The sequence below is a fragment of the Phlebotomus papatasi genome, unplaced genomic scaffold, assembly GCF_024763615.1.
Source record: "Phlebotomus papatasi isolate M1 unplaced genomic scaffold, Ppap_2.1 HiC_scaffold_11, whole genome shotgun sequence".
Taxonomy (NCBI): Eukaryota; Metazoa; Arthropoda; class Insecta; order Diptera; family Psychodidae; genus Phlebotomus; species Phlebotomus papatasi.
Window position 1 is genome coordinate 419299 of NW_026604358.1, and position 72089 is coordinate 491387.

Below are 72089 nucleotides of genomic sequence, written 5' to 3' on the forward strand. Positions count from 1 at the left end.
TAGATCCTTCATTTTGTAAATGACAGACCCCTTGATCACTTAGCAAAGTCTTTCTGGGTTATTGCAATCAAAGAATTTATCAAATGCCTGTGTGAAACTCCAAACCATTAAATAAAAAAGTCAATAAATATTTGATCCTTCATTTTGTAAATGACAGACCCCTTGATCACTTAGAAAAGTCTTTCTGGGTTATTGCAATCAAAGAATTTATCAAATACCTGTGTGAAAATCCAAACCATTAAATAAAAAAAGTCAATAAATATTAGATCCTTCATTTTGTAAATGACAGACCCCTTGATCACTTAGAAAAGTCTTTCTGGGTTATTGCAAACAAAGAATTTATCAAATGCCTGTGTGAAACTCCAAACCATTAAATAAAAAAAGTCAATAAATATTTGATCCTTCATTTTGTAAATGACAGACCCCTTGATCACTTAAAAAAGTCTTTCTGGGTTATTGCAATCAAAGAATTTATCAAATGCCTGTGTGAAAATCCAAACCATTAAATAAAAAAAGTCAATAAATATTTGATCCTTCATTTTGTAAATGACAGACCCCTTGATCACTTAGAAAAGTCTTTCTGGGTTATTGCAATCAAAGAATTTATCAAATGCCTGTGTGAAACTCCAAACCATTAAATAAAAAAAGTCAATAAATATTTGATCCTTCATTTTGTAAATGACAGACCCCTTGATCACTTAGAAAAGTCTTTCTGGGTTATTGCAATCAAAGAATTTATCAAATACCTGTGTGAAAATCCAAACCATTAAATAAAAAAAGTCAATAAATATTAGATCCTTCATTTTGTAAATGACAGACCCCTTGATCACTTAGAAAAGTCTTTCTGGGTTATTGCAATCAAAGAATTTATCAAATGCCTGTGTGAAACTCCAAACCATTAAATAAAAAAAGTCAATAAATATTTGATCCTTCATTTTGTAAATGACAGACCCCTTGATCACTTAGAAAAGTCTTTCTGGGTTATTGCAATCAAAGAATTTATCAAATACCTGTGTGAAAATCCAAACCATTAAATAAAAAAAGTCAATAAATATTTGATCCTTTATTTTGTAAATGACAGACCCCTTGATCACTTAAAAGTCTTTCTGGGTTATTGCAATCAACGAATTTATCAAATACCTGTGTGAAAATCCAAACCATTAAATAAAAAAAGTCAATAAATATTAGATCCTTCATTTTGTAAATGACAGACCCCTTGATCGCTTAGAAAAGTCTTTCTGGGTTATTGCAATCAAAGAATTTATCAAATGCCTTTGTGAAACTCCAAACCATTAAATAAAAAAAGTCAATAAATATTTGATCCTTCATTTTGTAAATGACAGACCCCTTGATCACTTAGAAAAGTCTTTCTGGGTTATTGCAATCAAAGAATTTATCAAATACCTGTGTGAAACTACAAACCATTAAATAAAAAAAGTCAATAAATATTAGATCCTTTATTTTGTAAATGACAGACCCCTTGATCACTTAGAAAAGTCTTTCTGGGTTATTGCAATCAAAGAATTTATCAAATGCCTGTGTGAAAATCCAAACCATTAAATAAAAAAAGTCAATAAATATTAGATCCTTTATTTTGTAAATGACAGACCCCTTGATCACTTAAAAGTCTTTCTGGGTTATTGCAATCAAAGAATTTATAAATGCCTGTGTGAAACTCCAAATGCCTGTGTGAAACTCCAAATAAATAAAAAAAAAAATCAATAAAAATTAGATCCTTTATTTTGTAAATGACAGACCCCTTGATCACTTAGCAAAGTCTTTCTGGGTTATTGCAATCAAAGAATTTATCAAATGCCTGTGTGAAACTCCAAACCGTTAAATAAAAAAAAAATCAATAAATATTTGATCCTTTATTTTGTAAATGACAGACCCCTTGATCACTTAGAAAAGTCTTTCTGGGTTATTGCAATCAAAGAATTTATCAAATACCTTTGGGAAAATCCAAACCATTAAATAAAAAAAGTCAATAAATATTAGATCCTTCATTTTGTAAATGACAGACCCCTTGATCACTTAGAAAAGTCTTTCTGGGTTATTGCAATCAAAGAATTTATCAAATGCCTGTGTGAAAATCCAAACCATTAAATAAAAAAAGTCAATAAATATTAGATCCTTCATTTTGTAAATGACAGACCCCTTGATCACTTAGAAAAGTCTTTCTGGGTTATTGCAATCAAAGAATTTATCAAATGCCTGTGTGAAACTCCAAACCATTAAATAAAAAAAGTCAATAAATATTTGATCCTTCATTTTGTAAATGACAGACCCCTTGATCACTTAAAAAAGTCTTTCTGGGTTATTGCAATCAAAGAATTTATCCAATGCCTGTGTGAAAATCCAAACCATTAAATAAAAAAAGTCAATAAATATTAGATCCTTTATTTTGTAAATGACAGACCCCTTGATCACTTAGAAAAGTCTTTCTGGGTTATTGCAATCAAAGAATTTATCAAATGCCTGTGTGAAACTCCAAACCATTAAATAAAAAAAGTCAATAAATATTAGATCCTTTATTTTGTAAATGACAGACCCCTTGATCACTTAAAAGTCTCTCTGGGTTATTGCAATCAAAGAATTTATCAAATACCTGTGTGAAACTCCAAACCATTAAATAAAAAAAGTCAATAAATATTAGATCCTTTATTTTGTAAATGACAGACCCCTTGATCACTTAGAAAAGTCTTTCTGGGTTATTGCAATCAAAGAATTTATCAAATGCCTGTGTGAAAATCCAAACCATTAAATAAAAAAAGTCAATAAATATTAGATCCTTCATTTTGTAAATGACAGACCCCTTGATCACTTAAAAGTCTTTCTGGGTTATTGCAATTAAAGAATTTATCAAATGCCTGTGTGAAACTCCAAACTGTTAAATAAAAAAAAAATCAATAAAAATTAGATCCTTTATTTTGTAAATGACAGACCCCTTGATCACTTAGAAAAGTCTTTCTGGGTTATTGCAATCAAAGAATTTATCAAATGCCTGTGTGAAACTCCAAACCGTTAAATAAAAAAAAATCAATAAATATTTGATCCTTTATTTTGTAAATGACAGACCCCTTGATCACTTAGAAAAGTCTTTCTGGGTTATTGCAATCAAAGAATTTATCAAATACCTGTGGGAAAATCCAAACCATTAAATAAAAAAAGTCAATAAATATTAGATCCTTCATTTTGTAAATGACAGACCCCTTGATCACTTAGAAAAGTCTTTCTGGGTTATTGCAATCAAAGAATTTATCAAATGCCTGTGTGAAACTCCAAACCATTAAATAAAAAAAGTCAATAAATATTTGATCCTTCATTTTGTAAATGACAGACCCCTTGATCACTTAAAAAAGTCTTTCTGGGTTATTGCAATCAAAGAATTTATCCAATGCCTGTGTGAAAATCCAAACCATTAAATAAAAAAAGTCAATAAATATTAGATCCTTTATTTTGTAAATGACAGACCCCTTGATCACTTAAAAGTCTTTCTGGGTTATTGCAATCAAAGAATTTATCAAATGCCTGTGTGAAACTCCAAACTGTTAAATAAAAAAAAATCAATAAAAATTAGATCCTTTATTTTGTAAATGACAGACCCCTTGATCACTTAGCAAAGTCTTTCTGGGTTATTGCAATCAAAGAATTTATCAAATGCGTGTGTGAAACTCCAAACCATTAAATAAAAAAAAATCAATAAAAATTAGATCCTTTATTTTGTAAATGACAGACCCCTTGATCACTTAGAAAAGTCTTTCTGGGTTATTGCAATCAAAGAATTAAATATCAATAAAAATGCCTTTATTTTGTAAATGACAGTGATCACTTGAAAAATTGCAATCAAAGAATTTATCAAACCTGTTGAACCGTTAAAAAAAAAATCAATAAAAATTAAATCCTTTATTTTGTAAATGACAGACCCCTTGATCACTTAGTAAAGTCTTTCTGGGTTATTGCAATCAAAGAATTTATCAAATGCCTGTGTGAAAATCCAAACCATTAAATAAAAAAAGTCAATAAATATTAGATCCTTTATTTTGTAAATGACAGACCCCCTTGATCACTTAGAAAAGTCTTTCTGGGTTATTGCAATCAAAGAATTTATCAAATGCCTGTGTGAAACTCCAAACCGTTAAAAAAAAATCAATAAAAATTAGATCCTTTATTTTGTAAATGACAGACCCCTTGATCACTTAGAAAAGTCTTTCTGGGTTATTGCAATCAAAGAATTTATCAAATGCCTGTGTGAAACTCCAAACCGTTAAATAAATAAAAAAAAAGTCAATAAATATTAGATCCTTTATTTTGTAAATGACAGACCCCTTGATCACTTAGAAAAGTCTTTCTGGGTTATTGCAATCAAAGAATTTATCAAATGCCTGTGTGAAACTCCAAACCGTTGAATAAAAAAAAAATCAATAAAAATTAGATCCTTTATTTTGTAAATGACAGACCCCTTGATCACTTAGAAAAGTCTTTCTGGGTTATTGCAGTCAAGGAATTTATCAAATGCCTGTGTGAAACTCCAAACCGTTAAATAAATAAAAAAAGTCAATAAATATTAGATCCTTTATTTTGTAAATGACAGACCCCTTGATCACTTAGAAAAGTCTTTCTGGGTTATTGCAATCAAAGAATTTATCAAATGCCTGTGTGAAACTCCAAACCATTAAATAAAAAAAGTCAATAAATATTTTATCCTTTATTTTGTAAATGACAGACCCCTTGATCACTTAGAAAAGTCTTTCTGGGTTATTGCAGTCAAGGAATTTATCAAATGCCTGTGTGAAACTCCAAACCGTTAAATAAATAAAAAAAGTCAATAAATATTAGATCCTTTATTTTGTAAATGACAGACCCCTTGATCACTTAAAAGTCTTTCTGGGTTATTGCAATCAAAGAATTTATCAAATGCCTGTGTGAAACTCCAAACTGTTAAATAAAAAAAAATCAATAAAAATTAGATCCTTTATTTTGTAAATGACAGACCCCTTGATCACTTAGCAAAGTCTTTCTGGGTTATTGCAATCAAAGAATTTATCAAATGCGTGTGTGAAACTCCAAACCATTAAATAAAAAAAAATCAATAAAAATTAGATCCTTTATTTTGTAAATGACAGACCCCTTGATCACTTAGAAAAGTCTTTCTGGGTTATTGCAATCAAAGAATTTATCAAATGCCTGTGTGAAACTCCAAACCGTTAAATAAATAAAAAAAAAGTCAATAAATATTAGATCCTTTATTTTGTAAATGACAGACCCCTTGATCACTTAGAAAAGTCTTTCTGGGTTATTGCAATCAAAGAATTTATCAAATGCCTGTGTGAAAATCCAAACCATTAAATAAAAAAAGTCAATAAATATTTGATCCTTCATTTTGTAAATGACAGACCCCTTGATCACTTAGAAAAGTCTTTCTGGGTTATTGCAATCAAAGAATTTATCAAATGCCTGTGTGAAAATCCAAACCATTAAATAAAAAAAGTCAATAAATATTAGATCCTTTATTTTGTAAATGACAGACCCCTTGATCACTTAGAAAAGTCTTTCTGGGTTATTGCAATCAAAGAATTTATCAAATGCCTGTGTGAAACTCCAAACCGTTAAAAAAAAATCAATAAAAATTAGATCCTTTATTTTGTAAATGACAGACCCCTTGATCACTTAGAAAAGTCTTTCTGGGTTATTGCAATCAAAGAATTTATCAAATGCCTGTGTGAAACTCCAAACCGTTAAATAAATAAAAAAAAAGTCAATAAATATTAGATCCTTTATTTTGTAAATGACAGACCCCTTGATCACTTAGAAAAGTCTTTCTGGGTTATTGCAATCAAAGAATTTATCAAATGCCTGTGTGAAACTCCAAACCGTTGAATAAAAAAAAATCAATAAAAATTAGATCCTTTATTTTGTAAATGACAGACCCCTTGATCACTTAGTAAAGTCTTTCTGGGTTATTGCAATCAAAGAATTTATCAAATGCCTGTGTGAAACTCCAAACCGTTAAATAAAAAAAAATCAATAAATATTTGATCCTTTATTTTGTAAATGACAGACCCCTTGATCACTTAGAAAAGTCTTTCTGGGTTATTGCAATCAAAGAATTTATCAAATGCCTGTGTGAAACTCCAAACCATTAAAAAAAAAAAAGTCAATAAATATTTGATCCTTCATTTTGTAAATGACAGACCCCTTGATCACTTAAAAAAGTTTTTCTGGGTTATTGCAATCAAAGAATTTATCAAATGCCTGTGTGAAAATCCAAACCATTAAATAAAAAAAGTCAATAAATATTTGATCCTTCATTTTGTAAATGACAGACCCCTTGATCACTTAGAAAAGTCTTTCTGGGTTATTGCAATCAAAGAATTTATCAAATACCTGTGTGAAAATCCAAACCATTAAATAAAAAAGTCAATAAATATTAGATCCTTTATTTTGTAAATGACAGACCCCTTGATCACTTAGAAAAGTCTTTCTGGGTTATTGCAATCAAAGAATTTATCAAATGCCTGTGTGAAACTCCAAACCGTTAAATAAAAAAAAAATCAATAAAAATTAGATCCTTTATTTTGTAAATGACAGACCCCTTGATCACTTAGCAAAGTCTTTCTGGGTTATTGCAATCAAAGAATTTATCAAATGCCTGTGTGAAACTCCAAACCGTTAAATAAAAAAAAAATCAATAAAAATTAGATCCTTAATTTTGTAAATGACAGACCCCTTGATCACTTAGAAAAGTCTTTCTGGGTTATTGCAATCAAAGAATTTATCAAATACCTGTGTGAAAATCCAAACCATTAAATAAAAAAAGTCAATAAATATTTGATCCTTTATTTTGTAAATGACAGACCCCTTGATCACTTAAAAGTCTTTCTGGGTTATTGCAATCAAAGAATTTATCAAATACCTGTGGGAAAATCCAAACCATTAAATAAAAAAAGTCAATAAATATTAGATCCTTCATTTTGTAAATGACAGACCCCTTGATCACTTAGAAAAGTCTTTCTGGGTTATTGCAATCAAAGAATTTATCAAATGCCTGTGTGAAACTCCAAACCATTAAATAAAAAAAGTCAATAAATATTTGATCCTTCATTTTGTAAATGACAGACCCCTTGATCACTTAGAAAAGTCTTTCTGGGTTATTGCAATCAAAGAATTTATCAAATACCTGTGTGAAAATCCAAACCATTAAATAAAAAAAGTCAATAAATATTAGATCCTTCATTTTGTAAATGACAGACCCCTTGATCACTTAGAAAAGTCTTTCTGGGTTATTGCAATCAAAGAATTTATCAAATGCCTGTGTGAAAATCCAAACCATTAAATAAAAAAAGTCAATAAATATTAGATCCTTCATTTTGTAAATGACAGACCCCTTGATCACTTAGCAAAGTCTTTCTGGGTTATTGCAATCAAAGAATTTATCAAATGCCTGTGTGAAACTCCAAACCATTAAATAAAAAAGTCAATAAATATTTGATCCTTCATTTTGTAAATGACAGACCCCTTGATCAATCAAAGAATTTATCAAATGCCTGTGTGAAACAATAAATATTTGATCCTTCATTTTGTAAATGACAGACCCCTTGATCACTTAGAAAAGTCTTTCTGGGTTATTGCAATCAAAGAATTTATCAAATACCTGTGTGAAAATCCAAACCATTAAATAAAAAAAGTCAATAAATATTAGATCCTTCATTTTGTAAATGACAGACCCCTTGATCACTTAGAAAAGTCTTTCTGGGTTATTGCAAACAAAGAATTTATCAAATGCCTGTGTGAAACTCCAAACCATTAAATAAAAAAAGTCAATAAATATTTGATCCTTCATTTTGTAAATGACAGACCCCTTGATCACTTAAAAAAGTCTTTCTGGGTTATTGCAATCAAAGAATTTATCAAATGCCTGTGTGAAAATCCAAACCATTAAATAAAAAAAGTCAATAAATATTTGATCCTTCATTTTGTAAATGACAGACCCCTTGATCACTTAGAAAAGTCTTTCTGGGTTATTGCAATCAAAGAATTTATCAAATGCCTGTGTGAAACTCCAAACCATTAAATAAAAAAAGTCAATAAATATTTGATCCTTCATTTTGTAAATGACAGACCCCTTGATCACTTAGAAAAGTCTTTCTGGGTTATTGCAATCAAAGAATTTATCAAATACCTGTGTGAAAATCCAAACCATTAAATAAAAAAAGTCAATAAATATTAGATCCTTCATTTTGTAAATGACAGACCCCTTGATCACTTAGAAAAGTCTTTCTGGGTTATTGCAATCAAAGAATTTATCAAATGCCTGTGTGAAACTCCAAACCATTAAATAAAAAAAGTCAATAAATATTTGATCCTTCATTTTGTAAATGACAGACCCCTTGATCACTTAGAAAAGTCTTTCTGGGTTATTGCAATCAAAGAATTTATCAAATGCCTGTGTGAAACTCCAAACCATTAAATAAAAAAAGTCAATAAATATTTGATCCTTCATTTTGTAAATGACAGACCCCTTGATCACTTAGAAAAGTCTTTCTGGGTTATTGCAATCAAAGAATTTATCAAATACCTGTGTTAAAATCCAAACCATTAAATAAAAAAAGTCAATAAATTTTAGATCCTTCATTTTGTAAATGACAGACCCCTTGATCACTTAGAAAAGTCTTTCTTGGTTATTGCAATCAAAGAATTTATCAAATGCCTGTCTGAAACTCCAAACCATTAAATAAAAAAAGTCAATAAATATTTGATCCTTCATTTTGTAAATGACAGACCCCTTGATCACTTAGAAAAGTCTTTCTGGGTTATTGCAATCAAAGAATTTATCAAATGCCTGTGTGAAACTCCAAACCGTTAAATAAAAAAAAAATCAATAAAAATTAGATCCTTTATTTTGTAAATGACAGACCCCTTGATCACTTAGAAAAGTCTTTCTGGGTTATTGCAATCAAAGAATTTATCAAATACCTGTGTGAAAATCCAAACCATTAAATAAAAAAGTCAATAAATATTTGATCCTTTATTTTGTAAATGACAGACCCCTTGATCACTTAGAAAAGTCTTTCTGGGTTATTGCAATCAAAGAATTTATCAAATACCTGTGGGAAAATCCAAACCATTAAATAAAAAAAGTCAATAAATATTAGATCCTTCATTTTGTAAATGACAGACCCCTTGATCACTTAGAAAAGTCTTTCTGGGTTATTGCAATCAAAGAATTTATCAAATGCCTGTGTGAAAATCCAAACCATTAAATAAAAAAAGTCAATAAATATTTGATCCTTCATTTTGTAAATGACAGACCCCTTGATCACTTAGAAAAGTCTTTCTGGGTTATTGCAATCAAAGAATTTATCAAATACCTGTGTGAAAATCCAAACCATTAAATAAAAAAAGTCAACAAATATTAGATCCTTCATTTTGTAAATGACAGACCCCTTGATCACTTAGAAAAGTCTTTCTGGGTTATTGCAATCAAAGAATTTATCAAATGCCTGTGTGAAAATCCAAACCATTAAATAAAAAAAGTCAATAAATATTTGATCCTTCATTTTGTAAATGACAGACCCCTTGATCACTTAGAAAAGTCTTTCTGGGTTATTGCAATCAAAGAATTTATCAAATACCTGTGTGAAAATCCAAACCATTAAATAAAAAAAGTCAATACATATTAGATCCTTCATTTTGTAAATGACAGACCCCTTGATCACTTAGAAAAGTCTTTCTGGGTTATTGCAATCAAAGAATTTATCAAATGCCTGTGTGAAACTCCAAACCATTAAATAAAAAAAGTCAATAAATATTTGATCCTTCATTTTGTAAATGACAGACCCCTTGATCACTTAGAAAAGTCTTTCTGGGTTATTGCAATCAAAGAATTTATCAAATACCTGTGTGAAAATCCAAACCATTAAATAAAAAAAGTCAACAAATATTAGATCCTTCATTTTGTAAATGACAGACCCCTTGATCACTTAGAAAAGTCTTTCTGGGTTATTGCAATCAAAGAATTTATCAAATGCCTGTGTGAAAATCCAAACCATTAAATAAAAAAAGTCAATAAATATTTGATCCTTCATTTTGTAAATGACAGACCCCTTGATCACTTAGAAAAGTCTTTCTGGGTTATTGCAATCAAAGAATTTATCAAATGCCTGTGTGAAAATCCAAACCATTAAATAAAAAAAGTCAATAAATATTAGATCCTTTATTTTGTAAATGACAGACCCCTTGATCACTTAGAAAAGTCTTTCTGGGTTATTGCAATCAAAGAATTTATCAAATGCCTGTGTGAAACTCCAAACCGTTAAAAAAAAATCAATAAAAATTAGATCCTTTATTTTGTAAATGACAGACCCCTTGATCACTTAGAAAAGTCTTTCTGGGTTATTGCAATCAAAGAATTTATCAAATACCTGTGTGAAAATCCAAACCATTAAATAAAAAAAAGTCAATAAATATTAGATCCTTCATTTTGTAAATGACAGACCCCTTGATCACTTAGAAAAGTCTTTCTGGGTTATTGCAATCAAAGAATTTATCAAATGCCTGTGTGAAAATCCAAACCATTAAATAAAAAAAGTCAATATTTATTTGATCCTTTATTTTGTAAATGACAGACCCCTTGATCACTTAAAAGTCTTTCTGGGTTATTGCAATCAAAGAATTTATCAAATACCTGTGTGAAAATCCAAACCATTAAATAAAAAAAGTCAATAAATATTAGATCCTTCATTTTCAAAATGACAGACCCCTTGATCACTTAGAAAAGTCTTTCTGGGTTATTGGAATCAAAGAATTTATCAAATACCTGTGTGAAAATCCAAACCATTAAATAAAAAAAGTCAATATTTATTTGATCCTTTATTTTGTAAATGACAGACCCCTTGATCACTTAAAAGTCTTTCTGGGTTATTGCAATCAAAGAATTTATCAAATACCTGTGTGAAAATCCAAACCATTAAATAAAAAAAGTCAATAAATATTAGATCCTTCATTTTCAAAATGACAGACCCCTTGATCACTTAGAAAAGTCTTTCTGGGTTATTGCAATCAAAGAATTTATCAAACGCCTGTGTGAAAATCCAAACCATTAAATAAAAAAAGTCAATAAATATTTGATCCTTTATTTTGTAAATGACAGACCCCTTGATCACTTAGAAAAGTCTTTCTGGGTTATTGCAATCAAAGAATTTATCAAATACCTGTATGAAACTCCAAACCATTAAATAAAAAAAGTCAATAAATATTAGATCCTTCATTTTGTAAATGACAGACCCCTTGATCACTTAGAAAAGTCTTTCTGGGTTATTGCAATCGAAGAATTTATCAAATACCTGTGTGAAACTCCAAACCATTAAATAAAAAAAGTCAATAAATATTAGATCCTTTATTTTGTAAATGACAGACCCCTTGATCACTTAGAAAAGTCTTTCTGGGTTATTGCAATCAAAGAATTTATCAAATGCCTGTGTGAAACTCCAAACCGTTAAAAAAAAATCAATAAAAATTAGATCCTTTATTTTGTAAATGACAGACCCCTTGATCACTTAGAAAATTCTTTCTGGGTTATTGCAATCAAAGAATTTATCAAATGCCTGTGTGAAACTCCAAACCATTAAATAAAAAAAGTCAATAAATATTTGATCCTTTATTTTGTAAATGACAGACCCCTTGATCACTTAGAAAAGTCTTTCTGGGTTATTGCAATCAAAGAATTTATCAAATGCCTGTGTGAAACTCCAAACCGTTAAATAAATAAAAAAAAAATCAATAAAAATTAGATCCTTTATTTTGTAAATGACAGACCCCTTGATCACTTAGAAAAGTCTTTCTGGGTTATTGCAATCAAAGAATTTATCAAATGCCTGTGTGAAACTCCAAACCGTTAAATAAAAAAAAATCAATAAAAATTAGATCCTTCATTTTGTAAATGACAGACCCCTTGATCACTTAGAAAAGTCTTTCTGGGTTATTGCAATCAAAGAATTTATCAAATGCCTGTGTGAAACTCCAAACCATTAAATAAAAAAAGTCAATAAATATTTGATCCTTCATTTTGTAAATGACAGACCCCTTGATCACTTAGAAAAGTCTTTCTGGGTTATTGCAATCAAAGAATTTATCAAATACCTGTGTGAAAATCCAAACCATTAAATAAAAAAAGTCAATAAATATTAGATCCTTCATTTTGTAAATGACAGACCCCTTGATCACTTAGAAAAGTCTTTCTGGGTTATTGCAATCAAAGAATTTATCAAATGCCTGTGTGAAACTCCAAACCATTAAATAAAAAAAGTCAATAAATATTTGATCCTTCATTTTGTAAATGACAGACCCCTTGATCACTTAGAAAAGTCTTTCTGGGTTATTGCAATCAAAGAATTTATCAAATGCCTGTGTGAAACTCCAAACCATTAAATAAAAAAAGTCAATAAATATTTGATCCTTCATTTTGTAAATGACAGACCCCTTGATCACTTAGAAAAGTCTTTCTGGGTTATTGCAATCAAAGAATTTATCAAATACCTGTGTGAAAATCCAAACCATTAAATAAAAAAAGTCAATAAATTTTAGATCCTTCATTTTGTAAATGACAGACCCCTTGATCACTTAGAAAAGTCTTTCTTGGTTATTGCAATCAAAGAATTTATCAAATGCCTGTCTGAAACTCCAAACCATTAAATAAAAAAAGTCAATAAATATTTGATCCTTCATTTTGTAAATGACAGACCCCTTGATCACTTAGAAAAGTCTTTCTGGGTTATTGCAATCAAAGAATTTATCAAATGCCTGTGTGAAACTCCAAACCGTTAAATAAAAAAAAAATCAATAAAAATTAGATCCTTTATTTTGTAAATGACAGACCCCTTGATCACTTAGCAAAGTCTTTCTGGGTTATTGCAATCAAAGAATTTATCAAATACCTGTGTGAAAATCCAAACCATTAAATAAAAAAGTCAATAAATATTTGATCCTTTATTTTGTAAATGACAGACCCCTTGATCACTTAGAAAAGTCTTTCTGGGTTATTGCAATCAAAGAATTTATCAAATACCTGTGGGAAAATCCAAACCATTAAATAAAAAAAGTCAACAAATATTAGATCCTTCATTTTGTAAATGACAGACCCCTTGATCACTTAGAAAAGTCTTTCTGGGTTATTGCAATCAAAGAATTTATCAAATGCCTGTGTGAAAATCCAAACCATTAAATAAAAAAAGTCAATAAATATTTGATCCTTCATTTTGTAAATGACAGACCCCTTGATCACTTAGAAAAGTCTTTCTGGGTTATTGCAATCAAAGAATTTATCAAATGCCTGTGTGAAACTCCAAACCGTTAAATAAATAAAAAAAAAATCAATAAAAATTAGATCCTTTATTTTGTAAATGACAGACCCCTTGATCACTTAGAAAAGTCTTTCTGGGTTATTGCAATCAAAGAATTTATCAAATGCCTGTGTGAAACTCCAAACCGTTAAATAAAAAAAAATCAATAAAAATTAGATCCTTCATTTTGTAAATGACAGACCCCTTGATCACTTAGAAAAGTCTTTCTGGGTTATTGCAATCAAAGAATTTATCAAATGCCTGTGTGAAACTCCAAACCATTAAATAAAAAAAGTCAATAAATATTTGATCCTTCATTTTGTAAATGACAGACCCCTTGATCACTTAGAAAAGTCTTTCTGGGTTATTGCAATCAAAGAATTTATCAAATACCTGTGTGAAAATCCAAACCATTAAATAAAAAAAGTCAATAAATATTAGATCCTTCATTTTGTAAATGACAGACCCCTTGATCACTTAGAAAAGTCTTTCTGGGTTATTGCAATCAAAGAATTTATCAAATGCCTGTGTGAAACTCCAAACCATTAAATAAAAAAAGTCAATAAATATTTGATCCTTCATTTTGTAAATGACAGACCCCTTGATCACTTAGAAAAGTCTTTCTGGGTTATTGCAATCAAAGAATTTATCAAATGCCTGTGTGAAACTCCAAACCATTAAATAAAAAAAGTCAATAAATATTTGATCCTTCATTTTGTAAATGACAGACCCCTTGATCACTTAGAAAAGTCTTTCTGGGTTATTGCAATCAAAGAATTTATCAAATACCTGTGTGAAAATCCAAACCATTAAATAAAAAAAGTCAATAAATTTTAGATCCTTCATTTTGTAAATGACAGACCCCTTGATCACTTAGAAAAGTCTTTCTTGGTTATTGCAATCAAAGAATTTATCAAATGCCTGTCTGAAACTCCAAACCATTAAATAAAAAAAGTCAATAAATATTTGATCCTTCATTTTGTAAATGACAGACCCCTTGATCACTTAGAAAAGTCTTTCTGGGTTATTGCAATCAAAGAATTTATCAAATGCCTGTGTGAAACTCCAAACCGTTAAATAAAAAAAAAATCAATAAAAATTAGATCCTTTATTTTGTAAATGACAGACCCCTTGATCACTTAGCAAAGTCTTTCTGGGTTATTGCAATCAAAGAATTTATCAAATACCTGTGTGAAAATCCAAACCATTAAATAAAAAAGTCAATAAATATTTGATCCTTTATTTTGTAAATGACAGACCCCTTGATCACTTAGAAAAGTCTTTCTGGGTTATTGCAATCAAAGAATTTATCAAATACCTGTGGGAAAATCCAAACCATTAAATAAAAAAAGTCAACAAATATTAGATCCTTCATTTTGTAAATGACAGACCCCTTGATCACTTAGAAAAGTCTTTCTGGGTTATTGCAATCAAAGAATTTATCAAATGCCTGTGTGAAAATCCAAACCATTAAATAAAAAAAGTCAATAAATATTTGATCCTTCATTTTGTAAATGACAGACCCCTTGATCACTTAGAAAAGTCTTTCTGGGTTATTGCAATCAAAGAATTTATCAAATACCTGTGTGAAAATCCAAACCATTAAATAAAAAAAGTCAACAAATATTAGATCCTTCATTTTGTAAATGACAGACCCCTTGATCACTTAGAAAAGTCTTTCTGGGTTATTGCAATCAAAGAATTTATCAAATGCCTGTGTGAAAATCCAAACCATTAAATAAAAAAAGTCAATAAATATTTGATCCTTCATTTTGTAAATGACAGACCCCTTGATCACTTAGAAAAGTCTTTCTGGGTTATTGCAATCAAAGAATTTATCAAATACCTGTGTGAAAATCCAAACCATTAAATAAAAAAAGTCAATACATATTAGATCCTTCATTTTGTAAATGACAGACCCCTTGATCACTTAGAAAAGTCTTTCTGGGTTATTGCAATCAAAGAATTTATCAAATGCCTGTGTGAAACTCCAAACCATTAAATAAAAAAAGTCAATAAATATTTGATCCTTCATTTTGTAAATGACAGACCCCTTGATCACTTAGAAAAGTCTTTCTGGGTTATTGCAATCAAAGAATTTATCAAATACCTGTGTGAAAATCCAAACCATTAAATAAAAAAAGTCAACAAATAATAGATCCTTCATTTTGTAAATGACAGACCCCTTGATCACTTAGAAAAGTCTTTCTGGGTTATTGCAATCAAAGAATTTATCAAATGCCTGTGTGAAAATCCAAACCATTAAATAAAAAAAGTCAATAAATATTTGATCCTTCATTTTGTAAATGACAGACCCCTTGATCACTTAGAAAAGTCTTTCTGGGTTATTGCAATCAAAGAATTTATCAAATGCCTGTGTGAAACTCCAAACCATTAAATAAAAAAAGTCAATAAATATTAGATCCTTTATTTTGTAAATGACAGACCCCTTGATCACTTAGAAAAGTCTTTCTGGGTTATTGCAATCAAAGAATTTATCAAATGCCTGTGTGAAACTCCAAACCGTTAAAAAAAAATCAATAAAAATTAGATCCTTTATTTTGTAAATGACAGACCCCTTGATCACTTAGAAAAGTCTTTCTGGGTTATTGCAATCAAAGAATTTATCAAATACCTGTGTGAAAATCCAAACCATTAAATAAAAAAAAGTCAATAAATATTAGATCCTTCATTTTGTAAATGACAGACCCCTTGATCACTTAGAAAAGTCTTTCTGGGTTATTGCAATCAAAGAATTTATCAAATGCCTGTGTGAAAATCCAAACCATTAAATAAAAAAAGTCAATAAATATTAGATCCTTCATTTTGTAAATGACAGACCCCTTGATCACTTAGAAAAGTCTTTCTGGGTTATTGCAATCAAAGAATTTATCAAATACCTGTGTGAAACTCCAAACCATTAAATAAAAAAAGTCAATAAATATTAGATCCTTCATTTTGTAAATGACAGACCCCTTGATCACTTAGAAAAGTCTTTCTGGGTTATTGCAATCAAAGAATTTATCAAATGCCTGTGTGAAAATCCAAACCATTAAATAAAAAAAGTCAATATTTATTTGATCCTTTATTTTGTAAATGACAGACCCCTTGATCACTTAAAAGTCTTTCTGGGTTATTGCAATCAAAGAATTTATCAAATACCTGTGTGAAAATCCAAACCATTAAATAAAAAAAGTCAATAAATATTAGATCCTTCATTTTCAAAATGACAGACCCCTTGATCACTTAGAAAAGTCTTTCTGGGTTATTGGAATCAAAGAATTTATCAAATACCTGTGTGAAAATCCAAACCATTAAATAAAAAAAGTCAATAAATATTAGATCCTTCAATTTGTAAATGACAGACCCCTTGATCACTTAGAAAAGTCTTTCTGGGTTATTGCAATCAAAGAATTTATCAAATGCCTGTGTGAAAATCCAAACCATTAAATAAAAAAAGTCAATAAATATTTGATCCTTTATTTTGTAAATGACAGACCCCTTGATCACTTAGAAAAGTCTTTCTGGGTTATTGCAATCAAAGAATTTATCAAATACCTGTGTGAAACTCCAAACCATTAAATAAAAAAAGTCAATAAATATTAGATCCTTCATTTTGTAAATGACAGACCCCTTGATCACTTAGAAAAGTCTTTCTGGGTTATTGCAATCAAAGAATTTATCAAATACCTGTGTGAAACTCCAAACCATTAAATAAAAAAAGTCAATAAATATTAGATCCTTTATTTTGTAAATGACAGACCCCTTGATCACTTAGAAAAGTCTTTCTGGGTTATTGCAATCAAAGAATTTATCAAATGCCTGTGTGAAACTCCAAACCGTTAAAAAAAAATCAATAAAAATTAGATCCTTTATTTTGTAAATGACAGACCCCTTGATCACTTAGAAAATTCTTTCTGGGTTATTGCAATCAAAGAATTTATCAAATGCCTGTGTGAAACTCCAAACCATTAAATAAAAAAAGTCAATAAATATTTGATCCTTTATTTTGTAAATGACAGACCCCTTGATCACTTAGAAAAGTCTTTCTGGGTTATTGCAATCAAAGAATTTATCAAATGCCTGTGTGAAACTCCAAACCGTTAAATAAATAAAAAAAAAAATCAATAAAAATTAGATCCTTTATTTTGTAAATGACAGACCCCTTGATCACTTAGAAAAGTCTTTCTGGGTTATTGCAATCAAAGAATTTATCAAATGCCTGTGTGAAACTCCAAACCGTTAAATAAAAAAAAAAATCAATAAAAATTAGATCCTTCATTTTGTAAATGACAGACCCCTTGATCACTTAGAAAATTCTTTCTGGGTTATTGCAATCAAAGAATTTATCAAATGCCTGTGTGAAACTCTAAACCATTAAATAAAAAAAGTCAATAAATATTTGATCCTTCATTTTGTAAATGACAGACCCCTTGATCACTGTAGAAAAGTCTTTCTGGGTTATTGCAATCAAAGAATTTATCAAATGCCTGTGTGAAACTCCAAACCGTTAAATAAAAAAAAAATCAATAAAAATTAGATCCTTCATTTTGTAAATGACAGACCCCTTGATCACTTAGAAAATTCTTTCTGGGTTATTGCAATCAAAGAATTTATCAAATACCTGTGTGAAAATCCAAACCATTAAATAAAAAAAGTCAATAAATATTTGATCCTTTATTTTGTAAATGACAGACCCCTTGATCACTTAAAAGTCTTTCTGGGTTATTGCAATCAAAGAATTTATCAAATACCTGTGTGAAAATCCAAACCATTAAATAAAAAAAGTCAATAAATATTAGATCCTTCATTTTGTAAATGACAGACCCCTTGATCGCTTATAAAAGTCTTTCTGGGTTATTGCAATCAAAGAATTTATCAAATACCTGTGTGAAAATGCAAACCATTAAATAAAAAAAGTCAATAAATATTAGATCCTTTATTTTGTAAATGACAGACCCCTTGATCACTTAAAAGTCTTTCTGGGTTATTGCAATCAAAGAATTTATCAAATACCTGTGTGAAACTCCAAACCGTTAAATAAAAAAAGTCAATAAATATTTGATCCTTCATTTTGTAAATGACAGACCCCTTGATCACTTAGAAAAGTCTTTCTGGGTTATTGCAATCAAGGAATTTATCAAATACCTGTGTGAAAATCCAAACCATTATATAAAAAAAGTCAATAAATATTAGATCCTTTATTTTGTAAATGACACACCCCTTGATCACTTAGAAAAGTCTTTCTGGGTTATTGCAATCAAAGAATTTATCAAATACCTGTGTGAAACTCCAAACCGTTAAATAAAAAAAAAATCAATAAATATTTGATCCTTTATTTTGTAAATGACAGACCCCTTGATCACTTAGAAAAGTCTTTCTGGGTTATTGCAATCAAAGAATTTATCAAATGCCTGTGTGAAACTCCAAACCGTTAAATAAAAAAAGTCAATAAATATTAGATCCTTCATTTTGTAAATGACAGACCCCTTGATCACTTAGAAAAGTCTTTCTGGGTTATTGCAATCAAAGAATTTATCAAATGCCTGTGTGAAACTCCAAACCATTAAATAAAAAAAGTCAATAAATATTTGATCCTTTATTTTGTAAATGACAGACCCCTTGATCACTTAGAAAAGTCTTTCTGGGTTATTGCAATCAAAGAATTTATTAAATACCTGTGTGTAAATCCAAACCATTAAATAAAAAAAGTCAATAAATATTTGATCCTTCATTTTGTAAATGACAGACCCCTTGATCACTTAGAAAAGTCTTTCTGGGTTATTGCAATCAAAGAATTTATCAGATACCTGTGTGAAAATCCAAACCATTAAATAAAAAAAGTCAATAAATATTTGATCCTTTATTTTGTAAATGACAGACCCCTTGATCACTGTAGAAAAGTCTTTCTGGGTTATTGCAATCAAAGAATTTATCAAATGCCTGTGTGAAACTCCAAACCGTTAAATAAAAAAAAAATCAATAAAAATTAGATCCTTCATTTTGTAAATGACAGACCCCTTGATCACTTAGAAAATTCTTTCTGGGTTATTGCAATCAAAGAATTTATCAAATGCCTGTGTGAAACTCCAAACCATTAAATAAAAAAAGTCAATAAATATTTGATCCTTCATTTTTTAAGTGACAGACCCCTTGATCACTGTAGAAAAGTCTTTCTGGGTTATTGCAATCAAAGAATTTATCAAATGCCTGTGTGAAACTCCAAACCGTTAAATAAAAAAAAAATCAATAAAAATTAGATCCTTCATTTTGTAAATGACAGACCCCTCGATCACTTAGAAAATTCTTTCTGGGTTATTGCAATCAAAGAATTTATCAAATACCTGTGTGAAACTCCAAACCATTAAATAAAAAAAGTCAATAAATATTAGATCCTTCATTTTGTAAATGACAGACCCCTTGATCACTTAGAAAAGTCTTTCTGGGTTATTGCAATCAAAGAATTTATCAAATACCTGTGTGAAACTCCAAACCATTAAATAAAAAAAGTCAATAAATATTAGATCCTTCATTTTGTAAATGACAGACCCCTTGATCACTTAGAAAAGTCTTTCTGGGTTATTGCAATCAAAGAATTTATCAAATACCTGTGTGAAAATCCAAACCATTAAATAAAAAAAGTCAACAAATATTAGATCCTTCATTTTGTAAATGACAGACCCCTTGATCACTTAGAAAAGTCTTTCTGGGTTATTGCAATCAAAGAATTTATCAAATGCCTGTGTGAAAATCCAAACCATTAAATAAAAAAAGTCAATAAATATTTGATCCTTCATTTTGTAAATGACAGACCCCTTGATCACTTAGAAAAGTCTTTCTGGGTTATTGCAATCAAAGAATTTATCAAATGCCTGTGTGAAAATCCAAACCATTAAATAAAAAAAGTCAATAAATATTAGATCCTTTATTTTGTAAATGACAGACCCCTTGATCACTTAGAAAAGTCTTTCTGGGTTATTGCAATCAAAGAATTTATCAAATGCCTGTGTGAAACTCCAAACCGTTAAAAAAAAATCAATAAAAATTAGATCCTTTATTTTGTAAATGACAGACCCCTTGATCACTTAGAAAAGTCTTTCTGGGTTATTGCAATCAAAGAATTTATCAAATACCTGTGTGAAAATCCAAACCATTAAATAAAAAAAAGTCAATAAATATTAGATCCTTCATTTTGTAAATGACAGACCCCTTGATCACTTAGAAAAGTCTTTCTGGGTTATTGCAATCAAAGAATTTATCAAATGCCTGTGTGAAAATCCAAACCATTAAATAAAAAAAGTCAATATTTATTTGATCCTTTATTTTGTAAATGACAGACCCCTTGATCACTTAAAAGTCTTTCTGGGTTATTGCAATCAAAGAATTTATCAAATACCTGTGTGAAAATCCAAACCATTAAATAAAAAAAGTCAATAAATATTAGATCCTTCATTTTCAAAATGACAGACCCCTTGATCACTTAGAAAAGTCTTTCTGGGTTATTGGAATCAAAGAATTTATCAAATACCTGTGTGAAAATCCAAACCATTAAATAAAAAAAGTCAATATTTATTTGATCCTTTATTTTGTAAATGACAGACCCCTTGATCACTTAAAAGTCTTTCTGGGTTATTGCAATCAAAGAATTTATCAAATACCTGTGTGAAAATCCAAACCATTAAATAAAAAAAGTCAATAAATATTAGATCCTTCATTTTCAAAATGACAGACCCCTTGATCACTTAGAAAAGTCTTTCTGGGTTATTGCAATCAAAGAATTTATCAAACGCCTGTGTGAAAATCCAAACCATTAAATAAAAAAAGTCAATAAATATTTGATCCTTTATTTTGTAAATGACAGACCCCTTGATCACTTAGAAAAGTCTTTCTGGGTTATTGCAATCAAAGAATTTATCAAATACCTGTGTGAAACTCCAAACCATTAAATAAAAAAAGTCAATAAATATTAGATCCTTCATTTTGTAAATGACAGACCCCTTGATCACTTAGAAAAGTCTTTCTGGGTTATTGCAATCAAAGAATTTATCAAATACCTGTGTGAAACTCCAAACCATTAAATAAAAAAAGTCAATAAATATTAGATCCTTTATTTTGTAAATGACAGACCCCTTGATCACTTAGAAAAGTCTTTCTGGGTTATTGCAATCAAAGAATTTATCAAATGCCTGTGTGAAACTCCAAACCGTTAAAAAAAAAATCAATAAAAATTAGATCCATTATTTTGTAAATGACAGACCCCTTGATCACTTAGAAAATTCTTTCTGGGTTATTGCAATCAAAGAATTTATCAAATGCCTGTGTGAAACTCCAAACCATTAAATAAAAAAAGTCAATAAATATTTGATCCTTTATTTTGTAAATGACAGACCCCTTGATCACTTAGAAAAGTCTTTCTGGGTTATTGCAATCAAAGAATTTATCAAATGCCTGTGTGAAACTCCAAACCGTTAAATAAATAAAAAAAAAAATCAATAAAAATTAGATCCTTTATTTTGTAAATGACAGACCCCTTGATCACTTAGAAAAGTCTTTCTGGGTTATTGCAATCAAAGAATTTATCAAATGCCTGTGTGAAACTCCAAACCGTTAAATAAAAAAAAAATCAATAAAAATTAGATCCTTCATTTTGTAAATGACAGACCCCTTGATCACTTAGAAAAGTCTTTCTGGGTTATTGCAATCAAAGAATTTACCAAATGCCTGTGTGAAACTCCAAACCATTAAATAAAAAAAGTCAATAAATATTTGATCCTTCATTTTGTAAATGACAGACCCCTTGATCACTTAGAAAAGTCTTTCTGGGTTATTGCAATCAAAGAATTTATCAAATACCTGTGTGAAAATCCAAACCATTAAATAAAAAAAGTCAATAAATATTAGATCCTTCATTTTGTAAATGACAGACCCCTTGATCACTTAGAAAAGTCTTTCTGGGTTATTGCAATCAAAGAATTTATCAAATGCCTGTGTGAAACTCCAAACCATTAAATAAAAAAAGTCAATAAATATTTGATCCTTCATTTTGTAAATGACAGACCCCTTGATCACTTAGAAAAGTCTTTCTGGGTTATTGCAATCAAAGAATTTATCAAATGCCTGTGTGAAACTCCAAACCATTAAATAAAAAAAGTCAATAAATATTTGATCCTTCATTTTGTAAATGACAGACCCCTTGATCACTTAGAAAAGTCTTTCTGGGTTATTGCAATCAAAGAATTTATCAAATACCTGTGTGAAAATCCAAACCATTAAATAAAAAAAGTCAGTAAATTTTAGATCCTTCATTTTGTAAATGACAGACCCCTTGATCACTTAGAAAAGTCTTTCTTGGTTATTGCAATCAAAGAATTTATCAAATGCCTGTCTGAAACTCCAAACCATTAAATAAAAAAAGTCAATAAATATTTGATCCTTCATTTTGTAAATGACAGACCCCTTGATCACTTAGAAAAGTCTTTCTGGGTTATTGCAATCAAAGAATTTATCAAATGCCTGTGTGAAACTCCAAACCGTTAAATAAAAAAAAAATCAATAAAAATTAGATCCTTTATTTTGTAAATGACAGACCCCTTGATCACTTAGCAAAGTCTTTCTGGGTTATTGCAATCAAAGAATTTATCAAATACCTGTGTGAAAATCCAAACCATTAAATAAAAAAGTCAATAAATATTTGATCCTTTATTTTGTAAATGACAGACCCCTTGATCACTTAGAAAAGTCTTTCTGGGTTATTGCAATCAAAGAATTTATCAAATACCTGTGGGAAAATCCAAACCATTAAATAAAAAAAGTCAACAAATATTAGATCCTTCATTTTGTAAATGACAGACCCCTTGATCACTTAGAAAAGTCTTTCTGGGTTATTGCAATCAAAGAATTTATCAAATGCCTGTGTGAAAATCCAAACCATTAAATAAAAAAAGTCAATAAATATTTGATCCTTCATTTTGTAAATGACAGACCCCTTGATCACTTAGAAAAGTCTTTCTGGGTTATTGCAATCAAAGAATTTATCAAATACCTGTGTGAAAATCCAAACCATTAAATAAAAAAAGTCAATAAATATTAGATCCTTCATTTTGTAAATGACAGACCCCTTGATCACTTAGAAAAGTCTTTCTGGGTTATTGCAATCAAAGAATTTATCAAATGCCTGTGTGAAAATCCAAACCATTAAATAAAAAAAGTCAATAAATATTTGATCCTTCATTTTGTAAATGACAGACCCCTTGATCACTTAGAAAAGTCTTTCTGGGTTATTGCAATCAAAGAATTTATCAAATACCTGTGTGAAAATCCAAACCATTAAATAAAAAAAGTCAATACATATTAGATCCTTCATTTTGTAAATGACAGACCCCTTGATCACTTAGAAAAGTCTTTCTGGGTTATTGCAATCAAAGAATTTATCAAATGCCTGTGTGAAACTCCAAACCATTAAATAAAAAAAGTCAATAAATATTTGATCCTTCATTTTGTAAATGACAGACCCCTTGATCACTTAGAAAAGTCTTTCTGGGTTATTGCAATCAAAGAATTTATCAAATACCTGTGTGAAAATCCAAACCATTAAATAAAAAAAGTCAACAAATAATAGATCCTTCATTTTGTAAATGACAGACCCCTTGATCACTTAGAAAAGTCTTTCTGGGTTATTGCAATCAAAGAATTTATCAAATGCCTGTGTGAAAATCCAAACCATTAAATGATCAAAAAAGTCAATAAATATTTGATCCTAGAAAATCATTTTGTAAATGACAGACCCCTTGATCACTTAGAAAAGTCTTTCTGGGTTATTGCAATCAAAGAATTTATCAAATGCCTGTGTGAAACTCCAAACCATTAAATAAAAAAAGTCAATAAATATTAGATCCTTTATTTTGTAAATGACAGACCCCTTGATCACTTAGAAAAGTCTTTCTGGGTTATTGCAATCAAAGAATTTATCAAATGCCTGTGTGAAACTCCAAACCGTTAAAAAAAAATCAATAAAAATTAGATCCTTTATTGTAAATGACAGACCCCTTGATCACTTAGAAAAGTCTTTCTGGGTTATTGCAATCAAAGAATTTATCAAATGCCTGTGTGAATTTATCAAAATCCAAACCATTTTGTAAATGACAGACCCCTTGATCACTTAGAAAAGTCTTTCTGGGTTATTGCAATCAAAGAATTTATCAAATACCTGTGTGAAAATCCAAACCATTAAATAAAAAAAAGTCAATAAATATTAGATCCTTCATTTTGTAAATGACAGACCCCTTGATCACTTAGAAAAGTCTTTCTGGGTTATTGCAATCAAAGAATTTATCAAATGCCTGTGTGAAAATCCAAACCATTAAATAAAAAAAGTCAATAAATATTAGATCCTTCATTTTGTAAATGACAGACCCCTTGATCACTTAGAAAAGTCTTTCTGGGTTATTGCAATCAAAGAATTTATCAAATACCTGTGTGAAACTCCAAACCATTAAATAAAAAAAGTCAATAAATATTAGATCCTTCATTTTGTAAATGACAGACCCCTTGATCACTTAGAAAAGTCTTTCTGGGTTATTGCAATCAAAGAATTTATCAAATGCCTGTGTGAAAATCCAAACCATTAAATAAAAAAAGTCAATATTTATTTGATCCTTTATTTTGTAAATGACAGACCCCTTGATCACTTAAAAGTCTTTCTGGGTTATTGCAATCAAAGAATTTATCAAATACCTGTGTGAAAATCCAAACCATTAAATAAAAAAAGTCAATAAATATTAGATCCTTCATTTTCAAAATGACAGACCCCTTGATCACTTAGAAAAGTCTTTCTGGGTTATTGGAATCAAAGAATTTATCAAATACCTGTGTGAAAATCCAAACCATTAAATAAAAAAAGTCAATAAATATTAGATCCTTCAATTTGTAAATGACAGACCCCTTGATCACTTAGAAAAGTCTTTCTGGGTTATTGCAATCAAAGAATTTATCAAATGCCTGTGTGAAAATCCAAACCATTAAATAAAAAAAGTCAATAAATATTTGATCCTTTATTTTGTAAATGACAGACCCCTTGATCACTTAGAAAAGTCTTTCTGGGTTATTGCAATCAAAGAATTTATCAAATACCTGTGTGAAACTCCAAACCATTAAATAAAAAAAGTCAATAAATATTAGATCCTTCATTTTGTAAATGACAGACCCCTTGATCACTTAGAAAAGTCTTTCTGGGTTATTGCAATCAAAGAATTTATCAAATACCTGTGTGAAACTCCAAACCATTAAATAAAAAAAGTCAATAAATATTAGATCCTTTATTTTGTAAATGACAGACCCCTTGATCACTTAGAAAAGTCTTTCTGGGTTATTGCAATCAAAGAATTTATCAAATGCCTGTGTGAAACTCCAAACCGTTAAAAAAAAATCAATAAAAATTAGATCCTTTATTTTGTAAATGACAGACCCCTTGATCACTTAGAAAATTCTTTCTGGGTTATTGCAATCAAAGAATTTATCAAATGCCTGTGTGAAACTCCAAACCATTAAATAAAAAAAGTCAATAAATATTTGATCCTTTATTTTGTAAATGACAGACCCCTTGATCACTTAGAAAAGTCTTTCTGGGTTATTGCAATCAAAGAATTTATCAAATGCCTGTGTGAAACTCCAAACCGTTAAATAAATAAAAAAAAATCAATAAAAATTAGATCCTTTATTTTGTAAATGACAGACCCCTTGATCACTTAGAAAAGTCTTTCTGGGTTATTGCAATCAAAGAATTTATCAAATGCCTGTGTGAAACTCCAAACCGTTAAATAAAAAAAAAATCAATAAAAATTAGATCCTTCATTTTGTAAATGACAGACCCCTTGATCACTTAGAAAATTCTTTCTGGGTTATTGCAATCAAAGAATTTATCAAATGCCTGTGTGAAACTCTAAACCATTAAATAAAAAAAGTCAATAAATATTTGATCCTTCATTTTGTAAATGACAGACCCCTTGATCACTGTAGAAAAGTCTTTCTGGGTTATTGCAATCAAAGAATTTATCAAATGCCTGTGTGAAACTCCAAACCGTTAAATAAAAAAAAAATCAATAAAAATTAGATCCTTCATTTTGTAAATGACAGACCCCTTGATCACTTAGAAAATTCTTTCTGGGTTATTGCAATCAAAGAATTTATCAAATACCTGTGTGAAAATCCAAACCATTAAATAAAAAAAGTCAATAAATATTTGATCCTTTATTTTGTAAATGACAGACCCCTTGATCACTTAAAAGTCTTTCTGGGTTATTGCAATCAAAGAATTTATCAAATACCTGTGTGAAAATCCAAACCATTAAATAAAAAAAGTCAATAAATATTAGATCCTTCATTTTGTAAATGACAGACCCCTTGATCGCTTATAAAAGTCTTTCTGGGTTATTGCAATCAAAGAATTTATCAAATACCTGTGTGAAAATGCAAACCATTAAATAAAAAAAGTCAATAAATATTAGATCCTTTATTTTGTAAATGACAGACCCCTTGATCACTTAAAAGTAAATGACAGACCCCTTGATCGCTTATAAAAGTCTTTCTGGGTTATTGCAATCAAAGAATTTTTATCAAATACCTGTGTGAAATCTCCAAACTCCAAACCGTTAAATAAAAAAAGTCAATAAATATTTGATCCTTCATTTTGTAAATGACAGACCCCTTGATCACTTAGAAAAGTCTTTCTGGGTTATTGCAATCAAGGAATTTATCAAATACCTGTGTGAAAATCCAAACCATTATATAAAAAAAGTCAATAAATATTAGATCCTTTATTTTGTAAATGACACACCCCTTGATCACTTAGAAAAGTCTTTCTGGGTTATTGCAATCAAAGAATTTATCAAATACCTGTGTGAAACTCCAAACCGTTAAATAAAAAAAAAATCAATAAATATTTGATCCTTTATTTTGTAAATGACAGACCCCTTGATCACTTAGAAAAGTCTTTCTGGGTTATTGCAATCAAAGAATTTATCAAATGCCTGTGTGAAACTCCAAACCGTTAAATAAAAAAAGTCAATAAATATTAGATCCTTCATTTTGTAAATGACAGACCCCTTGATCACTTAGAAAAGTCTTTCTGGGTTATTGCAATCAAAGAATTTATCAAATGCCTGTGTGAAACTCCAAACCATTAAATAAAAAAAGTCAATAAATATTTGATCCTTTATTTTGTAAATGACAGACCCCTTGATCACTTAGAAAAGTCTTTCTGGGTTATTGCAATCAAAGAATTTATTAAATACCTGTGTGTAAATCCAAACCATTAAATAAAAAAAGTCAATAAATATTTGATCCTTCATTTTGTAAATGACAGACCCCTTGATCACTTAGAAAAGTCTTTCTGGGTTATTGCAATCAAAGAATTTATCAGATACCTGTGTGAAAATCCAAACCATTAAATAAAAAAAGTCAATAAATATTTGATCCTTTATTTTGTAAATGACAGACCCCTTGATCACTGTAGAAAAGTCTTTCTGGGTTATTGCAATCAAAGAATTTATCAAATGCCTGTGTGAAACTCCAAACCGTTAAATAAAAAAAAAATCAATAAAAATTAGATCCTTCATTTTGTAAATGACAGACCCCTTGATCACTTAGAAAATTCTTTCTGGGTTATTGCAATCAAAGAATTTATCAAATGCCTGTGTGAAACTCCAAACCATTAAATAAAAAAAGTCAATAAATATTTGATCCTTCATTTTTTAAGTGACAGACCCCTTGATCACTGTAGAAAAGTCTTTCTGGGTTATTGCAATCAAAGAATTTATCAAATGCCTGTGTGAAACTCCAAACCGTTAAATAAAAAAAAAATCAATAAAAATTAGATCCTTCATTTTGTAAATGACAGACCCCTCGATCACTTAGAAAATTCTTTCTGGGTTATTGCAATCAAAGAATTTATCAAATACCTGTGTGAAACTCCAAACCATTAAATAAAAAAAGTCAATAAATATTAGATCCTTCATTTTGTAAATGACAGACCCCTTGATCACTTAGAAAAGTCTTTCTGGGTTATTGCAATCAAAGAATTTATCAAATACCTGTGTGAAACTCCAAACCATTAAATAAAAAAAGTCAATAAATATTAGATCCTTCATTTTGTAAATGACAGACCCCTTGATCACTTAGAAAAGTCTTTCTGGGTTATTGCAATCAAAGAATTTATCAAATACCTGTGTGAAAATCCAAACCATTAAATAAAAAAAGTCAACAAATATTAGATCCTTCATTTTGTAAATGACAGACCCCTTGATCACTTAGAAAAGTCTTTCTGGGTTATTGCAATCAAAGAATTTATCAAATGCCTGTGTGAAAATCCAAACCATTAAATAAAAAAAGTCAATAAATATTTGATCCTTCATTTTGTAAATGACAGACCCCTTGATCACTTAGAAAAGTCTTTCTGGGTTATTGCAATCAAAGAATTTATCAAATGCCTGTGTGAAAATCCAAACCATTAAATAAAAAAAGTCAATAAATATTAGATCCTTTATTTTGTAAATGACAGACCCCTTGATCACTTAGAAAAGTCTTTCTGGGTTATTGCAATCAAAGAATTTATCAAATGCCTGTGTGAAACTCCAAACCGTTAAAAAAAAATCAATAAAAATTAGATCCTTTATTTTGTAAATGACAGACCCCTTGATCACTTAGAAAAGTCTTTCTGGGTTATTGCAATCAAAGAATTTATCAAATACCTGTGTGAAAATCCAAACCATTAAATAAAAAAAAGTCAATAAATATTAGATCCTTCATTTTGTAAATGACAGACCCCTTGATCACTTAGAAAAGTCTTTCTGGGTTATTGCAATCAAAGAATTTATCAAATGCCTGTGTGAAAATCCAAACCATTAAATAAAAAAAGTCAATATTTATTTGATCCTTTATTTTGTAAATGACAGACCCCTTGATCACTTAAAAGTCTTTCTGGGTTATTGCAATCAAAGAATTTATCAAATACCTGTGTGAAAATCCAAACCATTAAATAAAAAAAGTCAATAAATATTAGATCCTTCATTTTCAAAATGACAGACCCCTTGATCACTTAGAAAAGTCTTTCTGGGTTATTGGAATCAAAGAATTTATCAAATACCTGTGTGAAAATCCAAACCATTAAATAAAAAAAGTCAATATTTATTTGATCCTTTATTTTGTAAATGACAGATATTTAGTCTTTTGTTATCCAAAGAATTTATCAAATACCTGTGTGAAAATTTATTTTGTAAATGACAGACCCCTTGATCACTTAAAAGTCTTTCTGGGTTATTGCAATCAAAGAATTTATCAAATACCTGTGTGAAAATCCAAACCATTAAATAAAAAAAGTCAATAAATATTAGATCCTTCATTTTCAAAATGACAGACCCCTTGATCACTTAGAAAAGTCTTTCTGGGTTATTGCAATCAAAGAATTTATCAAACGCCTGTGTGAAAATCCAAACCATTAAATAAAAAAAGTCAATAAATATTTGATCCTTTATTTTGTAAATGACAGACCCCTTGATCACTTAGAAAAGTCTTTCTGGGTTATTGCAATCAAAGAATTTATCAAATACCTGTGTGAAACTCCAAACCATTAAATAAAAAAAGTCAATAAATATTAGATCCTTCATTTTGTAAATGACAGACCCCTTGATCACTTAGAAAAGTCTTTCTGGGTTATTGCAATCAAAGAATTTATCAAATACCTGTGTGAAACTCCAAACCATTAAATAAAAAAAGTCAATAAATATTAGATCCTTTATTTTGTAAATGACAGACCCCTTGATCACTTAGAAAAGTCTTTCTGGGTTATTGCAATCAAAGAATTTATCAAATGCCTGTGTGAAACTCCAAACCGTTAAAAAAAAAATCAATAAAAATTAGATCCATTATTTTGTAAATGACAGACCCCTTGATCACTTAGAAAATTCTTTCTGGGTTATTGCAATCAAAGAATTTATCAAATGCCTGTGTGAAACTCCAAACCATTAAATAAAAAAAGTCAATAAATATTTGATCCTTTATTTTGTAAATGACAGACCCCTTGATCACTTAGAAAAGTCTTTCTGGGTTATTGCAATCAAAGAATTTATCAAATGCCTGTGTGAAACTCCAAACCGTTAAATAAATAAAAAAAAAAATCAATAAAAATTAGATCCTTTATTTTGTAAATGACAGACCCCTTGATCACTTAGAAAAGTCTTTCTGGGTTATTGCAATCAAAGAATTTATCAAATGCCTGTGTGAAACTCCAAACCGTTAAATAAAAAAAAAATCAATAAAAATTAGATCCTTCATTTTGTAAATGACAGACCCCTTGATCACTTAGAAAAGTCTTTCTGGGTTATTGCAATCAAAGAATTTACCAAATGCCTGTGTGAAACTCCAAACCATTAAATAAAAAAAGTCAATAAATATTTGATCCTTCATTTTGTAAATGACAGACCCCTTGATCACTTAGAAAAGTCTTTCTGGGTTATTGCAATCAAAGAATTTATCAAATACCTGTGTGAAAATCCAAACCATTAAATAAAAAAAGTCAATAAATATTAGATCCTTCATTTTGTAAATGACAGACCCCTTGATCACTTAGAAAAGTCTTTCTGGGTTATTGCAATCAAAGAATTTATCAAATGCCTGTGTGAAACTCCAAACCATTAAATAAAAAAAGTCAATAAATATTTGATCCTTCATTTTGTAAATGACAGACCCCTTGATCACTTAGAAAAGTCTTTCTGGGTTATTGCAATCAAAGAATTTATCAAATGCCTGTGTGAAACTCCAAACCATTAAATAAAAAAAGTCAATAAATATTTGATCCTTCATTTTGTAAATGACAGACCCCTTGATCACTTAGAAAAGTCTTTCTGGGTTATTGCAATCAAAGAATTTATCAAATACCTGTGTGAAAATCCAAACCATTAAATAAAAAAAGTCAGTAAATTTTAGATCCTTCATTTTGTAAATGACAGACCCCTTGATCACTTAGAAAAGTCTTTCTTGGTTATTGCAATCAAAGAATTTATCAAATGCCTGTCTGAAACTCCAAACCATTAAATAAAAAAAGTCAATAAATATTTGATCCTTCATTTTGTAAATGACAGACCCCTTGATCACTTAGAAAAGTCTTTCTGGGTTATTGCAATCAAAGAATTTATCAAATGCCTGTGTGAAACTCCAAACCGTTAAATAAAAAAAAAATCAATAAAAATTAGATCCTTTATTTTGTAAATGACAGACCCCTTGATCACTTAGCAAAGTCTTTCTGGGTTATTGCAATCAAAGAATTTATCAAATACCTGTGTGAAAATCCAAACCATTAAATAAAAAAGTCAATAAATATTTGATCCTTTATTTTGTAAATGACAGACCCCTTGATCACTTAGAAAAGTCTTTCTGGGTTATTGCAATCAAAGAATTTATCAAATACCTGTGGGAAAATCCAAACCATTAAATAAAAAAAGTCAACAAATATTAGATCCTTCATTTTGTAAATGACAGACCCCTTGATCACTTAGAAAAGTCTTTCTGGGTTATTGCAATCAAAGAATTTATCAAATGCCTGTGTGAAAATCCAAACCATTAAATAAAAAAAGTCAATAAATATTTGATCCTTCATTTTGTAAATGACAGACCCCTTGATCACTTAGAAAAGTCTTTCTGGGTTATTGCAATCAAAGAATTTATCAAATACCTGTGTGAAAATCCAAACCATTAAATAAAAAAAGTCAATAAATATTAGATCCTTCATTTTGTAAATGACAGACCCCTTGATCACTTAGAAAAGTCTTTCTGGGTTATTGCAATCAAAGAATTTATCAAATGCCTGTGTGAAAATCCAAACCATTAAATAAAAAAAGTCAATAAATATTTGATCCTTCATTTTGTAAATGACAGACCCCTTGATCACTTAGAAAAGTCTTTCTGGGTTATTGCAATCAAAGAATTTATCAAATACCTGTGTGAAAATCCAAACCATTAAATAAAAAAAGTCAATACATATTAGATCCTTCATTTTGTAAATGACAGACCCCTTGATCACTTAGAAAAGTCTTTCTGGGTTATTGCAATCAAAGAATTTATCAAATGCCTGTGTGAAACTCCAAACCATTAAATAAAAAAAGTCAATAAATATTTGATCCTTCATTTTGTAAATGACAGACCCCTTGATCACTTAGAAAAGTCTTTCTGGGTTATTGCAATCAAAGAATTTATCAAATACCTGTGTGAAAATCCAAACCATTAAATAAAAAATACCTGTGTGAAAATCCAAACCATTAAATAAAAAAAGTCAACAAATAATAGATCCTTCATTTTGTAAATGACAGACCCCTTGATCACTTAGAAAAGTCTTTCTGGGTTATTGCAATCAAAGAATTTATCAAATGCCTGTGTGAAAATCCAAACCATTAAATAAAAAAAGTCAATAAATATTTGATCCTTCATTTTGTAAATGACAGACCCCTTGATCACTTAGAAAAGTCTTTCTGGGTTATTGCAATCAAAGAATTTATCAAATGCCTGTGTGAAACTCCAAACCATTAAATAAAAAAAGTCAATAAATATTAGATCCTTTATTTTGTAAATGACAGACCCCTTGATCACTTAGAAAAGTCTTTCTGGGTTATTGCAATCAAAGAATTTATCAAATGCCTGTGTGAAACTCCAAACCGTTAAAAAAAAATCAATAAAAATTAGATCCTTTATTTTGTAAATGACAGACCCCTTGATCACTTAGAAAAGTCTTTCTGGGTTATTGCAATCAAAGAATTTATCAAATACCTGTGTGAAAATCCAAACCATTAAATAAAAAAAAGTCAATAAATATTAGATCCTTCATTTTGTAAATGACAGACCCCTTGATCACTTAGAAAAGTCTTTCTGGGTTATTGCAATCAAAGAATTTATCAAATGCCTGTGTGAAAATCCAAACCATTAAATAAAAAAAGTCAATAAATATTAGATCCTTCATTTTGTAAATGACAGACCCCTTGATCACTTAGAAAAGTCTTTCTGGGTTATTGCAATCAAAGAATTTATCAAATACCTGTGTGAAACTCCAAACCATTAAATAAAAAAAGTCAATAAATATTAGATCCTTCATTTTGTAAATGACAGACCCCTTGATCACTTAGAAAAGTCTTTCTGGGTTATTGCAATCAAAGAATTTATCAAATGCCTGTGTGAAAATCCAAACCATTAAATAAAAAAAGTCAATATTTATTTGATCCTTTATTTTGTAAATGACAGACCCCACCTGTGTTAACCATAAAAAAAGTCAATAAATATTAGATCCTTCATACCTGTGTGAAAATCCAAACCATTTTCAAAATGACAGACCCCTTGATCACTTAGAAAAGTCTTTCTGGGTTATTGGAATCAAAGAATTTATCAAATACCTGTGTGAAAATCCAAACCATTAAATAAAAAAAGTCAATAAATATTAGATCCTTCAATTTGTAAATGACAGACCCCTTGATCACTTAGAAAAGTCTTTCTGGGTTATTGCAATCAAAGAATTTATCAAATGCCTGTGTGAAAATCCAAACCATTAAATAAAAAAAGTCAATAAATATTTGATCCTTTATTTTGTAAATGACAGACCCCTTGATCACTTAGAAAAGTCTTTCTGGGTTATTGCAATCAAAGAATTTATCAAATACCTGTGTGAAACTCCAAACCATTAAATAAAAAAAGTCAATAAATATTAGATCCTTCATTTTGTAAATGACAGACCCCTTGATCACTTAGAAAAGTCTTTCTGGGTTATTGCAATCAAAGAATTTATCAAATACCTGTGTGAAACTCCAAACCATTAAATAAAAAAAGTCAATAAATATTAGATCCTTTATTTTGTAAATGACAGACCCCTTGATCACTTAGAAAAGTCTTTCTGGGTTATTGCAATCAAAGAATTTATCAAATGCCTGTGTGAAACTCCAAACCGTTAAAAAAAAATCAATAAAAATTAGATCCTTTATTTTGTAAATGACAGACCCCTTGATCACTTAGAAAATTCTTTCTGGGTTATTGCAATCAAAGAATTTATCAAATGCCTGTGTGAAACTCCAAACCATTAAATAAAAAAAGTCAATAAATATTTGATCCTTTATTTTGTAAATGACAGACCCCTTGATCACTTAGAAAAGTCTTTCTGGGTTATTGCAATCAAAGAATTTATCAAATGCCTGTGTGAAACTCCAAACCGTTAAATAAATAAAAAAAAATCAATAAAAATTAGATCCTTTATTTTGTAAATGACAGACCCCTTGATCACTTAGAAAAGTCTTTCTGGGTTATTGCAATCAAAGAATTTATCAAATGCCTGTGTGAAACTCCAAACCGTTAAATAAAAAAAAAATCAATAAAAATTAGATCCTTCATTTTGTAAATGACAGACCCCTTGATCACTTAGAAAATTCTTTCTGGGTTATTGCAATCAAAGAATTTATCAAATGCCTGTGTGAAACTCTAAACCATTAAATAAAAAAAGTCAATAAATATTTGATCCTTCATTTTGTAAATGACAGACCCCTTGATCACTGTAGAAAAGTCTTTCTGGGTTATTGCAATCAAAGAATTTATCAAATGCCTGTGTGAAACTCCAAACCGTTAAATAAAAAAAAAATCAATAAAAATTAGATCCTTCATTTTGTAAATGACAGACCCCTTGATCACTTAGAAAATTCTTTCTGGGTTATTGCAATCAAAGAATTTATCAAATACCTGTGTGAAAATCCAAACCATTAAATAAAAAAAGTCAATAAATATTTGATCCTTTATTTTGTAAATGACAGACCCCTTGATCACTTAAAAGTCTTTCTGGGTTATTGCAATCAAAGAATTTATCAAATACCTGTGTGAAAATCCAAACCATTAAATAAAAAAAGTCAATAAATATTAGATCCTTCATTTTGTAAATGACAGACCCCTTGATCGCTTATAAAAGTCTTTCTGGGTTATTGCAATCAAAGAATTTATCAAATACCTGTGTGAAAATGCAAACCATTAAATAAAAAAAGTCAATAAATATTAGATCCTTTATTTTGTAAATGACAGACCCCTTGATCACTTAAAAGTCTTTCTGGGTTATTGCAATCAAAGAATTTATCAAATACCTGTGTGAAACTCCAAACCGTTAAATAAAAAAAGTCAATAAATATTTGATCCTTCATTTTGTAAATGACAGACCCCTTGATCACTTAGAAAAGTCTTTCTGGGTTATTGCAATCAAGGAATTTATCAAATACCTGTGTGAAAATCCAAACCATTATATAAAAAAAGTCAATAAATATTAGATCCTTTATTTTGTAAATGACACACCCCTTGATCACTTAGAAAAGTCTTTCTGGGTTATTGCAATCAAAGAATTTATCAAATACCTGTGTGAAACTCCAAACCGTTAAATAAAAAAAAAATCAATAAATATTTGATCCTTTATTTTGTAAATGACAGACCCCTTGATCACTTAGAAAAGTCTTTCTGGGTTATTGCAATCAAAGAATTTATCAAATGCCTGTGTGAAACTCCAAACCGTTAAATAAAAAAAGTCAATAAATATTAGATCCTTCATTTTGTAAATGACAGACCCCTTGATCACTTAGAAAAGTCTTTCTGGGTTATTGCAATCAAAGAATTTATCAAATGCCTGTGTGAAACTCCAAACCATTAAATAAAAAAAGTCAATAAATATTTGATCCTTTATTTTGTAAATGACAGACCCCTTGATCACTTAGAAAAGTCTTTCTGGGTTATTGCAATCAAAGAATTTATTAAATACCTGTGTGTAAATCCAAACCATTAAATAAAAAAAGTCAATAAATATTTGATCCTTCATTTTGTAAATGACAGACCCCTTGATCACTTAGAAAAGTCTTTCTGGGTTATTGCAATCAAAGAATTTATCAGATACCTGTGTGAAACTCCAAACCATTAAATAAAAAAAGTCAATAAATATTTGATCCTTTATTTTGTAAATGACAGACCCCTTGATCACTGTAGAAAAGTCTTTCTGGGTTATTGCAATCAAAGAATTTATCAAATGCCTGTGTGAAACTCCAAACCGTTAAATAAAAAAAAAATCAATAAAAATTAGATCCTTCATTTTGTAAATGACAGACCCCTTGATCACTTAGAAAATTCTTTCTGGGTTATTGCAATCAAAGAATTTATCAAATGCCTGTGTGAAACTCCAAACCATTAAATAAAAAAAGTCAATAAATATTTGATCCTTCATTTTTTAAGTGACAGACCCCTTGATCACTGTAGAAAAGTCTTTCTGGGTTATTGCAATCAAAGAATTTATCAAATGCCTGTGTGAAACTCCAAACCGTTAAATAAAAAAAAAATCAATAAAAATTAGATCCTTCATTTTGTAAATGACAGACCCCTCGATCACTTAGAAAATTCTTTCTGGGTTATTGCAATCAAAGAATTTATCAAATACCTGTGTGAAACTCCAAACCATTAAATAAAAAAAGTCAATAAATATTAGATCCTTCATTTTGTAAATGACAGACCCCTTGATCACTTAGAAAAGTCTTTCTGGGTTATTGCAATCAAAGAATTTATCAAATACCTGTGTGAAACTCCAAACCATTAAATAAAAAAAGTCAATAAATATTAGATCCTTCATTTTGTAAATGACAGACCCCTTGATCACTTAGAAAAGTCTTTCTGGGTTATTGCAATCAAAGAATTTATCAAATACCTGTGTGAAACTCCAAACCATTAAATAAAAAAAGTCAATAAATATTAGATCCTTTATTTTGTAAATGACAGACCCCTTGATCACTTAGAAAAGTCTTTCTGGGTTATTGCAATCAAAGAATTTATCAAATGCCTGTGTGAAACTCCAAACCGTTAAAAAAAAAATCAATAAAAATTAGATCCTTTATTTTGTAAATGACAGACCCCTTGATCACTTAGAAAATTCTTTCTGGGTTATTGCAATCAAAGAATTTATCAAATGCCTGTGTGAAACTCCAAACCATTAAATAAAAAAAGTCAATAAATATTTGATCCTTTATTTTGTAAATGACAGACCCCTTGATCACTTAGAAAAGTCTTTCTGGGTTATTGCAATCAAAGAATTTATCAAATGCCTGTGTGAAACTCCAAACCGTTAAATAAATAAAAAAAAAAATCAATAAAAATTAGATCCTTTATTTTGTAAATGACAGACCCCTTGATCACTTAGAAAAGTCTTTCTGGGTTATTGCAATCAAAGAATTTATCAAATGCCTGTGTGAAACTCCAAACCGTTAAATAAAAAAAAAATCAATAAAAATTAGATCCTTCATTTTGTAAATGACAGACCCCTTGATCACTTAGAAAATTCTTTCTGGGTTATTGCAATCAAAGAATTTATCAAATGCCTGTGTGAAACTCTAAACCATTAAATAAAAAAAGTCAATAAATATTTGATCCTTCATTTTGTAAATGACAGACCCCTTGATCACTGTAGAAAAGTCTTTCTGGGTTATTGCAATCAAAGAATTTATCAAATGCCTGTGTGAAACTCCAAACCGTTAAATAAAAAAAAATCAATAAAAATTAGATCCTTCATTTTGTAAATGACAGACCCCTTGATCACTTAGAAAATTCTTTCTGGGTTATTGCAATCAAAGAATTTATCAAATACCTGTGTGAAAATCCAAACCATTAAATAAAAAAAGTCAATAAATATTTGATCCTTTATTTTGTAAATGACAGACCCCTTGATCACTTAAAAGTCTTTCTGGGTTATTGCAATCAAAGAATTTATCAAATACCTGTGTGAAAATCCAAACCATTAAATAAAAAAAGTCAATAAATATTTGATCCTTCATTTTGTAAATGACAGACCCCTTGATCACTTAGAAAAGTCTTTCTGGGTTATTGCAATCAAAGAATTTATCAAATGCCTGTGTGAAACTCCAAACCATTAAATAAAAAAAGTCAATAAATATTTGATCCTTCATTTTGTAAATGACAGACCCCTTGATCACTTAGAAAAGTCTTTCTGGGTTATTGCAATCAAAGAATTTATCAAATACCTGTGTGAAAATCCAAACCATTAAATAAAAAAAGTCAATAAATATTAGATCCTTCATTTTGTAAATGACAGACCCCTTGATCACTTAGAAAAGTCTTTCTGGGTTATTGCAATCAAAGAATTTATCAAATGCCTGTGTGAAACTCCAAACCATTAAATAAAAAAAGTCAATAAATATTTGATCCTTCATTTTGTAAATGACAGACCCCTTGATCACTTAGAAAAGTCTTTCTGGGTTATTGCAATCAAAGAATTTATCAAATACCTGTGTGAAAATCCAAACCATTAAATAAAAAAGTCAATAAATATTAGATCCTTTATTTTGTAAATGACAGACCCCTTGATCACTTAGAAAAGTCTTCCTGGGTTATTGCAATCAAAGAATTTATCAAATGCCTGTGTGAAACTCCAAACCGTTAAATAAAAAAAAATCAATAAAAATTAGATCCTTTATTTTGTAAATGACAGACCCCTTGATCACTTAGCAAAGTCTTTCTGGGTTATTGCAATCAAAGAATTTATCAAATGCCTGTGTGAAACTCCAAACCGTTAAATAAAAAAAAAATCAATAAAAATTAGATCCTTAATTTTGTAAATGACAGACCCCTTGATCACTTAGAAAAGTCTTTCTGGGTTATTGCAATCAAAGAATTTATCAAATACCTGTGTGAAAATCCAAACCATTAAATAAAAAAAGTCAATAAATATTTGATCCTTTATTTTGTAAATGACAGACCCCTTGATCACTTAAAAGTCTTTCTGGGTTATTGCAATCAAAGAATTTATCAAATACCTGTGGGAAAATCCAAACCATTAAATAAAAAAAGTCAATAAATATTAGATCCTTCATTTTGTAAATGACAGACCCCTTGATCACTTAGAAAAGTCTTTCTGGGTTATTGCAATCAAAGAATTTATCAAATGCCTGTGTGAAACTCCAAACCATTAAATAAAAAAAGTCAATAAATATTTGATCCTTCATTTTGTAAATGACAGACCCCTTGATCACTTAGAAAAGTCTTTCTGGGTTATTGCAATCAAAGAATTTATCAAATACCTGTGTGAAAATCCAAACCATTAAATAAAAAAAGTCAATAAATATTAGATCCATCATTTTGTAAATGACAGACCCCTTGATCACTTAGAAAAGTCTTTCTGGGTTATTGCAATCAAAGAATTTATCAAATGCCTGTGTGAAAATCCAAACCATTAAATAAAAAAAGTCAATAAATATTAGATCCTTCATTTTGTAAATGACAGACCCCTTGATCACTTAGCAAAGTCTTTCTGGGTTATTGCAATCAAAGAATTTATCAAATGCCTGTGTGAAACTCCAAACCATTAAATAAAAAAAGTCAATAAATATTTGATCCTTCATTTTGTAAATGACAGACCCCTTGATCACTTAGAAAAGTCTTTCTGGGTTATTGCAATCAAAGAATTTATCAAATACCTGTGTGAAAATCCAAACCATTAAATAAAAAAAGTCAATAAATATTAGATCCTTCATTTTGTAAATGACAGACCCCTTGATCACTTAGAAAAGTCTTTCTGGGTTATTGCAAACAAAGAATTTATCAAATGCCTGTGTGAAACTCCAAACCATTAAATAAAAAAAGTCAATAAATATTTGATCCTTCATTTTGTAAATGACAGACCCCTTGATCACTTAAAAAAGTCTTTCTGGGTTATTGCAATCAAAGAATTTATCAAATGCCTGTGTGAAAATCCAAACCATTAAATAAAAAAAGTCAATAAATATTTGATCCTTCATTTTGTAAATGACAGACCCCTTGATCACTTAGAAAAGTCTTTCTGGGTTATTGCAATCAAAGAATTTATCAAATGCCTGTGTGAAACTCCAAACCATTAAATAAAAAAAGTCAATAAATATTTGATCCTTCATTTTGTAAATGACAGACCCCTTGATCACTTAGAAAAGTCTTTCTGGGTTATTGCAATCAAAGAATTTATCAAATACCTGTGTGAAAATCCAAACCATTAAATAAAAAAAGTCAATAAATATTAGATCCTTCATTTTGTAAATGACAGACCCCTTGATCACTTAGAAAAGTCTTTCTGGGTTATTGCAATCAAAGAATTTATCAAATGCCTGTGTGAAACTCCAAACCATTAAATAAAAAAAGTCAATAAATATTTGATCCTTCATTTTGTAAATGACAGACCCCTTGATCACTTAGAAAAGTCTTTCTGGGTTATTGCAATCAAAGAATTTATCAAATGCCTGTGTGAAACTCCAAACCATTAAATAAAAAAAGTCAATAAATATTTGATCCTTCATTTTGTAAATGACAGACCCCTTGATCACTTAGAAAAGTCTTTCTGGGTTATTGCAATCAAAGAATTTATCAAATACCTGTGTGAAAATCCAAACCATTAAATAAAAAAAGTCAATAAATTTTAGATCCTTCATTTTGTAAATGACAGACCCCTTGATCACTTAGAAAAGTCTTTCTTGGTTATTGCAATCAAAGAATTTATCAAATGCCTGTCTGAAACTCCAAACCATTAAATAAAAAAAGTCAATAAATATTTGATCCTTCATTTTGTAAATGACAGACCCCTTGATCACTTAGAAAAGTCTTTCTGGGTTATTGCAATCAAAGAATTTATCAAATGCCTGTGTGAAACTCCAAACCGTTAAATAAAAAAAAAATCAATAAAAATTAGATCCTTTATTTTGTAAATGACAGACCCCTTGATCACTTAGAAAAGTCTTTCTGGGTTATTGCAATCAAAGAATTTATCAAATACCTGTGTGAAAATCCAAACCATTAAATAAAAAAGTCAATAAATATTTGATCCTTTATTTTGTAAATGACAGACCCCTTGATCACTTAGAAAAGTCTTTCTGGGTTATTGCAATCAAAGAATTTATCAAATACCTGTGGGAAAATCCAAACCATTAAATAAAAAAAGTCAATAAATATTAGATCCTTCATTTTGTAAATGACAGACCCCTTGATCACTTAGAAAAGTCTTTCTGGGTTATTGCAATCAAAGAATTTATCAAATGCCTGTGTGAAAATCCAAACCATTAAATAAAAAAAGTCAATAAATATTTGATCCTTCATTTTGTAAATGACAGACCCCTTGATCACTTAGAAAAGTCTTTCTGGGTTATTGCAATCAAAGAATTTATCAAATACCTGTGTGAAAATCCAAACCATTAAATAAAAAAAGTCAACAAATATTAGATCCTTCATTTTGTAAATGACAGACCCCTTGATCACTTAGAAAAGTCTTTCTGGGTTATTGCAATCAAAGAATTTATCAAATGCCTGTGTGAAAATCCAAACCATTAAATAAAAAAAGTCAATAAATATTTGATCCTTCATTTTGTAAATGACAGACCCCTTGATCACTTAGAAAAGTCTTTCTGGGTTATTGCAATCAAAGAATTTATCAAATACCTGTGTGAAAATCCAAACCATTAAATAAAAAAAGTCAATACATATTAGATCCTTCATTTTGTAAATGACAGACCCCTTGATCACTTAGAAAAGTCTTTCTGGGTTATTGCAATCAAAGAATTTATCAAATGCCTGTGTGAAACTCCAAACCATTAAATAAAAAAAGTCAATAAATATTTGATCCTTCATTTTGTAAATGACAGACCCCTTGATCACTTAGAAAAGTCTTTCTGGGTTATTGCAATCAAAGAATTTATCAAATACCTGTGTGAAAATCCAAACCATTAAATAAAAAAAGTCAACAAATATTAGATCCTTCATTTTGTAAATGACAGACCCCTTGATCACTTAGAAAAGTCTTTCTGGGTTATTGCAATCAAAGAATTTATCAAATGCCTGTGTGAAAATCCAAACCATTAAATAAAAAAAGTCAATAAATATTTGATCCTTCATTTTGTAAATGACAGACCCCTTGATCACTTAGAAAAGTCTTTCTGGGTTATTGCAATCAAAGAATTTATCAAATGCCTGTGTGAAAATCCAAACCATTAAATAAAAAAAGTCAATAAATATTAGATCCTTTATTTTGTAAATGACAGACCCCTTGATCACTTAGAAAAGTCTTTCTGGGTTATTGCAATCAAAGAATTTATCAAATGCCTGTGTGAAACTCCAAACCGTTAAAAAAAATCAATAAAAATTAGATCCTTTATTTTGTAAATGACAGACCCCTTGATCACTTAGAAAAGTCTTTCTGGGTTATTGCAATCAAAGAATTTATCAAATACCTGTGTGAAAATCCAAACCATTAAATAAAAAAAAGTCAATAAATATTAGATCCTTCATTTTGTAAATGACAGACCCCTTGATCACTTAGAAAAGTCTTTCTGGGTTATTGCAATCAAAGAATTTATCAAATGCCTGTGTGAAAATCCAAACCATTAAATAAAAAAAGTCAATATTTATTTGATCCTTTATTTTGTAAATGACAGACCCCTTGATCACTTAAAAGTCTTTCTGGGTTATTGCAATCAAAGAATTTATCAAATACCTGTGTGAAAATCCAAACCATTAAATAAAAAAAGTCAATAAATATTAGATCCTTCATTTTCAAAATGACAGACCCCTTGATCACTTAGAAAAGTCTTTCTGGGTTATTGGAATCAAAGAATTTATCAAATACCTGTGTGAAAATCCAAACCATTAAATAAAAAAAGTCAATATTTATTTGATCCTTTATTTTGTAAATGACAGACCCCTTGATCACTTAAAAGTCTTTCTGGGTTATTGCAATCAAAGAATTTATCAAATACCTGTGTGAAAATCCAAACCATTAAATAAAAAAAGTCAATAAATATTAGATCCTTCATTTTCAAAATGACAGACCCCTTGATCACTTAGAAAAGTCTTTCTGGGTTATTGCAATCAAAGAATTTATCAAACGCCTGTGTGAAAATCCAAACCATTAAATAAAAAAAGTCAATAAATATTTGATCCTTTATTTTGTAAATGACAGACCCCTTGATCACTTAGAAAAGTCTTTCTGGGTTATTGCAATCAAAGAATTTATCAAATACCTGTGTGAAACTCCAAACCATTAAATAAAAAAAGTCAATAAATATTAGATCCTTCATTTTGTAAATGACAGACCCCTTGATCACTTAGAAAAGTCTTTCTGGGTTATTGCAATCAAAGAATTTATCAAATACCTGTGTGAAACTCCAAACCATTAAATAAAAAAAGTCAATAAATATTAGATCCTTTATTTTGTAAATGACAGACCCCTTGATCACTTAGAAAAGTCTTTCTGGGTTATTGCAATCAAAGAATTTATCAAATGCCTGTGTGAAACTCCAAACCGTTAAAAAAAAAATCAATAAAAATTAGATCCTTTATTTTGTAAATGACAGACCCCTTGATCACTTAGAAAATTCTTTCTGGGTTATTGCAATCAAAGAATTTATCAAATGCCTGTGTGAAACTCCAAACCATTAAATAAAAAAAGTCAATAAATATTTGATCCTTTATTTTGTAAATGACAGACACCTTGGTCACTTAGAAAAGTCTTTCTGGGTTATTGCAATCAAAGAATTTATCAAATGCCTGTGTGAAACTCCAAACCGTTAAATAAATAAAAAAAAAATCAATAAAAATTAGATCCTTTATTTTGTAAATGACAGACCCCTTGATCACTTAGAAAAGTCTTTCTGGGTTATTGCAATCAAAGAATTTATCAAATGCCTGTGTGAAACTCCAAACCGTTAAATAAAAAAAAATCAATAAAAAATTAGATCCTTCATTTTGTAAATGACAGACCCCTTGATCACTTAGAAAAGTCTTTCTGGGTTATTGCAATCAAAGAATTTATCAAATGCCTGTGTGAAACTCCAAACCATTAAATAAAAAAAGTCAATAAATATTTGATCCTTCATTTTGATGACAGACCCCTTGATCACTTAGAAAAGTCTTTCTGGGTTAAATGATCATACCTGTGTGATCCCCATTAAATAAAAAAAGTCAATAAATATTTGATCACTTAGAAAAGTCTTTCTGGGTTATTGCAATCAAAGAATTTATCAAATGCCTGTGTGAAACTCCAAACCATTAAATAAAAAAAGTCAATAAATATTTGATCCTTCATTTTGTAAATGACAGACCCCTTGATCACTTAGAAAAGTCTTTCTGGGTTATTGCAATCAAAGAATTTATCAAAACCTGTGTGAAAATCCAAACCATTAAATAAAAAAAGTCAATAAATATTAGATCCTTCATTTTGTAAATGACAGACCCCTTGATCACTTAGAAAAGTCTTTCTGGGTTATTGCAATCAAAGAATTTATCAAATGCCTGTGTGAAACTCCAAACCATTAAATAAAAAAGTCAATAAATATTTGATCCTTCATTTTGTAAATGACAGACCCCTTGATCACTTAGAAAATTCTTTCTGGGTTATTGCAATCAAAGAATTTATCAAATGCCTGTGTGAAACTCCAAACCATTAAATAAAAAAAGTCAATAAATATTTGATCCTTCATTTTGTAAATGACAGACCCCTTGATCACTTAGAAAAGTCTTTCTGGGTTATTGCAATCAAAGAATTTATCAAATACCTGTGTGAAAATCCAAACCATTAAATAAAAAAAGTCAATAAATTTTAGATCCTTCATTTTGTAAATGACAGACCCCTTGATCACTTAGAAAAGTCTTTCTTGGTTATTGCAATCAAAGAATTTATCAAATGCCTGTCTGAAACTCCAAACCATTAAATAAAAAAAGTCAATAAATATTTGATCCTTCATTTTGTAAATGACAGACCCCTTGATCACTTAGAAAAGTCTTTCTGGGTTATTGCAATCAAAGAATTTATCAAATGCCTGTGTGAAACTCCAAACCGTTAAATAAAAAAAAAATCAATAAAAATTAGATCCTTTATTTTGTAAATGACAGACCCCTTGATCACTTAGAAAAGTCTTTCTGGGTTATTGCAATCAAAGAATTTATCAAATACCTGTGTGAAAATCCAAACCATTAAATAAAAAAGTCAATAAATATTTGATCCTTTATTTTGTAAATGACAGACCCCTTGATCACTTAGAAAAGTCTTTCTGGGTTATTGCAATCAAAGAATTTATCAAATACCTGTGGGAAAATCCAAACCATTAAATAAAAAAAGTCAATAAATATTAGATCCTTCATTTTGTAAATGACAGACCCCTTGATCACTTAGAAAAGTCTTTCTGGGTTATTGCAATCAAAGAATTTATCAAATGCCTGTGTGAAAATCCAAACCATTAAATAAAAAAAGTCAATAAATATTTGATCCTTCATTTTGTAAATGACAGACCCCTTGATCACTTAGAAAAGTCTTTCTGGGTTATTGCAATCAAAGAATTTATCAAATACCTGTGTGAAAATCCAAACCATTAAATAAAAAAAGTCAACAAATATTAGATCCTTCATTTTGTAAATGACAGACCCCTTGATCACTTAGAAAAGTCTTTCTGGGTTATTGCAATCAAAGAATTTATCAAATGCCTGTGTGAAAATCCAAACCATTAAATAAAAAAAGTCAATAAATATTTGATCCTTCATTTTGTAAATGACAGACCCCTTGATCACTTAGAAAAGTCTTTCTGGGTTATTGCAATCAAAGAATTTATCAAATACCTGTGTGAAAATCCAAACCATTAAATAAAAAAAGTCAATACATATTAGATCCTTCATTTTGTAAATGACAGACCCCTTGATCACTTAGAAAAGTCTTTCTGGGTTATTGCAATCAAAGAATTTATCAAATGCCTGTGTGAAACTCCAAACCATTAAATAAAAAAAGTCAATAAATATTTGATCCTTCATTTTGTAAATGACAGACCCCTTGATCACTTAGAAAAGTCTTTCTGGGTTATTGCAATCAAAGAATTTATCAAATACCTGTGTGAAAATCCAAACCATTAAATAAAAAAAGTCAACAAATATTAGATCCTTCATTTTGTAAATGACAGACCCCTTGATCACTTAGAAAAGTCTTTCTGGGTTATTGCAATCAAAGAATTTATCAAATGCCTGTGTGAAAATCCAAACCATTAAATAAAAAAAGTCAATAAATATTTGATCCTTCATTTTGTAAATGACAGACCCCTTGATCACTTAGAAAAGTCTTTCTGGGTTATTGCAATCAAAGAATTTATCAAATGCCTGTGTGAAAATCCAAACCATTAAATAAAAAAAGTCAATAAATATTAGATCCTTTATTTTGTAAATGACAGACCCCTTGATCACTTAGAAAAGTCTTTCTGGGTTATTGCAATCAAAGAATTTATCAAATGCCTGTGTGAAACTCCAAACCGTTAAAAAAAAATCAATAAAAATTAGATCCTTTATTTTGTAAATGACAGACCCCTTGATCACTTAGAAAAGTCTTTCTGGGTTATTGCAATCAAAGAATTTATCAAATGCCTGTGTGAAACTCCAAACCATTAAATAAAAAAAGTCAATAAATATTTGATCCTTCATTTTGTAAATGACAGACCCCTTGATCACTTAGAAAAGTCTTTCTGGATTATTGCAATCAAAGAATTTATCAAATGCCTGTGTGAAAATCCAAACCATTAAATAAAAAAGTCAATAAATATTAGATCCTTTATTTTGTAAATGACAGACCCCTTGATCACTTAGAAAAGTGTTTCTGGGTTATTGCAATCAAAGAATTTATCAAATACCTGTGTGAAAATCCAAACCATTAAATAAAAAAAGTCAATAAATATTAGATCCTTCATTTTGTAAATGACAGACCCCTTGATCACTTGGAACAGTCTTTCTGGGTTATTGCAATCAAAGAATTTATCAAATGCCTGTGTGAAACTCCAAACCATTAAATAAAAAAAAATCAATAAAAATTAGATCCTTCATTTTGTAAATGACAGACCCCTTGATCACTTAGAAAAGTCTTTCTGGGTTATTGCAATCAAAGAATTTATCATATACCTGTGTGAAACTCCAAACCGTTAAATAAAAAAAGTTAATAAATATTAGTTCCTTTATTTTGTAAATGACAGACCCCTTGATCACTTAGAAAAGTCTTTCTGGGTTATTGCAATCAAAGAATTTATCAAATGCCTGTGTGAAACTCCAAACCATTAAATAAAAAAAAAATCAATAAATATTTGATCGTTTATTTTGTAAATGACAGACCCCTTGATCACTTAGCAAAGTCTTTCTGGGTTATTGCAATCAAAGAATTTATCAAATGCCTGTGTGAAACTCCAAACCGTAAAATAAAAAAAATCAATAAAAATTAGATCCTTTATTTTGTAAATGACAGACCCCTTGATCACTTAGAAAAGTCTTTCTGGGTTATTGCAATCAAAGACTTTATCAAATGCCTGTGTGAAACTCCAAACCGTTAAATAAAAAAAAATCAATAAATATTTGATCCTTTATTTTGTAAATGACAGACCCCTTGATCACTTAGAAAAGTCTTTCTGGGTTATTGCAATCAAAGAATTTATCAAATACCTGTGTGAAACTCCAAACCGTTAAATAAAAAAAGTTAATAAATATTAGTTCCTTTATTTTGTAAATGACAGACCCCTTGATCACTTAGAAAAGTCTTTCTGGGTTATTGCAATCAAAGAATTTATCAAATGCCCGTGTGAAACTCCAAACCATTAAATAGAAAAAAATCAATAAAAATCAAATCATTTATTTTGTAAATGACAGACCCCTTGATCACTTAGAAAAGTCTTTCTGGGTTATTGCAGTCAAAGAATTTATCAAATGCCTATGTGAAACTCCAAACCGTTAAATAAATAAAAAAAGTCAATAAATATTAGATCCTTCATTTTGTAAATGACAGACCCCTTGATCACTTAGAAAAGTCTTTCTGGGTTATTGCAATCAAAGAATTTATCAAATGCCTGTGTGTAAATCCAAACCATTAAATAAAAAAAGCCAATAAATATTTGATCCTTCATTTTGTAAATGACAGACCCCTTGATCACTTAGAAAAGTCTTTCTGGGTTATTGCAATCAACGAATTTATCAAATACCTGTGTGAAAATCCAAACCATTAAATAAAAAAAGTCAATAAATATTAGATCCTTCATTTTGTAAATGACAGACCCCTTGATCGCTTAGAAAAGTCTTTCTGGGTTATTGCAATCAAAGAATTTATCAAATGCCTTTGTGAAACTCCAAACCATTAAATAAAAAAAGTCAATAAATATTTGATCCTTCATTTTGTAAATGACAGACCCCTTGATCACTTAGAAAAGTCTTTCTGGGTTATTGCAATCAAAGAATTTATCAAATACCTGTGTGAAACTACAAACCATTAAATAAAAAAAGTCAATAAATATTAGATCCTTTATTTTGTAAATGACAGACCCCTTGATCACTTAGAAAAGTCTTTCTGGGTTATTGCAATCAAAGAATTTATCAAATGCCTGTGTGAAAATCCAAACCATTAAATAAAAAAAGTCAATAAATAAGATCCTTTATTTTGTAAATGACAGACCCCTTGATCACTTAAAAGTCTTTCTGGGTTATTGCAATCAAAGAATTTATCAAATGCCTGTGTGAAACTCCAAACTGTTAAATAAAAAAAATCCCTGTGTGAAAATCCAAACCATTAAATAAAAAAAGTCAATAAATATTAGATCCTTTATTTTGTAAATGACAGACCCCTTGATCACTTAAAAGTCTTTCTGGGTTATTGCAATCAAAGAATTTATCAAATGCCTGTGTGAAACTCCAAACTGTTAAATAAAAAAAAAAAATCAATAAAAATTAGATCCTTTATTTTGTAAATGACAGACCCCTTGATCACTTAGCAAAGTCTTTCTGGGTTATTGCAATCAAAGAATTTATCAAATGCCTGTGTGAAACTCCAAACCGTTAAATAAAAAAAAATCAATAAATATTTGATCCTTTATTTTGTAAATGACAGACCCCTTGATCACTTAGAAAAGTCTTTCTGGGTTATTGCAATCAAAGAATTTATCAAATACCTTTGGGAAAATCCAAACCATTAAATAAAAAAAGTCAATAAATATTAGATCCTTCATTTTGTAAATGACAGACCCCTTGATCACTTAGAAAAGTCTTTCTGGGTTATTGCAATCAAAGAATTTATCAAATGCCTGTGTGAAAATCCAAACCATTAAATAAAAAAAGTCAATAAATATTAGATCCTTCATTTTGTAAATGACAGACCCCTTGATCACTTAGAAAAGTCTTTCTGGGTTATTGCAATCAAAGAATTTATCAAATGCCTTGTGAAATCCAAACCATTAAATAAAAAAAGTCAATAAATATTTGATCCTTCATTTTGTAAATGACAGACCCCTTGATCACTTAAAAAAGTCTTTCTGGGTTATTGCAATCAAAGAATTTATCCAATGCCTGTGTGAAAATCCAAACCATTAAATAAAAAAAGTCAATAAATATTAGATCCTTTATTTTGTAAATGACAGACCCCTTGATCACTTAGAAAAGTCTTTCTGGGTTATTGCAATCAAAGAATTTATCAAATGCCTGTGTGAAACTCCAAACCATTAAATAAAAAAAGTCAATAAATATTAGATCCTTTATTTTGTAAATGACAGACCCCTTGATCACTTAAAAGTCTCTCTGGGTTATTGCAATCAAAGAATTTATCAAATACCTGTGTGAAACTCCAAACCATTAAATAAAAAAAGTCAATAAATATTAGATCCTTTATTTTGTAAATGACAGACCCCTTGATCACTTAGAAAAGTCTTTCTGGGTTATTGCAATCAATGAATTTATCAAATGCCTGTGTGAAAATCCAAACCATTAAATAAAAAAAGTCAATAAATATTAGATCCTTCATTTTGTAAATGACAGACCCCTTGATCACTTAAAAGTCTTTCTGGGTTATTGCAATTAAAGAATTTATCAAATGCCTGTGTGAAACTCCAAACTGTTAAATAAAAAAAAAATCAATAAAAATTAGATCCTTTATTTTGTAAATGACAGACCCCTTGATCACTTAGAAAAGTCTTTCTGGGTTATTGCAATCAAAGAATTTATCAAATGCCTGTGTGAAACTCCAAACCGTTAAATAAAAAAAAAATCAATAAATATTTGATCCTTTATTTTGTAAATGACAGACCCCTTGATCACTTAGAAAAGTCTTTCTGGGTTATTGCAATCAAAGAATTTATCAAATACCTGTGGGAAAATCCAAACCATTAAATAAAAAAAGTGAATAAATATTAGATCCTTCATTTTGTAAATGACAGACCCCTTGATCACTTAGAAAAGTCTTTCTGGGTTATTGCAATCAAAGAATTTATCAAATGCCTGTGTGAAACTCCAAACCATTAAATAAAAAAAGTCAATAAATATTTGATCCTTCATTTTGTAAATGACAGACCCCTTGATCACTTAAAAAAGTCTTTCTGGGTTATTGCAATCAAAGAATTTATCCAATGCCTGTGTGAAAATCCAAACCATTAAATAAAAAAAGTCAATAAATATTAGATCCTTTATTTTGTAAATGACAGACCCCTTGATCACTTAAAAGTCTTTCTGGGTTATTGCAATCAAAGAATTTATCAAATGCCTGTGTGAAACTCCAAACTGTTAAATAAAAAAAAATCAATAAAAATTAGATCCTTTATTTTGTAAATGACAGACCCCTTGATCACTTAGCAAAGTCTTTCTGGGTTATTGCAATCAAAGAATTTATCAAATGCGTGTGTGAAACTCCAAACCATTAAATAAAAAAAAATCAATAAAAATTAGATCCTTTATTTTGTAAATGACAGACCCCTTGATCACTTAGAAAAGTCTTTCTGGGTTATTGCAATCAAAGAATTTATCAAATGCCTGTGTGAAACTCCAAACCATTAAATAAAAAAAGTCAATAAATATTTTATCCTTTATTTTGTAAATGACAGACCCCTTGATCACTTAGTAAAGTCTTTCTGGGTTATTGCAATCAAAGAATTTATCAAATGCCTGTGTGAAACTCCAAACCAATAAATATTAGATCCTTTATTTTGTAATTAAATAGAAAAGTCTTTCTGGGTTAAATCAAAGAAAAAAAAGTCAATAAATCAATTAGATCCTTTATTTTGTAAATGACAGACCCCTTGATCACTTAGAAAAAATTAAATGTCAATAAATCCTTCATTTGTAAATCCAATCAACTTACTTAAAAGTCTTTCTGGGTTATTGCAATCAAAGAATTTATCAAATGCCTGTGTGAAACTCCAAACCGTTAAATAAAAAAAAATCAATAAATATTTGATCCTTTATTTTGTAAATGACAGACCCCTTGATCACTTAGAAAAGTCTTTCTGGGTTATTGCAGTCAAGGAATTTATCAAATGCCTGTGTGAAACTCCAAACCGTTAAATAAATAAAAAAAAAGTCAATAAATATTAGATCCTTTATTTTGTAAATGACAGACCCCTTGATCACTTAGAAAAGTCTTTCTGGGTTATTGCAATCAAAGAATTTATCAAATGCCTGTGTGAAACTCCAAACCGTTAAATAAATAAAAAAAAAGTCAATAAATATTAGATCCTTTATTTTGTAAATGACAGACCCCTTGATCACTTAGAAAAGTCTTTCTGGGTTATTGCAATCAAAGAATTTATCAAATGCCTGTGTGAAAATCCAAACCGTTGAATAAAAAAAAAATCAATAAAAATTAGATCCTTTATTTTGTAAATGACAGACCCCTTGATCACTTAGTAAAGTCTTTCTGGGTTATTGCAATCAAAGAATTTATCAAATGCCTGTGTGAAACTCCAAACCGTTAAATAAAAAAAAATCAATAAATATTTGATCCTTTATTTTGTAAATGACAGACCCCTTGATCACTTAGAAAAGTCTTTCTGGGTTATTGCAATCAAAGAATTTATCAAATGCCTGTGTGAAACTCCAAACCATTAAAAAAAAAAGTCAATAAATATTTGATCCTTCATTTTGTAAATGACAGACCCCTTGATCACTTAAAAAAGTTTTTCTGGGTTATTGCAATCAAAGAATTTATCAAATGCCTGTGTGAAAATCCAAACCATTAAATAAAAAAAGTCAATAAATATTTGATCCTTAATTTTGTAAATGACAGACCCCTTGATCACTTAGAAAAGTCTTTCTGGGTTATTGCAATCAAAGAATTTATCAAATACCTGTGTGAAAATCCAAACCATTAAATAAAAAAGTCAATAAATATTAGATCCTTTATTTTGTAAATGACAGACCCCTTGATCACTTAGAAAAGTCTTCCTGGGTTATTGCAATCAAAGAATTTATCAAATGCCTGTGTGAAACTCCAAACCGTTAAATAAAAAAAAAATCAATAAAAATTAGATCCTTTATTTTGTAAATGACAGACCCCTTGATCACTTAGCAAAGTCTTTCTGGGTTATTGCAATCAAAGAATTTATCAAATGCCTGTGTGAAACTCCAAACCGTTAAATAAAAAAAAAATCAATAAAAATTAGATCCTTAATTTTGTAAATGACAGACCCCTTGATCACTTAGAAAAGTCTTTCTGGGTTATTGCAATCAAAGAATTTATCAAATACCTGTGTGAAAATCCAAACCATTAAATAAAAAAAGTCAATAAATATTTGATCCTTTATTTTGTAAATGACAGACCCCTTGATCACTTAAAAGTCTTTCTGGGTTATTGCAATCAAAGAATTTATCAAATACCTGTGGGAAAATCCAAACCATTAAATAAAAAAAGTCAATAAATATTAGATCCTTCATTTTGTAAATGACAGACCCCTTGATCACTTAGAAAAGTCTTTCTGGGTTATTGCAATCAAAGAATTTATCAAATGCCTGTGTGAAACTCCAAACCATTAAATAAAAAAAGTCAATAAATATTTGATCCTTCATTTTGTAAATGACAGACCCCTTGATCACTTAGAAAAGTCTTTCTGGGTTATTGCAATCAAAGAATTTATCAAATACCTGTGTGAAAATCCAAACCATTAAATAAAAAAAGTCAATAAATATTAGATCCTTCATTTTGTAAATGACAGACCCCTTGATCACTTAGAAAAGTCTTTCTGGGTTATTGCAATCAAAGAATTTATCAAATGCCTGTGTGAAAATCCAAACCATTAAATAAAAAAAGTCAATAAATATTAGATCCTTTATTTTGTAAATGACAGACCCCTTGATCACTTAGCAAAGTCTTTCTGGGTTATTGCAAACAAAGAATTTATCAAATGCGTGTGTGAAACTCCAAACCATTAAATAAAAAAAGTCAATAAATATTTGATCCTTCATTTTGTAAATGACAGACCCCTTGATCACTTAGAAAAGTCTTTCTGGGTTATTGCAATCAAAGAATTTATCAAATACCTGTGTGAAACTCCAAACCATTAAATAAAAAAAGTCAATAAATATTTGATCCTTCATTTTGTAAATGACAGACCCCTTGATCACTTAGAAAAGTCTTTCTGGGTTATTGCAATCAAAGAATTTATCAAATACCTGTGTGAAAATCCAAACCATTAAATAAAAAAAGTCAATAAATATTAGATCCTTCATTTTTGTAAATGACAGACCCCTTGATCACTTAGAAAAGTCTTTCTGGGTTATTGCAATCAAAGAATTTATCAAATGCCTGTGTGAAACTCCAAACCATTAAATAAAAAAAGTCAATAAATATTTGATCCTTCATTTTGTAAATGACAGACCCCTTGATCACTTAGAAAAGTCTTTCTGGGTTATTGCAATCAAAGAATTTATCAAATACCTGTGTGAAAATCCAAACCATTAAATAAAAAAAGTCAATAAATATTAGAAAAGTCTTTCTGGGATCCTTCAAATTTTGTCAATAAAATGACAGACCCCTTGATCACTTAGAAAAGTCTTTCTGGGTTATTGCAATCAAAGAATTTATCAAATGCCTGTGTGAAACTCCAAACCATTAAATAAAAAAAGTCAATAAATATTTGATCCTTCATTTTGTAAATGACAGACCCCTTGATCACTTAGAAAAGTCTTTCTGGGTTATTGCAATCAAAGAATTTATCAAATACCTGTGTGAAAATCCAAACCATTAAATAAAAAAGTCAATAAATATTTGATCCTTTATTTTGTAAATGACAGACCCCTTGATCACTTAGAAAAGTCTTTCTGGGTTATTGCAATCAAAGAATTTATCAAATACCTGTGGGAAAATCCAAACCATTAAATAAAAAAAGTCAATAAATATTAGATCCTTCATTTTGTAAATGACAGACCCCTTGATCACTTAGAAAAGTCTTTCTGGGTTATTGCAATCAAAGAATTTATCAAATGCCTGTGTGAAAATCCAAACCATTAAATAAAAAAAGTCAATAAATATTTGATCCTTCATTTTGTAAATGACAGACCCCTTGATCACTTAGAAAAGTCTTTCTGGGTTATTGCAATCAAAGAATTTATCAAATATCTGTGTGAAAATCCAAACCATTAAATAAAAAAAGTCAACAAATATTTGATCCTTCATTTTGTAAATGACAGACCCCTTGATCACTTAGAAAAGTCTTTCTGGGTTATTGCAATCAAAGAATTTATCAAATGCCTGTGTGAAAATCCAAACCATTAAATAAAAAAAGTCAATAAATATTTGATCCTTCATTTTGTAAATGACAGACCCCTTGATCACTTAGAAAAGTCTTTCTGGGTTATTGCAATCAAAGAATTTATCAAATACCTGTGTGAAAATCCAAACCATTAAATAAAAAAAGTCAATACATATTAGATCCTTCATTTTGTAAATGACAGACCCCTTGATCACTTAGAAAAGTCTTTCTGGGTTATTGCAATCAAAGAATTTATCAAATGCCTGTGTGAAACTCCAAACCATTAAATAAAAAAAGTCAATAAATATTTGATCCTTCATTTTGTAAATGACAGACCCCTTGATCACTTAGAAAAGTCTTTCTGGGTTATTGCAATCAAAGAATTTATCAAATACCTGTGTGAAAATCCAAACCATTAAATAAAAAAAGTCAACAAATATTAGATCCTTCATTTTGTAAATGACAGACCCCTTGATCACTTAGAAAAGTCTTTCTGGGTTATTGCAATCAAAGAATTTATCAAATGCCTGTGTGAAAATCCAAACCATTAAATAAAAAAAGTCAATAAATATTTGATCCTTCATTTTGTAAATGACAGACCCCTTGATCACTTAGAAAAGTCTTTCTGGGTTATTGCAATCAAAGAATTTATCAAATGCCTGTGTGAAAATCCAAACCATTAAATAAAAAAAGTCAATAAATATTAGATCCTTTATTTTGTAAATGACAGACCCCTTGATCACTTAGAAAAGTCTTTCTGGGTTATTGCAATCAAAGAATTTATCAAATGCCTGTGTGAAACTCCAAACCGTTAAAAAAAAATCAATAAAAATTAGATCCTTTATTTTGTAAATGACAGACCCCTTGATCACTTAGAAAAGTCTTTCTGGGTTATTGCAATCAAAGAATTTATCAAATACCTGTGTGAAAATCCAAACCATTAAATAAAAAAAAGTCAATAAATATTAGATCCTTCATTTTGTAAATGACAGACCCCTTGATCACTTAGAAAAGTCTTTCTGGGTTATTGCAATCAAAGAATTTATCAAATGCCTGTGTGAAAATCCAAACCATTAAATAAAAAAAGTCAATATTTATTTGATCCTTTATTTTGTAAATGACAGACCCCTTGATCACTTAAAAGTCTTTCTGGGTTATTGCAATCAAAGAATTTATCAAATACCTGTGTGAAAATCCAAACCATTAAATAAAAAAAGTCAATAAATATTAGATCCTTCATTTTCAAAATGACAGACCCCTTGATCACTTAGAAAAGTCTTTCTGGGTTATTGGAATCAAAGAATTTATCAAATACCTGTGTGAAAATCCAAACCATTAAATAAAAAAAGTCAATATTTATTTGATCCTTTATTTTGTAAATGACAGACCCCTTGATCACTTAAAAGTCTTTCTGGGTTATTGCAATCAAAGAATTTATCAAATACCTGTGTGAAAATCCAAACCATTAAATAAAAAAAGTCAATAAATATTAGATCCTTCATTTTCAAAATGACAGACCCCTTGATCACTTAGAAAAGTCTTTCTGGGTTATTGCAATCAAAGAATTTATCAAACGCCTGTGTGAAAATCCAAACCATTAAATAAAAAAAGTCAATAAATATTTGATCCTTTATTTTGTAAATGACAGACCCCTTGATCACTTAGAAAAGTCTTTCTGGGTTATTGCAATCAAAGAATTTATCAAATACCTGTGTGAAACTCCAAACCATTAAATAAAAAAAGTCAATAAATATTAGATCCTTCATTTTGTAAATGACAGACCCCTTGATCACTTAGAAAAGTCTTTCTGGGTTATTGCAATCAAAGAATTTATCAAATACCTGTGTGAAACTCCAAACCATTAAATAAAAAAAGTCAATAAATATTAGATCCTTTATTTTGTAAATGACAGACCCCTTGATCACTTAGAAAAGTCTTTCTGGGTTATTGCAATCAAAGAATTTATCAAATGCCTGTGTGAAACTCCAAACCGTTAAAAAAAAAATCAATAAAAATTAGATCCTTTATTTTGTAAATGACAGACCCCTTGATCACTTAGAAAATTCTTTCTGGGTTATTGCAATCAAAGAATTTATCAAATGCCTGTGTGAAACTCCAAACCATTAAATAAAAAAAGTCAATAAATATTTGATCCTTTATTTTGTAAATGACAGACCCCTTGATCACTTAGAAAAGTCTTTCTGGGTTATTGCAATCAAAGAATTTATCAAATGCCTGTGTGAAACTCCAAACCGTTAAATAAATAAAAAAAAAATCAATAAAAATTAGATCCTTTATTTTGTAAATGACAGACCCCTTGATCACTTAGAAAAGTCTTTCTGGGTTATTGCAATCAAAGAATTTATCAAATGCCTGTGTGAAACTCCAAACCGTTAAATAAAAAAAAAATCAATAAAAATTAGATCCTTCATTTTGTAAATGACAGACCCCTTGATCACTTAGAAAAGTCTTTCTGGGTTATTGCAATCAAAGAATTTATCAAATGCCTGTGTGAAACTCCAAACCATTAAATAAAAAAAGTCAATAAATATTTGATCCTTCATTTTGTAAATGACAGACCCCTTGATCACTTAGAAAAGTCTTTCTGGGTTATTGCAATCAAAGAATTTATCAAATACCTGTGTGAAAATCCAAACCATTAAATAAAAAAAGTCAATAAATATTAGATCCTTCATTTTGTAAATGACAGACCCCTTGATCACTTAGAAAAGTCTTTCTGGGTTATTGCAATCAAAGAATTTATCAAATGCCTGTGTGAAACTCCAAACCATTAAATAAAAAAAGTCAATAAATATTTGATCCTTCATTTTGTAAATGACAGACCCCTTGATCACTTAGAAAAGTCTTTCTGGGTTATTGCAATCAAAGAATTTATCAAATGCCTGTGTGAAACTCCAAACCATTAAATAAAAAAAGTCAATAAATATTTGATCCTTCATTTTGTAAATGACAGACCCCTTGATCACTTAGAAAAGTCTTTCTGGGTTATTGCAATCAAAGAATTTATCAAATACCTGTGTGAAAATCCAAACCATTAAATAAAAAAAGTCAATAAATTTTAGATCCTTCATTTTGTAAATGACAGACCCCTTGATCACTTAGAAAAGTCTTTCTTGGTTATTGCAATCAAAGAATTTATCAAATGCCTGTCTGAAACTCCAAACCATTAAATAAAAAAAGTCAATAAATATTTGATCCTTCATTTTGTAAATGACAGACCCCTTGATCACTTAGAAAAGTCTTTCTGGGTTATTGCAATCAAAGAATTTATCAAATGCCTGTGTGAAACTCCAAACCGTTAAATAAAAAAAAAATCAATAAAAATTAGATCCTTTATTTTGTAAATGACAGACCCCTTGATCACTTAGCAAAGTCTTTCTGGGTTATTGCAATCAAAGAATTTATCAAATACCTGTGTGAAAATCCAAACCATTAAATAAAAAAGTCAATAAATATTTGATCCTTTATTTTGTAAATGACAGACCCCTTGATCACTTAGAAAAGTCTTTCTGGGTTATTGCAATCAAAGAATTTATCAAATACCTGTGGGAAAATCCAAACCATTAAATAAAAAAAGTCAATAAATATTAGATCCTTCATTTTGTAAATGACAGACCCCTTGATCACTTAGAAAAGTCTTTCTGGGTTATTGCAATCAAAGAATTTATCAAATGCCTGTGTGAAAATCCAAACCATTAAATAAAAAAAGTCAATAAATATTTGATCCTTCATTTTGTAAATGACAGACCCCTTGATCACTTAGAAAAGTCTTTCTGGGTTATTGCAATCAAAGAATTTATCAAATACCTGTGTGAAAATCCAAACCATTAAATAAAAAAAGTCAATAAATATTAGATCCTTCATTTTGTAAATGACAGACCCCTTGATCACTTAGAAAAGTCTTTCTGGGTTATTGCAATCAAAGAATTTATCAAATGCCTGTGTGAAAATCCAAACCATTAAATAAAAAAAGTCAATAAATATTTGATCCTTCATTTTGTAAATGACAGACCCCTTGATCACTTAGAAAAGTCTTTCTGGGTTATTGCAATCAAAGAATTTATCAAATACCTGTGTGAAAATCCAAACCATTAAATAAAAAAAGTCAATACATATTAGATCCTTCATTTTGTAAATGACAGACCCCTTGATCACTTAGAAAAGTCTTTCTGGGTTATTGCAATCAAAGAATTTATCAAATGCCTGTGTGAAACTCCAAACCATTAAATAAAAAAAGTCAATAAATATTTGATCCTTCATTTTGTAAATGACAGACCCCTTGATCACTTAGAAAAGTCTTTCTGGGTTATTGCAATCAAAGAATTTATCAAATACCTGTGTGAAAATCCAAACCATTAAATAAAAAAAGTCAACAAATAATAGATCCTTCATTTTGTAAATGACAGACCCCTTGATCACTTAGAAAAGTCTTTCTGGGTTATTGCAATCAAAGAATTTATCAAATGCCTGTGTGAAAATCCAAACCATTAAATAAAAAAAGTCAATAAATATTTGATCCTTCATTTTGTAAATGACAGACCCCTTGATCACTTAGAAAAGTCTTTCTGGGTTATTGCAATCAAAGAATTTATCAAATGCCTGTGTGAAACTCCAAACCATTAAATAAAAAAAGTCAATAAATATTAGATCCTTTATTTTGTAAATGACAGACCCCTTGATCACTTAGAAAAGTCTTTCTGGGTTATTGCAATCAAAGAATTTATCAAATGCCTGTGTGAAACTCCAAACCGTTAAAAAAAATCAATAAAAATTAGATCCTTTATTTTGTAAATGACAGACCCCTTGATCACTTAGAAAAGTCTTTCTGGGTTATTGCAATCAAAGAATTTATCAAATACCTGTGTGAAAATCCAAACCATTAAATAAATAAAAGTCAATAAATATTAGATCCTTCATTTTGTAAATGACAGACCCCTTGATCACTTAGAAAAGTCTTTCTGGGTTATTGCAATCAAAGAATTTATCAAATGCCTGTGTGAAAATCCAAACCATTAAATAAAAAAAGTCAATAAATATTAGATCCTTCATTTTGTAAATGACAGACCCCTTGATCACTTAGAAAAGTCTTTCTGGGTTATTGCAATCAAAGAATTTATCAAATACCTGTGTGAAACTCCAAACCATTAAATAAAAAAAGTCAATAAATATTAGATCCTTCATTTTGTAAATGACAGACCCCTTGATCACTTAAAAGTCTTTCTGGGTTATTGCAATCAAAGAATTTATCAAATACCTGTGTGAAAATCCAAACCATTAAATAAAAAAAGTCAATAAATATTAGATCCTTCATTTTCAAAATGACAGACCCCTTGATCACTTAGAAAAGTCTTTCTGGGTTATTGGAATCAAAGAATTTATCAAATACCTGTGTGAAAATCCAAACCATTAAATAAAAAAAGTCAATAAATATTAGATCCTTCAATTTGTAAATGACAGACCCCTTGATCACTTAGAAAAGTCTTTCTGGGTTATTGCAACCAAAGAATTTATCAAACGCCTGTGTGAAAATCCAAACCATTAAATAAAAAAAGTCAATAAATATTTGATCCTTTATTTTGTAAATGACAGACCCCTTGATCACTTAGAAAAGTCTTTCTGGGTTATTGCAATCAAAGAATTTATCAAATACCTGTGTGAAACTCCAAACCATTAAATAAAAAAAGTCAATAAATATTAGATCCTTCATTTTGTAAATGACAGACCCCTTGATCACTTAGAAAAGTCTTTCTGGGTTATTGCAATCAAAGAATTTATCAAATACCTGTGTGGTTATTGCAATCTTGAACTTAGAAAATATTATCAAATACCTGTGTGAAACTCCAAACCATTAAATAAAAAAAGTCAATAAATATTAGATCCTTTATTTTGTAAATGACAGACCCCTTGATCACTTAGAAAAGTCTTTCTGGGTTATTGCAATCAAAGAATTTATCAAATGCCTGTGTGAAACTCCAAACCGTTAAAAAAAAATCAATAAAAATTAGATCCTTTATTTTGTAAATGACAGACCCCTTGATCACTTAGAAAATTCTTTCTGGGTTATTGCAATCAAAGAATTTATCAAATGCCTGTGTGAAACTCCAAACCATTAAATAAAAAAAGTCAATAAATATTTGATCCTTTATTTTGTAAATGACAGACCCCTTGATCACTTAGAAAAGTCTTTCTGGGTTATTGCAATCAAAGAATTTATCAAATGCCTGTGTGAAACTCCAAACCGTTAAATAAATAAAAAAAAAATCAATAAAAATTAGATCCTTTATTTTGTAAATGACAGACCCCTTGATCACTTAGAAAAGTCTTTCTGGGTTATTGCAATCAAAGAATTTATCAAATGCCTGTGTGAAACTCCAAACCGTTAAATAAAAAAAAAATCAATAAAAATTAGATCCTTCATTTTGTAAATGACAGACCCCTTGATCACTTAGAAAATTCTTTCTGGGTTATTGCAATCAAAGAATTTATCAAATGCCTGTGTGAAACTCTAAACCATTAAATAAAAAAAGTCAATAAATATTTGATCCTTCATTTTGTAAATGACAGACCCCTTGATCACTTAAAAAAGTCTTTCTGGGTTATTGCAATCAAAGAATTTATCCAATGCCTGTGTGAAAATCCAAACCATTAAATAAAAAAAGTCAATAAATATTAGACCCTTTATTTTGTAAATGACAGACCCCTTGATCACTTAAAAGTCTTTCTGGGTTATTGCAATCAAAGAATTTATCAAATGCCTGTGTGAAACTCCAAACTGTTAAATAAAAAAAAATCAATAAAAATTAGATCCTTTATTTTGTAAATGACAGACCCCTTGATCACTTAGCAAAGTCTTTCTGGGTTATTGCAATCAAAGAATTTATCAAATGCGTGTGTGAAACTCCAAACCATTAAATAAAAAAAAATCAATAAAAATTAGATCCTTTATTTTGTAAATGACAGACCCCTTGATCACTTAGAAAAGTCTTTCTGGGTTATTGCAATCAAAGAATTTATCAAATGCCTGTGTGAAACTCCAAACCATTAAATAAAAAAAGTCAATAAATATTTTATCCTTTATTTTGTAAATGACAGACCCCTTGATCACTTAGAAAAGTCTTTCTGGGTTATTGCAGTCAAGGAATTTATCAAATGCCTGTGTGAAACTCCAAACCGTTAAATAAATAAAAAAAAAGTCAATAAATATTAGATCCTTTATTTTGTAAATGACAGACCCCTTGATCACTTAGAAAAGTCTTTCTGGGTTATTGCAATCAAAGAATTTATCAAATGCCTGTGTGAAAATCCAAACCGTTGAATAAAAAAAAAATCAATAAAAATTAGATCCTTTATTTTGTAAATGACAGACCCCTTGATCACTTAGTAAAGTCTTTCTGGGTTATTGCAATCAAAGAATTTATCAAATGCCTGTGTGAAACTCCAAACCGTTAAATAAAAAAAAATCAATAAATATTTGATCCTTTATTTTGTAAATGACAGACCCCTTGATCACTCAGAAAAGTCTTTCTGGGTTATTGCAATCAAAGAATTTATCAAATGCCTGTGTGAAACTCCAAACCATTAAAAAAAAAAAGTCAATAAATATTTGATCCTTCATTTTGTAAATGACAGACCCCTTGATCACTTAAAAAAGTTTTTCTGGGTTATTGCAATCAAAGAATTTATCAAATGCCTGTGTGAAAATCCAAACCATTAAATAAAAAAAGTCAATAAATATTTGATCCTTCATTTTGTAAATGACAGACCTCTTGATCACTTAGAAAAGTCTTTCTGGGTTATTGCAATCAAAGAATTTATCAAATACCTGTGTGAAAATCCAAACCATTAAATAAAAAAGTCAATAAATATTAGATCCTTTATTTTGTAAATGACAGACCCCTTGATCACTTAGAAAAGTCTTCCTGGGTTATTGCAATCAAAGAATTTATCAAATGCCTGTGTGAAACTCCAAACCGTTAAATAAAAAAAAAATCAATAAAAATTAGATCCTTTATTTTGTAAATGACAGACCCCTTGATCACTTAGCAAAGTCTTTCTGGGTTATTGCAATCAAAGAATTTATCAAATGCCTGTGTGAAACTCCAAACCGTTAAATAAAAAAAAAATCAATAAAAATTAGATCCTTAATTTTGTAAATGACAGACCCCTTGATCACTTAGAAAAGTCTTTCTGGGTTATTGCAATCAAAGAATTTATCAAATACCTGTGTGAAAATCCAAACCATTAAATAAAAAAAGTCAATAAATATTTGATCCTTTATTTTGTAAATGACAGACCCCTTGATCACTTAAAAGTCTTTCTGGGTTATTGCAATCAAAGAATTTATCAAATGCCTGTGTGAAAATCCAAACCATTAAATAAAAAAAGTCAATAAATATTAGATCCTTTATTTTGTAAATGACAGACCCCTTGATCACTTAGCAAAGTCTTTCTGGGTTATTGCAAACAAAGAATTTATCAAATGCCTGTGTGAAACTCCAAACCATTAAATAAAAAAAGTCAATAAATATTTGATCCTTCATTTTGTAAATGACAGACCCCTTGATCACTTAGAAAAGTCTTTCTGGGTTATTGCAATCAAAGAATTTATCAAATACCTGTGTGAAACTCCAAACCATTAAATAAAAAAAGTCAATAAATATTTGATCCTTCATTTTGTAAATGACAGACCCCTTGATCACTTAGAAAAGTCTTTCTGGGTTATTGCAATCAAAGAATTTATCAAATACCTGTGTGAAAATCCAAACCATTAAATAAAAAAAGTCAATAAATATTAGATCCTTCATTTTGTAAATGACAGACCCCTTGATCACTTAGAAAAGTTTTTCTGGGTTATTGCAATCAAAGAATTTATCAAATGCCTGTGTGAAACTCCAAACCATTAAATAAAAAAAGTCAATAAATATTTGATCCTTCATTTTGTAAATGACAGACCCCTTGATCACTTAGAAAAGTCTTTCTGGGTTATTGCAATCAAAGAATTTATCAAATGCCTGTGTGAAACTCCAAACCATTAAATAAAAAAAGTCAATAAATATTTGATCCTTCATTTTGTAAATGACAGACCCCTTGATCACTTAGAAAAGTCTTTCTGGGTTATTGCAATCAAAGAATTTATCAAATACCTGTGTTAAAATCCAAACCATTAAATAAAAAAAGTCAATAAATTTTAGATCCTTCATTTTGTAAATGACAGACCCCTTGATCACTTAGAAAAGTCTTTCTTGGTTATTGCAATCAAAGAATTTATCAAATGCCTGTCTGAAACTCCAAACCATTAAATAAAAAAAGTCAATAAATATTTGATCCTTCATTTTGTAAATGACAGACCCCTTGATCACTTAGAAAAGTCTTTCTGGGTTATTGCAATCAAAGAATTTATCAAATGCCTGTGTGAAACTCCAAACCGTTAAATAAAAAAAAAATCAATAAAAATTAGATCCTTTATTTTGTAAATGACAGACCCCTTGATCACTTAGAAAAGTCTTTCTGGGTTATTGCAATCAAAGAATTTATCAAATACCTGTGTGAAAATCCAAACCATTAAATAAAAAAGTCAATAAATATTTGATCCTTTATTTTGTAAATGACAGACCCCTTGATCACTTAGAAAAGTCTTTCTGGGTTATTGCAATCAAAGAATTTATCAAATACCTGTGGGAAAATCCAAACCATTAAATAAAAAAAGTCAATAAATATTAGATCCTTCATTTTGTAAATGACAGACCCCTTGATCACTTAGAAAAGTCTTTCTGGGTTATTGCAATCAAAGAATTTATCAAATGCCTGTGTGAAAATCCAAACCATTAAATAAAAAAAGTCAATAAATATTAGATCCTTCATTTTGTAAATGACAGACCCCTTGATCACTTAGAAAAGTCTTTCTGGGTTATTGCAATCAAAGAATTTATCAAATACCTGTGTGAAAATCCAAACCATTAAATAAAAAAAGTCAACAAATATTTGATCCTTCATTTTGTAAATGACAGACCCCTTGATCACTTAGAAAAGTCTTTCTGGGTTATTGCAATCAAAGAATTTATCAAATGCCTGTGTGAAAATCCAAACCATTAAATAAAAAAAGTCAATAAATATTTGATCCTTCATTTTGTAAATGACAGACCCCTTGATCACTTAGAAAAGTCTTTCTGGGTTATTGCAATCAAAGAATTTATCAAATACCTGTGTGAAAATCCAAACCATTAAATAAAAAAAGTCAATACATATTAGATCCTTCATTTTGTAAATGACAGACCCCTTGATCACTTAGAAAAGTCTTTCTGGGTTATTGCAATCAAAGAATTTATCAAATGCCTGTCTGAAACTCCAAACCATTAAATAAAAAAAGTCAATAAATATAAAAAAAGTCAATTGATCCTTCATTTTGTAAATGACAGACCCCTTGATCACTTAGAAAAGTCTTTCTGGGTTATTGCAATCAAAGAATTTATCAAATGCCTGTGTGAAACTCCAAACCGTTAAATAAAAAAAAAATCAATAAAAATTAGATCCTTTATTTTGTAAATGACAGACCCCTTGATCACTTAGAAAAGTCTTTCTGGGTTATTGCAATCAAAGAATTTATCAAATACCTGTGTGAAAATCCAAACCATTAAATAAAAAAGTCAATAAATATTTGATCCTTTATTTTGTAAATGACAGACCCCTTGATCACTTAGAAAAGTCTTTCTGGGTTATTGCAATCAAAGAATTTATCAAATACCTGTGGGAAAATCCAAACCATTAAATAAAAAAAGTCAATAAATATTAGATCCTTCATTTTGTAAATGACAGACCCCTTGATCACTTAGAAAAGTCTTTCTGGGTTATTGCAATCAAAGAATTTATCAAATGCCTGTGTGAAAATCCAAACCATTAAATAAAAAAAGTCAATAAATATTTGATCCTTCATTTTGTAAATGACAGACCCCTTGATCACTTAGAAAAGTCTTTCTGGGTTATTGCAATCAAAGAATTTATCAAATACCTGTGTGAAAATCCAAACCATTAAATAAAAAAAGTCAACAAATATTTGATCCTTCATTTTGTAAATGACAGACCCCTTGATCACTTAGAAAAGTCTTTCTGGGTTATTGCAATCAAAGAATTTATCAAATGCCTGTGTGAAAATCCAAACCATTAAATAAAAAAAGTCAATAAATATTTGATCCTTCATTTTGTAAATGACAGACCCCTTGATCACTTAGAAAAGTCTTTCTGGGTTATTGCAATCAAAGAATTTATCAAATACCTGTGTGAAAATCCAAACCATTAAATAAAAAAAGTCAATACATATTAGATCCTTCATTTTGTAAATGACAGACCCCTTGATCACTTAGAAAAGTCTTTCTGGGTTATTGCAATCAAAGAATTTATCAAATGCCTGTGTGAAACTCCAAACCATTAAATAAAAAAAGTCAATAAATATTTGATCCTTCATTTTGTAAATGACAGACCCCTTGATCACTTAGAAAAGTCTTTCTGGGTTATTGCAATCAAAGAATTTATCAAATACCTGTGTGAAAATCCAAACCATTAAATAAAAAAAGTCAACAAATATTAGATCCTTCATTTTGTAAATGACAGACCCCTTGATCACTTAGAAAAGTCTTTCTGGGTTATTGCAATCAAAGAATTTATCAAATGCCTGTGTGAAAATCCAAACCATTAAATAAAAAAAGTCAATAAATATTTGATCCTTCATTTTGTAAATGACAGACCCCTTGATCACTTAGAAAAGTCTTTCTGGGTTATTGCAATCAAAGAATTTATCAAATGCCTGTGTGAAAATCCAAACCATTAAATAAAAAAAGTCAATAAATATTAGATCCTTTATTTTGTAAATGACAGACCCCTTGATCACTTAGAAAAGTCTTTCTGGGTTATTGCAATCAAAGAATTTATCAAATGCCTGTGTGAAACTCCAAACCGTTAAAAAAAAATCAATAAAAATTAGATCCTTTATTTTGTAAATGACAGACCCCTTGATCACTTAGAAAAGTCTTTCTGGGTTATTGCAATCAAAGAATTTATCAAATACCTGTGTGAAAATCCAAACCATTAAATAAAAAAAAGTCAATAAATATTAGATCCTTCATTTTGTAAATGACAGACCCCTTGATCACTTAGAAAAGTCTTTCTGGGTTATTGCAATCAAAGAATTTATCAAATGCCTGTGTGAAAATCCAAACCATTAAATAAAAAAAGTCAATATTTATTTGATCCTTTATTTTGTAAATGACAGACCCCTTGATCACTTAGAAAAGTCTTTCTGGGTATATGCCTGTGTGCATTAAATAAAAAAATCAAAGAATTTTGTAAATCACCCCTTGATCACTTAAAAGTCTTTCTGGGTTATTGCAATCAAAGAATTTATCAAATACCTGTGTGAAAATCCAAACCATTAAATAAAAAAAGTCAATAAATATTAGATCCTTCATTTTCAAAATGACAGACCCCTTGATCACTTAGAAAAGTCTTTCTGGGTTATTGCAATCAAAGAATTTATCAAACGCCTGTGTGAAAATCCAAACCATTAAATAAAAAAAGTCAATAAATATTTGATCCTTTATTTTGTAAATGACAGACCCCTTGATCACTTAGAAAAGTCTTTCTGGGTTATTGCAATCAAAGAATTTATCAAATACCTGTGTGAAACTCCAAACCATTAAATAAAAAAAGTCAATAAATATTAGATCCTTCATTTTGTAAATGACAGACCCCTTGATCACTTAGAAAAGTCTTTCTGGGTTATTGCAATCAAAGAATTTATCAAATACCTGTGTGAAACTCCAAACCATTAAATAAAAAAAGTCAATAAATATTAGATCCTTTATTTTGTAAATGACAGACCCCTTGATCACTTAGAAAAGTCTTTCTGGGTTATTGCAATCAAAGAATTTATCAAATGCCTGTGTGAAACTCCAAACCGTTAAAAAAAAAATCAATAAAAATTAGATCCTTTATTTTGTAAATGACAGACCCCTTGATCACTTAGAAAATTCTTTCTGGGTTATTGCAATCAAAGAATTTATCAAATGCCTGTGTGAAACTCCAAACCATTAAATAAAAAAAAGTCAATAAATATTTGATCCTTTATTTTGTAAATGACAGACCCCTTGATCACTTAGAAAAGTCTTTCTGGGTTATTGCAATCAAAGAATTTATCAAATGCCTGTGTGAAACTCCAAACCGTTAAATAAATAAAAAAAAAATCAATAAAAATTAGATCCTTTATTTTGTAAATGACAGACCCCTTGATCACTTAGAAAAGTCTTTCTGGGTTATTGCAATCAAAGAATTTATCAAATGCCTGTGTGAAACTCCAAACCGTTAAATAAAAAAAAATCAATAAAAATTAGATCCTTCATTTTGTAAATGACAGACCCCTTGATCACTTAGAAAAGTCTTTCTGGGTTATTGCAATCAAAGAATTTATCAAATGCCTGTGTGAAACTCCAAACCATTAAATAAAAAAAGTCAATAAATATTTGATCCTTCATTTTGTAAATGACAGACCCCTTGATCACTTAGAAAAGTCTTTCTGGGTTATTGCAATCAAAGAATTTATCAAATACCTGTGTGAAAATCCAAACCATTAAATAAAAAAAGTCAATAAATATTAGATCCTTCATTTTGTAAATGACAGACCCCTTGATCACTTAGAAAAGTCTTTCTGGGTTATTGCAATCAAAGAATTTATCAAATGCCTGTGTGAAACTCCAAACCATTAAATAAAAAAAGTCAATAAATATTTGATCCTTCATTTTGTAAATGACAGACCCCTTGATCACTTAGAAAAGTCTTTCTGGGTTATTGCAATCAAAGAATTTATCAAATGCCTGTGTGAAACTCCAAACCATTAAATAAAAAAAGTCAATAAATATTTGATCCTTCATTTTGTAAATGACAGACCCCTTGATCACTTAGAAAAGTCTTTCTGGGTTATTGCAATCAAAGAATTTATCAAATACCTGTGTGAAATCCAAACCATTAAATAAAAAAAGAATTTATCAAATACCTGTGTGAAAATCCAAACCATTAAATAAAAAAAGTCAATAAATTTTAGATTCTTCATTTTGTAAATGACAGACCCCTTGATCACTTAGAAAAGTCTTTCTTGGTTATTGCAATCAAAGAATTTATCAAATGCCTGTCTGAAACTCCAAACCATTAAATAAAAAAAGTCAATAAATATTTGATCCTTCATTTTGTAAATGACAGACCCCTTGATCACTTAGAAAAGTCTTTCTGGGTTATTGCAATCAAAGAATTTATCAAATGCCTGTGTGAAACTCCAAACCGTTAAATAAAAAAAAAATCAATAAAAATTAGATCCTTTATTTTGTAAATGACAGACCCCTTGATCACTTAGCAAAGTCTTTCTGGGTTATTGCAATCAAAGAATTTATCAAATACCTGTGTGAAAATCCAAACCATTAAATAAAAAAGTCAATAAATATTTGATCCTTGATCACTTAGAAAAATTTATCAAATACCTGTGAAAATCCAAACCATTAAATAAAAAAAGTCAATGACAGACCCCTTGATCACTTAGAAAAGTCTTTCTGGGTCATTGCAATCAAAGAATTTATCAAATACCTGTGGGAAAATCCAAACCATTAAATAAAAAAAGTCAATAAATATTAGATCCTTCATTTTGTAAATGACAGACCCCTTGATCACTTAGAAAAGTCTTTCTGGGTTATTGCAATCAAAGAATTTATCAAATGCCTGTGTGAAAATCCAAACCATTAAATAAAAAAAGTCAATAAATATTTGATCCTTCATTTTGTAAATGACAGACCCCTTGATCACTTAGAAAAGTCTTTCTGGGTTATTGCAATCAAAGAATTTATCAAATACCTGTGTGAAAATCCAAACCATTAAATAAAAAAAGTCAACAAATATTAGATCCTTCATTTTGTAAATGACAGACCCCTTGATCACTTAGAAAAGTCTTTCTGGGTTATTGCAATCAAAGAATTTATCAAATGCCTGTGTGAAAATCCAAACCATTAAATAAAAAAAGTCAATAAATATTTGATCCTTCATTTTGTAAATGACAGACCCCTTGATCACTTAGAAAAGTCTTTCTGGGTTATTGCAATCAAAGAATTTATCAAATACCTGTGTGAAAATCCAAACCATTAAATAAAAAAAGTCAATACATATTAGATCCTTCATTTTGTAAATGACAGACCCCTTGATCACTTAGAAAAGTCTTTCTGGGTTATTGCAATCAAAGAATTTATCAAATGCCTGTGTGAAACTCCAAACCATTAAATAAAAAAAGTCAATAAATATTTGATCCTTCATTTTGTAAATGACAGACCCCTTGATCACTTAGAAAAGTCTTTCTGGGTTATTGCAATCAAAGAATTTATCAAATACCTGTGTGAAAATCCAAACCATTAAATAAAAAAAGTCAACAAATAATAGATCCTTCATTTTGTAAATGACAGACCCCTTGATCACTTAGAAAAGTCTTTCTGGGTTATTGCAATCAAAGAATTTATCAAATGCCTGTGTGAAAATCCAAACCATTAAATAAAAAAAGTCAATAAATATTTGATCCTTCATTTTGTAAATGACAGACCCCTTGATCACTTAGAAAAGTCTTTCTGGGTTATTGCAATCAAAGAATTTATCAAATGCCTGTGTGAAACTCCAAACCATTAAATAAAAATAGTCAATAAATATTAGATCCTTTATTTTGTAAATGACAGACCCCTTGATCACTTAGAAAAGTCTTTCTGGGTTATTGCAATCAAAGAATTTATCAAATGCCTGTGTGAAACTCCAAACCGTTAAAAAAAATCAATAAAAATTAGATCCTTTATTTTGTAAATGACAGACCCCTTGATCACTTAGAAAAGTCTTTCTGGGTTATTGCAATCAAAGAATTTATCAAATACCTGTGTGAAAATCCAAACCATTAAATAAATAAAAGTCAATAAATATTAGATCCTTCATTTTGTAAATGACAGACCCCTTGATCACTTAGAAAAGTCTTTCTGGGTTATTGCAATCAAAGAATTTATCAAATGCCTGTGTGAAAATCCAAACCATTAAATAAAAAAAGTCAATAAATATTAGATCCTTCATTTTGTAAATGACAGACCCCTTGATCACTTAGAAAAGTCTTTCTGGGTTATTGCAATCAAAGAATTTATCAAATACCTGTGTGAAAATCCAAACCATTAAATAAAAAAAGTCAATAAATATTAGATCCTTCATTTTCAAAATGACAGACCCCTTGATCACTTAGAAAAGTCTTTCTGGGTTATTGGAATCAAAGAATTTATCAAATACCTGTGTGAAAATCCAAACCATTAAATAAAAAAAGTCAATAAATATTAGATCCTTCAATTTGTAAATGACAGACCCCTTGATCACTTAGAAAAGTCTTTCTGGGTTATTGCAATCAAAGAATTTATCAAACGCCTGTGTGAAAATCCAAACCATTAAATAAAAAAAGTCAATAAATATTTGATCCTTTATTTTGTAAATGACAGACCCCTTGATCACTTAGAAAAGTCTTTCTGGGTTATTGCAATCAAAGAATTTATCAAATACCTGTGTGAAACTCCAAACCATTAAATAAAAAAAGTCAATAAATATTAGATCCTTCATTTTGTAAATGACAGACCCCTTGATCACTTAGAAAAGTCTTTCTGGGTTATTGCAATCAAAGAATTTATCAAATACCTGTGTGAAACTCCAAACCATTAAATAAAAAAAGTCAATAAATATTAGATCCTTTATTTTGTAAATGACAGACCCCTTGATCACTTAGAAAAGTCTTTCTGGGTTATTGCAATCAAAGAATTTATCAAATGCCTGTGTGAAACTCCAAACCGTTAAAAAAAAATCAATAAAAATTAGATCCTTTATTTTGTAAATGACAGACCCCTTGATCACTTAGAAAATTCTTTCTGGGTTATTGCAATCAAAGAATTTATCAAATGCCTGTGTGAAACTCCAAACCATTAAATAAAAAAAGTCAATAAATATTTGATCCTTTATTTTGTAAATGACAGACCCCTTGATCACTTAGAAAAGTCTTTCTGGGTTATTGCAATCAAAGAATTTATCAAATGCCTGTGTGAAACTCCAAACCGTTAAATAAATAAAAAAAAAATCA